The 71,857-nt window shown below is 45.7% G+C and overlaps 1 long non-coding RNA gene and 1 pseudogene across 3 annotated transcripts; one reads left to right on the forward strand and one right to left on the reverse strand.

Annotated features, from left to right (window-relative positions):
* Nucleotides 1–20,611: 20,611 nt before the first annotated feature.
* LOC115893847 lies at nt 20,612–59,303 on the reverse strand. Of its 3 annotated transcripts, XR_004053882.1 has the most exons (7): nt 59,185–59,303; nt 58,043–58,420; nt 50,806–50,847; nt 43,574–43,777; nt 33,011–33,180; nt 21,968–22,259; nt 20,612–21,277 (listed from the first exon to the last, which is right to left on the reverse strand). It is a non-coding gene; the product is annotated as an uncharacterized LOC115893847 (long non-coding RNA). The 3 variants fall into 3 exon arrangements; XR_004053871.1 differs by lacking the exons at nt 20,612–21,277; nt 21,968–22,259 and adding an exon at nt 32,338–32,851; XR_004053889.1 differs by lacking the exons at nt 20,612–21,277; nt 21,968–22,259; nt 43,574–43,777; ... (1 more) ...; nt 58,043–58,420; nt 59,185–59,303 and adding exons at nt 32,338–32,851; nt 40,394–41,928.
* Nucleotides 44,590–48,805, forward strand: LOC104680163 (annotated as a pseudogene).
* Nucleotides 59,304–71,857: the final 12,554 nt, after the last annotated feature.

Genomic DNA, 71,857 nt, shown 5'->3' on the forward strand with positions numbered 1-71,857 from the left:
CTTCCTTCCTTCCTTTTTCCTCCATCCCTCTCCTCTCCTCCTCCCTCCTTCCCTCCCTCCCTTCTGTCTTCCTTTCTTTCTCTCCGCTCCCTCTCCTCCTGTCCCTCCTTCCCCTCCTTCCGGCTTCTGTCCTTCCTTCCTTCCCCTCTTTTTCCTTCTTCCTTCTTTCCCTTCTTCCTTCCTTCCTTCCTTCCTTCCTTCCTTCCTTCCTTCCTTCCTTCCTTCCTTCCTTCCTTCCTTCCTTCCTTCCTTCTTTAGTCAATCAATGCAGTAGTACCCCATATGCACTAGAAATATGTTCCCAGACCCCCAGTGGATGCCTGGAACTGTGGAATGTATGGAACCCTGTATATACTTTGCATGAATTTCCTTTCCCTTCTTCACAATTTTATGGATAGAAAATCCATTTTTACCATAGATCTTAGCAACCTCAGCATAGGATTTTTTTTTCTTTCCACAAATTGAGAACTTTCACCATTTCGCTTAAAGGAAGCACATTATGGCTTCTCTTTGGCAATCTGAATCACCGGCATCACCACTCCTGCACTTTGGGGCCATTATTGAGTAAAGTAAGGGCTCCTTGAACACAAGTACTGTGATGCCATGACAGTTGACCTGATAACTGAGATGCTCCTAAATGACTAGTGGGTGAGTAGTGTATACAGTGTGGATACTCTGGACAAAGGGAGGATTCAGGTCCCAGGTGGGACAGGGTGGAGCAGCGTGAGATTTCATCACATTACTCAGAACGGCATGCAATTGAAAACTCATGAATTGTTTATTTCTGGAATTTTCCATTGAATATTTTCAGACTAGTTGACTGCAGGTAAGTGAAACAGAGGATGAGCAGGGGGACTTCTGTATACAGTTTTAGCAGCCACTCCTAAGGAAGTGGATGTGACACATAAGATGAAACTTCTTTGCATCCTTGACAGAGTCGTTCCTCAAGGAACATTGGGCAAGAATGAACAAATCATCAGGCCGGACATGGTGGCTCATGCCTGTAATCCCAGCACTTTGGGAGGCTGAGGTGGGTGGATCACTTGAGGTCAGGAGTTCGAGGCCAGCCTGGCCAACATGCGAAATCCTGTCTCTACTAAAAATACAAAATAATTAGCCTGGCATTGTGGCACATGCCTGTAATCCCAGGTACTCAGGAGGCTGAGGCAGGAGAATCACTCGAACCCAGGAGGTGGAGGTTGCAGTGAGCCGAGATTGTACCACTGTACTCCAGCCTGGACAACAGAGTGAGACTCCTTCTCAAAACAAACACCACAAATCATCCTCTCATAAGACATGGCACAGGTTGGGCGATGTGGCAAAAGCCCATCTCTACAAGCAAAAACAAAAATTAGCTGGGCATGGTGGCACATGCCTGTAGTCCCAGCTACTCCAGAGGCTGAAGTGGGAGGATCACTTGAGCCCGGGAGGATGAGGCTCCAGTGAGCCGAGATCCATTTCAGCCTGGGCAACAGTGCGAGACCCTGTCTCAAAAAATAAAAAAATAAAAAAAAAAAGGGCGGGTTGGGGGCAGATGTTATGGAACTCATCAGATCAGTAAAAAAATAAATCCGAGGAAAGTCTTGAACTTGCCTAAAGTTTCATAGCTAGGAAGGGCAGAATAAGGATCAGAATGTAGCTGAACAGACACTAGCATAACCCAGCCATTCTGAAACTTGGGTTGCAACAACGTTACATGGCACATATGGTAAAATGCAGATTCCCGCCCTTTCCCCAGAGAGTCAACTATGGTAGGTCTTGTGGGGGACTCAGGAGGCTGCATTTGCAACATGCATCCCTGGGGCTTCTGATGTGGGTGATCCACAGACCAGACTCTCATAATGATTAGTCTATGGGCCACCAATTTTGCCTTGTTTCCATAACTAACCAAAGGCTCCTTCTCACGGCTGCATCTAATTTACCCACTAATTTCTGTCCAGAGGTCCAGGGTCCCCACGTGTCCAGTGCCACCGGAAACTCTAAGTAGGGAGGTGAAATGCTGACCTAGCCCTGTGCGATTTAACTCGTGCTGCCTTCTCCAGCCTCATTGTGCATCGTGCTCCCCATTCTACTTGCTGCAACCTCCCTGGCTGTGTTTCAGTCTCTGGGATACAATGACCTCAATAAGCACCTGCTGTTCCCTGCATCTAAGACATCCTTTTTTCTGTCTCTTTACCCTCTGAGCTCCTACCCACTCTTCAGATCCTAGAGCTTGTCCCTTACTCGGGGAAGACTTCCCTTTTCTCCCTGGCAGGAGCTCCACTAGGCCATAGAATTAATTTTGTGCCGTTTAAGGAATGGCACCCCTTTCTTAAGACATTTTGGATGCCACATTCCAGAAAACTGTCATAATAAATATTCAAATTTATAATGTCTATGTTGTGACTGGCTCCCCTAGAGTTGTGCAGTGTACAGCCTGCCCAGCTGTATGGGAGAGTCCTGTCTTGGTCAATTTCCATTCATTGCATCTCTTTGCATTAAGAACAGCCCCCTTGGGGGCAACTACTCTCAGTTGTAACCTTAAATTGCAGTATTGATTATTGTCTCTTTACCCTCCCAGGGTGTAAATAGAGACTGTCTGGCTTTATCTATGTTTGGATCCCCAGGACCTAGAATAGTGCTTGGTTCATACAAGTCATTTAGTCAATGCTTCAAAAGCTTTTGCTCTACACTGTTCTCAAAGTCTCCCTCAAAGAACTCTTCCCCTCTGTGTCTTTCCTGACATCCCTGTGCCCCCTGGCACCCAGGATGTTCCAACTGTAACACATATCACAAAGTATGGCCATTGCCTGTTTTCTTTCCCCCGTTTTATTTTAACCCCACATCCCCTAACACACAAGTAAACTCTAAGCTCCTTCAGAGGAGGGGGCATGCCAATTTGTTCATCTTTTGTCTTCCTCTGACTAGCCTGGTACCTGGCAGTTGCTGAACTGGGTGCTGAATGCCTGGGAGGCAAGAATGCTGCCAGTCTACCCTGAGACTGAGAGGTGCGGAGGGTGATGGCTCTGTTCAGAGGCACCTCCTAGGGTGCTCCTAACTATAAGGACAGCTCCCGGCTCACCCCACAGAGCAGAGGCCCCTGTTGTGCCAGCGATTACTATAATACAAGCCACTTCTCATTCCACCCTCATTGCCTGATATGAGAATGAATTTAGGGCATTGTCTTTCAAAGGATGTCTTTATTCAGACCCTGCCAGTTTCCTATTCAGTTCCTGCCAATTTCCTACAATACATGGCACCTAACAAGCTTCAAGACCCAGAAGCCAGAGGCAAACAGGTGCCCCAGAATGGGTGGAACTTGCAATCCTGGGTAGCCCGGGAACCCACTTTCCCAGCCTTCACAGTCAGATCCCTGCAGAATAATAAGACCCACAAATCTTTTGTCTGGAAAATTATCTTCCTGTAACACTGGAAGCTGTTACCATGGAAATAAAATAGCCTATTAGCCCAAATCTACCAAAACACAGGAGAGGCCCGGCTGCATTTCCGAGGCCCTTCATTAATAAGGAGAAAAGCAGATTAACCTTTAAGAGAATTGACAAGAATGGCCATGACTTGCCGGATTATGATTTTCATGTTGAGTTTATCTGGGCTAATATCTCAGCTTGGAGCAGCCATGCTGAGTGGAAAAGAAAGAAAGACAAGACTCAGTTTGGAAATTCAAATGCCTGCCAGGTTTGTCTGGTCTTAGGTGCGTTTTTGTCTTTTGGTCTTGGCCATCCTGGACTCCTTCCCTCCTGTGGATTCCTGGGGATGCCTCCTAACTAGTCCAGTCCACCGAAGGGAGAGCAATTTTCCTGTCTCCGGTTGAGCAGCTGCTGGAGAGGCTGGGAACTGCAGAGGGCTCCTACAGCACAGCCAAGATGCCAAACAGAAGCCAGAGACAGATGGAGCTGAACTCAGCCTGTCCTGGTCTGCCTCCTCCTCCTGAAGGGTCCTCAGTGCCAAATCCCAGACATGCAGGCTGCTGGGAGAGGCAGCAAGGACCTGCCTCTTCCTGTGGCTGGGCACAGAGGTTGCTGGCCCTAAGCAGGGATGCTCCATGGTCTCAGCAGTGCCCAGCAGCCCCAGGTGCGCAGCAAGTCAGTACCAGGTGGCTAGCAGAGACCTGGTCCTGCAGAGTTCACTGCTCCCACACCTGGCCAGCAAGAGCTGTCAGCATCTTAACTACTGGCAGGTGGGATGTGCCAGTGTCTTGACAAGTATCAAGAGACACTCCATCCCGGGGAAACTGACAATGGCCATCCAAAGCTTGGGCTGTGCTTGACCACAGGGCACAGATTACTGGGATTTTTTTTCCTTCTGATACCTTCTTTTTTTGAAAAAAGGTGGGAGAGTAGCTCTGTGAGCATCAGTCATCATTATTAAAGGCTCTGCTGCCTCGGGGACAGTGTTATGTCCTCCTCAGGTGTCTTTCTTTGCCTCTGGTTACTGACACTGGGAAACTGAAGGTACCTGTTCATGTGAGCAGTGGCCTTGTGGTCTGAGACATGAGGTGAGGAAAAAAAAAAGGTCAGCTATTCATCCTCCCACTCATGTTTAACAGGGTTGTTGTAGGGAATGAGTGGGACTTTGTTTTCCTTGAATAAGCCCCAGTGGCCAGCCTGGGCTAACTGCCATCACGAATGAATCTTGGATCTCAGCAGCTTCATGCAAGAGCAGACTTACTTCTTGCTCCTTTCTCGGTCCAATCAGGGGGTGGGGCAGCTTTCAGAGGTCTAGATTCTCTCCATCTGTGGCTCACTGTTCCCAGGGCTTTGGAATGCCTTACTGGATCCTAGCATCTTGCTGAGAGTTGGGAGAGGAGAATGTGGACAACCTAGAGGGGAGGTTCCAGGGGTCAGGCCACCTGCTCTTCTCCCATTGGCTAGGCACATGTCTCTCTCCCAGGGATAGGGGGATGAAAAATGTGGTTGAGCCAAGGCAGAAGAGGAGACTTCAGCCAGAGTCTCTTAACACAAATGTCAGGTGCAAAGCTGAGAATAGCAGATGCCCACTACCCTGAAGTCACAGTAGAGATTCTGAGTATCAGAGTGAAGGTGGTCCTAGCTATTGTGCCACGCAGCATTGCCCAAGGTATGTGAGCAATTTAAATCCTTCAATGTGCTTCACAGAAATGAATTTCCTTGAGCAGATATGTTTGGAAAACAACAAAAAAGACATATTTCCTCCTGGGCATTCACATTGTGTGGTAGCATATGAAGGCTCTGACAAGTCCTGTGTTAAAGAAAATCTATCATTATTTAAAACATTTCCCACAAGTACTTGACCAGGAACGTGTCATCATTTTTTCTGCTTGCAAATCTAGTAACATTTCTTAGAATCAATGTTCTAAGGGACATAGTTTAAAAAACAGACCTAACACAATCCTACCTTTCAGAAAATACGTATATTTTTGGCACACAAGTGCACTGAGGTTCAGAATGAGGATTTGACTTACCCAAGATAAAACAGCTCGTCTCAGGAGGAAGCTGCAGGACTGCATTTGGTCCCAAGTAGATTGCTCCTTTCCCCAAACCTCTCAAATGAGGTCATGACCCCCAGGAACATGAAACTGGCCAGTATATAAGCTACAGATAAGGTGCAGCATGAATACAGCACATCTTCTGGGGGGGGGGGGTGCTATTTATTCATTCATTTGGCAAATAAATGAATAAACGGTGCCTCAGTTTTCTTACCTGTAAAATGGGGATCATGGAAAGATCACGCATTTAAAAGCACTTAGCCCAGAGCTGGCGACTGTGTCTACAAATAGACAAGCCTGGCCTCTCTCCTCATAGAAACTACAGACCATAAAGGAGACAGATAGTTAACTAAAATAATCATGAATTGTGCAAGCACTAAGCTGAAATTGCTCAAGAGACTGATAGTGACAAGTTGGTAGCGGCTGCTGTGGATGGCATGGTCCCAGGCAAGGGAAGGATGTGGTGTTTCTGCCAACACCTGAATAATATGGGGGACTTATTATAGCAAAGCAAAAGAAGAGCCCAGTATAGGCATCGTACATAATAGATGCTCAGTAACTATTAGTTAAGTGAATGAATGAATAAGTGAATTCATTCACTTATTCAGAATCTCTACTGTGACTTCAGGGTAGTGGGCATCTGCTAATCTCACCTTTGAGATTGGGTGGATTGGGGTATAATGTGATATTTTGAAGTTTTCAGATAAAACACCTTGAAGTAATATCATCTTTGTAACCTGAAAACACTGAAGGTGTATGTTTTCTCTTTCCACTGCTCTCTGCTGATAGGGTTAATTCAGTAGGAAAGTTCAAGATGTCTTAGAGTAGGTGATCTCAACCTTGGTGTGACTGGCATTTGGCTGCGCCGTATGTCTCAGGGATTGTAGGATGTGTAGCAGCATCCTGGCCATTAGGTGCCAGTAGCCTTCTCCTTGCCCCCTAGTTATGACAACTAAAAACATCATGGGTGGGGGACAAAATTACCTGTAGGTGAGAACCACTGTCCCAGTGTGATTGGACCTATTCATTTTAAACATGGGAAATGTGGACCATGAAATCATCAAACCTCCTCTCTTCCCTCCTCCTCATGTCTGTGGCCTCCCAGAATTTGTGGCCCAATACCACAGGAATGGCCCAAGTCCACATGTCGTCATTCAGCGCAGCAGCAGCTTTCCTAGCAGAGCCATATGTGTGCTTCTCTCTCCTCTTTTCCATGCCCCAGAAAAGTCCAAGTTAATTTCCAGTCATCCCATTACAACCTCTCCAGAAAGAAAGGAAATTTCCTGGTTTTGCATTCCAGCAGCATTGCAACCTGAGCTCTTTGTATTTTTTGACATCCTGTTTCTGATTTCCGTGCTGGGCTTAAAGTAGGGAATAAACACTTTTTTGAAAGCCCTGTGCATTCCAGAGAAAAATCAGTCAGCAGGCTCTGAAGAAGAGAGAGGATGCAGGCACATGCTGGTGGAACGTTCGGTGCTTGCCACTGGGTGTAGAAAGAGAAAGAGCCCCAGGGTGAGCTACATGCAGGGAGTTGGGGGAAGAGAATGTGGACAACCTAGAGGAGAGGGTCCAGGGGGCAGGCCACCTGCTCTCCTCCCACTGGCTAAGCACATGCAGAGACATGTGCCTAGCCAATGAAAAGAGAACATTATTATATATAATAATATATAATTATGTATAATAATATAATTTATATTATATAATATATATAATATACCTTATTTTATATTTAAATATAAATATATTTTAAATATATATATAAATATATATTTTAAAAATCTATATAAACACTTCCCTAGTCAAGTACAGGTGGATGAGAAATGTAGTCTAGCCAAGGTAGGAGAGAAGCCTTCAGCAAGTGTCTTTTAACACAAATGCCGGCTACAAAGGTGAGATTAGCAGATGCCCACTACCCTGAAGTCACAGTAGAGATTCTGAATATCAGAGGGAAGGTGGTCCTAGCTATTGTGCCATCCAGCATTACCCAAGAGAATGTGGACAACTAGAGAGGATGTGGTTGCCAAAGCAGGAGAGAATGTGTTCACAAGATATGGCTCTTCACTTGCTGGGGGTCTCTGGCAAGTCACTTAGACAGATACTCAGTTTCCTCATTTGTAAAAGGAGAAAGATGCTACTGTTACTTGTGGCTACTGTTTACGTACTGTCCTAAGCACTATGTTTTAATAATTCTTGCCCTATAGGGCTCAAAGAGTAATGGTGAGGTTATATTACGTAATGATGTAGATGTAAGGGCTTTGTAAACCATAAAGTGGTATAAAAATCCAAGGTCTATTTAGGATCATTACCAACCTCAGATAGTAATATCTACTACAACAACAACAACAAAACACACACACACACACACACGCACACACAACCACAAAACATACCCAGGAAGCAAATTAACAGAGTGGTTAAGAACCCAAGGTTCAGAGGCAACTAATCTGGAAGTCCAATTCCAGATGGGCTACACTGACTGTGTGACTTTGGGCCTATTATTAACCTTCCTGTGCTTCAGTTTTCTCACTGTGAAGTAGAGCAAAGTAGGATTTTAAAGAGAATTTAGGTCAGGCGTGGTGTCTTATGCCTGTAATTCCAGGGCATTGGGAGGCCAAGGTGGGAGGATCGCTTGAGGTCAGGAATTTGAAACCAGCCTGGGCACTTTAGTGAGACCATGTCTTTACAAAATAAAGATAATAATAAATATGTAATTAGCTGGGGGTGGTGGGACATGCGTATAGTCCTAACTACTCCAGAGCCTGAGGTGGGAGGATCTCTTGAGCCCAGGAGGTTGAGGCTACAGTGAGACATGATTGTGCCACTGCACTCCAGCCTGGGCAACAGAGAGAAACCATATCTCTTAAATGAATGAATGAATGAATGAATAAACAAGCAAATACATAGAATTTAATGTGATCATGCATTTAAAGCACTCAGCACAGGGTCTGCCATTTAGTGAGCCTCCACCGATATTTGTGCTTGAAGGTTTGGGTGCCAAGGACCTTCCCCAGCTGGATCTTTAACTAGAAAAGCAGAAAAAGAAGGTTGACAGTGAATTGAGTTGGAGAAATGGGGGTGCTGAACCTGTGGAATGAAGGGAAAAAAGCCCCTACTCATGGCGCTGATTCTGGCTCAGAAGGAAAGGAATAGTAAGACGGGGTCCTTGTGTCTGCTGTGCCAAGTGTGATCGAGTGGGAGAATCCTGCCAGCAACTCTTCTCAAAGCCCACGTCTGTCTCTGCTGCCAGGATGGGCTAATCGCCTGCCTTTCTCCATTTCTCCATGTGTGCCCGGTCTGGGAGAGGCTTAGCTTTGTTTTTGGAGTTCTTCTTGTGTTCTAGGTCAGTCTCCACTGCTGCACATACACACACACCAACAGTGACCCACGGAAGGCGGGACACCTCAACCCCAGCCAGCCCCTGCTTCCTGGAAGTGTTGACCACTCATGTCTCTGGAAGGTGCCCTCAACCTTATGATGACGCACGAGCAGAGATGTGTTAGTTGTAGCAAACACCTGGCCCTCTGAATCAGGGCCTCTCCCGGTTGGTGTTTTTGGGTGAGTCTTTCTGAATCTTCTTTTTCCAGCATTATTGACATAACCCTTTGCCAGGTTTCTGATCCTTTCTGGGTTTTTGTTATTGTTGTTGTTGTTGTTTTGGTTTTTTGGGGATGGAGTTTCGCTCTGTTGCCTAGGCTAGAGTGTAGTGGCACGATCTTGGCTCACTGCAACCTCTGCCTCCCGGGTTCGAGGGATTCTCCTGCCTCAGCCTCCTGAGTAGCTGGGACTACAGGCATGCGCCACCACACCCGGCTCATTTTTGTATCTTTATTAGAGATGGCCTTTCACCATGTTGGCCAGGCTGGTCTTGAACTCCTGACCTCGAGTTATCCACCCTCCTCGGATTCCCAAAGTGCTGGCTGGGATTATAGGTGGGAGTCACCTTGCACAGCCTGATCCTTGCTGTTAATCTAAATTTCCCTGGCAGGCAGCCCTCTCTGGCTTGGAACCCCTCTGCCTGCTCCTAGGTTGCAGTCTCCCCACAATCAGACCCTGAGGTGAAGATCTGAGTGCAAGTGGTTTATTTGGGAAGAAGGACAAATGAGGGAATGGGGACGTTGAGATGGGGAAGGGAAACAGGCCAGGAGGGGCATTGTCAGGCAAGTTCTTGTGGGTGGTTGAGCTCATTCTTTCTGGAGAGCTCTGGGACATAGTGTGGAAGGTGCCTTCAAATTATCCTACCTGAGGGCATGGACTGGGTGTTGGGCCACCCATCTGTATTGTTTGGGGGGCTCAGAGGCCAAGGAAAATGCCTAGAAGCAGAGAGACCCAGCAGTGTGCAGTAGCTGCTTTCGTGGATGGAGCTGAGAGCTGAGGGCTTATGGCAGGGCCCCAGTACTGCCTGCCCCACTTCCCAACAAAATTTCTCAAATCTCAGGGCCCTAGACATAAGCCCAGCCTCTGCTGTGTGGGGGAAGGGGGGGTGTCAGGGGACCGTGACTCCACCACAGCTTCCCGGGGGGGAACCAGGTTGCAACTGTTGAAATATTGATGGAACTCTAAAAAATATGTGGAATCCACTAAGGAAATTGCAAAACATCGGTTACAGTTCTGTTTATTTGGTGCCTCTCTAGCCATGGCAAATTTTTCATCAGGAGAGAAAATTAAAACTAAGTAAAACCATGAGCACTCTCTCTCAGGAGAGGCCCAGAACTCATTTCTCTGCCTGTTCCCAGCTAACCCCTCAATGCTAATACTGAAATCTAAAAAAAATTAAAAATGCTTGTTTTTTTCAGTCTCAAAGATCTTCCTCCCTCTCTTGTTACACTGGCAGACTGTGCTGGGAAAGGTGCTGGACATCGCTTCATCCTGTTCTCCCTGGATGATCTCTGCCAGCTGGTATGAACGGATGCCCTCTGACTGCCTGGGGTGTGTCTGGTTCTCTCCCACCTTGCTGCTTGCATTACCCTGACAGATGTACAAGTCCTAGGTGCCCTGGTTTCTTCATCTTTAAGGTCCTGGTAATAATAGAATCCACCTCTTAGGGTTATGATGAGGATTAAATAAGATGATGTAAGCCCACACTAAGCACGTGCATGCACAGAGTAAGTTCCCAATAAATATTAGCTCTTATTATTATTATTAATATCCGGAGCCCCATCTCAAAGGTGGAGGGGTGGGCTGTTAACCCCCAACTCCCTTTTTAAAAAAATAGTTTTAGTTCTGTGGGTCCACTAACATTTGTCATTGACTCTCCCAATAGGTCCATTAAACATTTATGCAGATAATACCCTGGTGGCCTGCCTGTGATCTCTAGACCTGCTGGACTTGCAGGAGAGGACCCTACAGAAGCCTGGCAACATTTTCCCAGGCATCAAGAGAAGGGAGGTAATTCTCAGTCAAGTGCAACTAACACTTCAGGGTCAGGTTTTATCCCCATGCTAATCCCAGCATTTGGGAGTCAGTGTTAAGAGGAGCATGGAGAAGGGAGAGATTAATTCCAACCAAGGGGGTCATTACTTAAACCACATCTGCATTCTTCTATTTCTCCCGGGATGTCACACTTTGCTGGGTATTGGCAAACAGATATATTTTTAAAATATACAGATCCATTTCTAGGTCATATAGGATGCTACGTGTAGGTGAACTGTGTGCTGAGAAGAGGGCTGGTAAAAGGTGAGGAAACCACTTAAATTCCTAAAGCATCTAATGCAAGGGGTTCAGGAAATACTAATGAAATTGAATTAATGAGAATATTAGACCATAAGGCTGTGCATATTGGATCAGGCCATTTGGCTGTGCATAATCATACTTTAGCAGCAGGTAACATCTCAAGTTCTCAGGAATTTTAAGCCCCAAACGGAGGTGGAAATGATCTCCTTTTAGGAGGCTACCATGAGTGAGAGGAGGATGCTTGACATCTCAAACCATAGGACTCACAAAAATTGGCATTCGGGAAATCACCAAATCTCTTCCTGCTCTCCCAGTGCCAGTCCACATCTGGCGTCCTGGATCGGGGACTTCAGGTCGCCCTGTCAATGGCAGCTATCTCCTGGGACTGGGAATTTAGCAGCCTCCTGTTCATTTGTAATTCTATTTGCTTTGGCCAAGACATCAGAACAGAGGCGTTAGATGTGGTCCCTGTTTAAATGTACCTCACATGGGAGACTGATTAGGAAAACGGAGCAATTCGTGGTTATGAATATTCAGGGTGGAGGAAAAAACGAACAGGGTTTGTGGGGCATGTAACTGAAGACAAATAAATACTCAACCAGAGTATCAGGAATGGAGCCCAGGGATCATGATTGCCTTAGCCATAAGCTATCTGGAAGATCGGGGTGGAGGGCTTGTCTGCCATGTAAAATGCTGTATTCCCAGCACCTAGCGCAATGCCATCACCCAGTGGGTGCTACGTAAAGATTCATCAAATAAACAAAATAATTGGCCCACAGGTTAGAAACCCCTGCCCTGCAGATGTGTTTATCATAAATGAGGTTTTTAAAAAAGTTTTTAAGGGCTGTGGTATGCAGAATTTCAAACACGGACCTCCCTCCACAAATTCCCATCCCCTGGCTATTTAGTGAGACATGAGTCTACACACTGCTGAAAAGGGACTTTGCCGATGGGATTAAAGTAGCAAGTCAATCAACCTTAAATTACAAACATTATTTGGGTGGGCCTGACCCAATCCGGTGAAACCTTTAAAAGCGGAGTTTTTCCTGTCTGGTAGCAGAAGGAAAGCCAGAGAGATTGAAAGCACAAGAAAGCTTGCATGTGCCTTTGCTGCCTTTGAAGACTGGATCATGTGGGAGGATCTTTTCTGGCCAGCAGTAGATAGAGCATGGTGGTTATGAACATGGAATTGGAGCCACACTGTCTAGATTCAAATCTCAGCTCTGTCATTATGCCAGCTGAAAGACCTCGGGCAAGTTATTTCATCTCCCTGTGCCTTGGCTTCCTCATCTGTGAAATGGGGAAAATTATAGTACCTCGTCACCAGGTGATGGTGAGAAGCAAGTAAGGTAAAACAAGTAAAGTGCTTAGAACAGTGTCTAGCACATAGTACATGCTTTCTAAAACCTGTTATTATTTTAAGACATCGATTTCTTAGAATGTCCCCCAAAACCTAGGATCTGGGAAGGCTGTGTCCATGAACCCACAGGGCAACAATCAGCTGAAGCTGCCTGTTTGACAACCATTCCCAGTTTCCTCATATTCACCCCTCCTGGCTCATTGCGTTTCCTGCCTAGCCCTTGTAGGCATTTGGGCTTGCAATCATTGATACTAGATTGTTGCCTAGGCAGGCAAGCCAAGACATCTTTCATTGGCTAAGTGGGTATAGTCTTCTCCTAAGCCCTCCTCTGTTTTTCTTTGGAAGGATTTAGAGGGCTGGCTAGAGTTTGGCTTGAAAGGAATTGAGCAAAGACACTTGTGGGTCTTTGAAGTGAAGATCCTGATGGACGAAGGAAAAGTGGCCCGGGAGGGCTCTTGAGTATCTAATCCATTTGGGGTTGTCATTGCCTCTTTGCTTTGTAAAATAAAGGATAACAAGAACCCTGTGAAAAATGCCATCATCCCTGTGGTGGCTCCAAAGCCCAAGCCCACTAGACATTCTGAATCGTGAATGCTGGCTGCTCAAGGGCCCTCTCGCCTCTCTCTTCTGTGGTCCTCAATCATCCCCTGGTTCTGGATCCTTGCCAAGAAGGAAGAGAAAAATGCCTCGCCAAGCCTGAAGCCATCTCCCTATCTCAGGTCCAATTAGCCCAGAGCACTGGGGATACTGTGTGTGTGAGCAGCCAGGGCAGAGAATGCCTTCCAGTCTGCAGGCAGGTGGACCAGGAGGAGGCCAGCATTTGTTTTCAGTCTAAAGGAGAGCCCAGGGTGGGGACCACAGGCAGCTCCCATCCTGCCTCTCAAGGGTAATCTGGGGGGATGAGAAAATGCTCCGTGGCTACAATATCTCAGTTTCCCTCCCTTCTTAGACTATGACCTCCCCAGGCTGTGAAGATGAACTGCTGAAAACAAACCAACCACCATCTGGTTTTGAGCCTCATTTGGAGCAAAAGCAGAGGAGTAGACCAGTTGGCTGCACATCTCCCCAACACCCTCCCACCCTTTTCCCTTTTTCTCTCGGACTTGTTCCTAGAACTCAAGCTTGTGTGTAGTACAAGAATGTTTTGATATATTCGATGATGTGCTTATTTTTCCTTGCTCTCCCCTTTTAGGACTATCTCTCTCTCTCTTCCACAAAGTCTTGCTATTCAAAGTGAGATTGTGAAGCCAGGCGTGGTGGCTCAAGCCTGTAATCCAAGCACTTTGGGAGGCTGTGGCGGAGGGATCACTTGAGTCTGGAGTTGAGGCCAGCCTGGCCAAAATGGTGAAACCCCATCTCTACTAAAAATACAAAAAATTAGCCGGGCATGGTGGCACACGTCTGTAATCCCAGCTACTTGGGAGGCTGAGGCAGGAGAATTCTTGAACCAGGGAAGTGGAGATTGCAGTGAGGTGAAATCATGTCACTGCACTCCAGCCTGGGTGGCAGAGTAAGACTCTGTCTCAAAACAAAAACAAAAACAAAAAAACCCCAAAGTGGGCATGAGAGCTTCCTGGACCGTCAGCATTGGCATCGCTTGGGAGTTTGTTAGAAATCTGGAATCTCAGACCTTGCTCCACACCTCTTGAGTCAGAAACTGCAGTTGAGTGTAGTCATGTGTTAAATAATGATGTTTTGGTCACAGGCAAGATATATGATGGTGAGCTCATTAGATCATAATGGGGCTGAAAATTTTCATCATCTAGTGATGCAAGCATCTTAACATTGTAGCATTACTCATATATTTTTGGTGATGCTGGTGTAAACAAACTGATACGGTTTGGCTATGTCCCCACCCAAATCTCATCTTGAATTCCCATGTGTTGTGGGAGGGACTCGGTGGGAGATAATTAAATTGTGGGGGCAGGTCTTCCCCATGCTGTTCTTGTGATAGTGAATAAGTCTTATGAGATCTGATGGTTTTGAAAAACAGGAGTCTCCCTGCATAGGCTCTCCTTTTACCTGCTGCCATCCATGTAAGGCATGACTTGCTGCCTTCCACCATGATTGTGAGGCCTCCCCAGACATGTGCAACTGTAAGTCCAGTAAACCTCTTTCTTTTGTAAATTGCCCAATCTTAGGTATATCTTTATCAGCAGCATGAAAATGGACTAATACACAAGCCTACACTGCCAATCATATAAAAGGATAGTGTATATGACTATGCTTGGTATAGAATACTTGATAACAGTTGACTATATTACTGATTCTTGAATTTACTATACTATACTTTTTTTTTTTTTTTTTTTTTTTAGAGACGGAGTCTCGCTCTGTCGCCCAGGCTGGAGTGCAGTGGCCGGATCTCAGCTCACTGCAAGCTCCGCCTCCCGGGTTTATGCCATTCTCCTGCCTCAGCCTCCCGAGTAGCTGGGACTACAGGCGCCCGCCACCTCGCCCGGCTAGTTTTTGTATTTTTTAGTAGAGACGGGGTTTCACCATGTTAGCCAGGATGGTCTCGATCTCCTGACCTCGTGATCCGCCCGTCTCGGCCTCCCAAAGTGCTGGGATTACAGGCTTGAGCCACCGCGCCCGGCCATATACTTTTTAAATCATTATTTAGATTATACTCCTTCTACTTATTAAAAAAAATTAACTGTAAAACAGCTTCAGGCAGACCCTTCAGGAGGTATTCCAGAAGTCATCATTGGAGATGACAGCTCCATGTGTATTATTGCCCCTGAAGACCTTCCAGTGGGACAAGGTGTGGAAATAGAAGACAGTGATATTGATGATCCTGACCCTATGTAGGCCTAGGCTAATGTGTGTTTGTGCCTTAGTTTTTTGTTGTTGTTGTTGTTGTTGTTGTTGTTGTTGTTGTTGTTTTGTGAGAAGGAGTCTCGCTCTGTTGCCAGGCTGTAGTGCAGTGGTGTGATCTCGGCTCACTGCAGCCTCCATCTCCTGGGTTCAGGCAATTCTTCTGTCTTAGCCTCCCTGGTAGCAGGACTACAGGTGCATGCCACCATGCCCAGCTAATTTTTGTATTTTTAGTAGAGATGGGGTTTCACTATGTTGGCCAGGATGATCTTGATCTCTTGACCTCATGATCTGCCTGCCTCAGCTTCCCAAAGTGCTGGGATTACAGGTGTGAGCCACTGCGCCTGGCCCCGTGTTTTTTTTTTTTTTGAGATGGAGTCTTGCTTTGTTGCCCAGGCTGGAGTGCAGTGCACAATCTCAGCTCACAGTAGCCCCTGCTTCCCAGGTTCAAGTGATTCTTGTGTCTCAGTCTCCCAAGTAGCTGGGTTTACAGGTGCACACTACCACACCGGGCTAATTTCTGTATTTTTAGTAGAGACAGGGTATCACCGTTTTGGCCAGGCTGGTCTTGAACTCCTAACCTCAGGTGATCCGCCTGCCTCAGCCTCCCAAAGTGCTGAGATTATAGGCGTGAGCCTCTGTGCCTTAGCTTTTAAAAAATCATTTAAAAAATTTTAACAAAATAGAAAAAAAAGCTTTATAGAATAAAAATATGTAAAGAAAGATTTTTTTAAAATTTTTTTATTTTTAGTAGACATAGGATTTCACCATGTTGGTCAGGCTGGTCTTGAATTCCTGACCTCAAATGATCTGCCTGCCTCTGCCTCCCAACGTGCTGGGATTATAGGTGTGAGCCACCATGCCTTGCCAAGAAAGAAAATATTTTTGTATAGCTGTACAATGCGTTTTTGTTGTAAGCTAAGTGTTATTACATAAGAGTCAAAGAGTTTATAAAATAGTAATAAAAAAAGATACAGTAAGCTAAAGGAAAGAAAAATATTCTTTTGTAGATTTAGTGTCGCCTAAGTGTCCAATGTGTATAAGGTCTACAGTAGTGTACAATAATGTCCTAGGTCACATTCACTCATTGACTCACTCAGAGCAACTTCTGGTCCTGCAAACTCCATTCATGGTAAGGGCCCTATACAGGTGTACCATTTTAAAATCTTTTAAATTGTGTTTTTACTGTTCCTTTTCTATGTTTAGATATGTTTAGATGCACAAATACTTACCATTGTGTTACCATATCCTGCAATATTCAGTACAGTCACATGCCATAGAGGTTTATAGCCCAGGAGCAACAGGCCATATCATACAGCCTAGGTATGCCATCTAGGTTTATGTAAGAGTCTGGACTCTGCTCTGTGATATTTGCACAACAACAAAATCACCTGATGACACATTTCTCAGAGCTCGATCCCTCACTGAGCCATGTTTAATTGTATTATCCCTAGGGGATTGATGTGAGCATTAAAATTTGAGAAGCAATCCCTAGACTGGGGCTTTTCCTCCCTAGCCCAGATAGACAGAGTCACCCACTGCTTTGGGGGAAAGACGAAAACAAAGCAGGAAGAGGGATGCAAATTCCTGACTACTGAGTTTTTAAAAATCCACTTGCTTAAATGTGAGGCAGAAATCATTGTGCATTTACCTGCAGAACACATTTTTTTCTCTGCTCTCATATAAATTAAGACTCCACCACTGAGGGAGAGAGGAAGAAGAGGGACCATGGAGACAGGAGCTAAGTGAGATCAAGAGGCTCCAGGTCTTGGGAGTGATGCCATCCATCCCAGTGCCAGGGAGCCACATGGCTGCCCAGTTGTCCTCCTCATGGCCATCTGCTAGGGAACACTCTTGGTCATGTTGCCAGCCAATCAGACAGAAGGACTGAGGCTCTTCTGCAGCCAGAGAATTTGCTTTAGCCACTGTCTGACTACACAGACCCATGTGGGCCACAGCCCCCCGGAATAGAGTATGGGGCCCTAGATACCTTCAGAGGTAACGTGACCAAGAGGAAAAGCTCCATTAGGAACAAGACCTCACCATGTCAAAGACATCCACCAACCCAGTCTACACTTTTGATTTGGTTTCCCCCTTGCATGTCCCATTATGTGAAGAGAAGACTCTGGAACTTCCAACTTCATCCTTCATGGGAAAAAATGGAAATAATGAAAGTGACTTACTAGCATAATGGCTTGTCAGAGCTGGGAATGACCTTAGAGTCATTCATACCATAAAAAAGGATCTCTCCCTTCCATCTGTCCATCCTTTCTTCTATCTCTTCCTTCCATCTTTCCATCCATCTATCCTTCCAGACTTCCATTAATTGGACAAGCATTCCTGTACTAGTCAGGAATCAGGCTAGGCACTGGGATCTATTGCTTGGCAAAAGCAGATACAGACCCTTCCCTGGAACCCCTGGCCCATTATTGTTTTGTCTCATTCAGCCACTCACCATCTACTGGAAGAAGGGAAACAGTGGATCTCTGAGCTCAGAAAAGTGTGACGGATTAGTTTTCCAAGAGATAAATTGGGAGAAGCATGCCTGCCTTTAAAAAGTCACTTGGCTAGCAATAGCTAACAGTTTTTAAGGTCTTGCTTTACGCTAAATGAAGAGAATGCGTTGAAGCATCACACTAAGCCCTATTACATAACATTTTAATCCTCACAACAACTTTTAAGAGTTGGTTGTATCATTAGTCCCATTTTACGGATGCATACACTGGGTCTTGGAAGGTTAAAAGACTTGCCCAACATGATTGAAACTAGTAAGCGGTAGAGCTGGGGTCTGAATCTGAGGCTCTACTTGGGATGGGAAACATGGTGTTGAAATACTGCAAGACAGCCACGTCCCTCCAGAGAGCCTGCTTCATAGACACACAAGCAGTGGAGTGGCACAGAACCTGGCTCAGAGGCCCACATTTGGGGTTTAATGCTCCAGGGTTGCCACCTTGAAACTCCTAATAATTATACCTTTGATTTTGGATTTTGTAAGCCGATTTTGATGGGACTGTGGAGCTGTCCTGCTGCTGCCTTTCCACCTGGTCATCTCCCCAGGATGAGTTCTCTGTCACTCGTTCCTGTGCCCCATAACATCCTGATACTGCTTGGCCTCACTCTCTTTCTGTCTCTTTCTCTGCCACTCCCCAGTGACTTCAGCCACCCCCACCACCAGGTGTCCCCAGGCATTGTCCAATGATTGATGCTGCCCTCCATCCCCAACAGAGGCCTAGGCACTGGCGTGGGAAGAGTGAACTTGGGTGCACGCACTTAGTGGCATCTAGGAGCAAGATATGGTTGCACCTCGGCATGCCTGGTGAACAGCTTGGCAGGAGCGAGCCTCTGCCCACCTGATCCATACCAGTGTGCCCAGCATGGAGGCTGCAATCCTTGAGCATTGCCTATCCACTGCGGGTTGGGGTAGCCAGCCAGTGGGCAGGGGAGATTGGCTCCTCTGCCCTTGGCTGGGGTGCAGGCATCAGTCTGGTGGCTGCTGGGAGGAGGAGCCTGGCAGGTGGGACTGAGGGCTGGCAAGTGCAGAGTCACAGGATTCCCAGTACCTGTGACAGTCACACTGTCTGTGTGAGTATTCTTTTGCCTGAGGAGATGGCACATTAAATAACAAATAAAAACTCAGAAGTGGGAGAGAGAAAAGGAACAAGAGACAGACAGACAGTAAAAGAGTAGAAGAGAAAGAGACAGACAGTAGAAGAGTAGAAGAATGGAGAAAGTTTTCTATTTCAGTTCCTTTGATGGCACCTTTATCCTGATTTATGAACAAGAGGTCCTGTGTTTTTATTTTGCACTGGACCTTACAAATGATGTCACTGGGCCCCAAAATGCACCGCAGACTGCTGTGCCAGCAGTGAGGGTCCTTCACCCACTAAACCTCCAAGATAACCTTTTCTCACTCCCCTCCCAAAAAGGACAGACTGTTCCTTTAAAAGGAGCCCACCCTACCCCTGCCCCTTCTAAATCTCAGTGCTCCAATTTGGAAACTTCTGTCAGGCTAGGTCTACGTGCATTCCATCTGTCTAGCTTCTTCAGGTTCATTCCCTTGTATGTTACTTTACTTAGCTTTTAATGCTTATATTTGTTGGGTGCTTGCCATGTTAAACCCTTTATACAGAATGTCTCATTTAATTCTCACAGCAGCCCTGTGACGTACATGCTACTATTATGTCCATGTTGCATACGAGAAAACTGAAGCTTGAGAGGCTAAAGGGTTAGCCCAGTGAAAGTGAGGACATTTTGGCAGTCTCTTTGCATGTCCTTCGTCTGTTCAGCCCAGCATGCCTTGCACTTGCTGTCTTTGCCGAAAGTTTCCATTTGATAAGGTAGCCTTTCTTCTCATTCCCTTCTAGGGCCAGACTAGCTTCATGGAACTTAAAATTCATGGATTTTTAGCGTCATTCTTAACACATTTCAGAGGTGCCTGGGATCTGCCCTGGACAAGCTTCCTGGAGTTAGAAGGACTGGCTGCTGGTCCTGGGAAACACTTTCTGGAAAGAGGAGATACTGGGAACACATGAGAAAAAAAAAAAATTGGGAATATATGGCTTGGGCGAGACATTTCAAATATCACCCCTCCATGCCGTCAACAGGCAATGACTTAGTTCCAGCTGTCTAGTTATTTACCAAAGGAAGTCTGCTGCAGGTAGGCACACTGGAGACTTTCTTCTGTGGGCCTTTCATTGCCAGGAGGCACCCAGAGAATATACAGGTTACAAGCCCCATCACCTCAAGCCAACTTGCAGAGGGAGAGCTGAATAGAGCTCTCTTTGGAGGCCAAGCCAGGATTACAGTAATTGCAGGCCGGCTGCTGGCTCTCTGGTGGCAGTGCCCGGTGGAGGCTGCCAGCTGGCCTTGCTAATTACCTGTCGCCCAGGATAGGGAGGAGAACACGAGAAAGGACTGACGAGGCCCAGACAGAAGGCACTGGAGCATGGCAGGCTGGCATCTCCAGGATCCAGGCCTCCCAGCCGGCCCCATGGCTATGGCTCTGCTGTTGCAGAGAATGACTTGGCATGTTTCTACCTTGTTCCTCCCAAACAGCTCCCTCGCGCAGGCCTGCCCGTCTCCCCTTCAGAGCAATAAATCTCTCTGGCCTAGAGTTTTCCCTGGGACACTACAGGAATTGCTGACAGTGGTGTTTTGGGCAGAAGCTCAGAGAAGGCGAGAGAAAGAAACCCTTTCTAGACTAGGGCTGTTCAATTTAACATAAGCCACAAATGTAAATTTAATTTTTTTTGTAGCTATATTAAAAAGAAAAGGTAAAAAGAAACAGGTGATGTTAATTTCAATAATACAGGTATCTTTTATTTAGCTCAATATATCTAAAATATTATTTCAACATGTAATAATGTTTTTAAAGTATTGAGATATTTTACATTATTTTCTTGGTACCAAGTATTGAAAATTCAGTGTGTATTTTACATGTTAGAGCACATGTCCATTAGGGCTAGCCCATAGCCACACAGGGCCAGTGACTACCATGTTGGCCAGCACAGCTTCAGATGCAATGGAAAATACAATTCAAAGCATACTTACTGGCTTTCTTTAGCCATATTTGGGTTTTGTCCCCAAACTTCCAGTCTTTCTTCTGAACTTGACGTTTGCTCTCCAAGCCTCAGATCCTTGCTCCTCCCTGCGTGGACCAAGGACAACAGCACTGACATTCACTTTGGAGCTTGGTCAAAATGCAGAATATCAAGTTCCCACCACGACCTACTGCATCAGAGTCTGCATTTCACTAAGATCTCCAGGTGACTTGAATAGTCAGTTTGAGAAGTCTTGCTCTAGACTTCTCCCTCTTCCCCTTGTTCCTCCTGATTGCATTTGAACTGGTGCACCTGGTAATGCACTTCAATCATGGGCTCCTTTTCGCCTGGATTCCTTTGTCCATCTTCCAAACCTTTGGCTTTTGCCAGATGTAGATGACACATGCATTATCTGCTTCTGTCTCTAGGCTGCAGAAAGGCAAAAGTGGAAACTATCAACCACAAGTGAAAATGACAACTTCTTCACCACTTATTTGATACTTGCTATGAGCCAGGCCCCATGCTCGGCACTTTGCATGCATAATCTCACAGAATTCTCAGTGGGTTTTAGAACCTGGTGCATTATTACATACATTTTAGAAACAAAGCCCAGAGACTAACATCCACACACAGCTAATTTCTGGTGGAGTGAGGATGAAACCGTGGATCTGCCTGGTTGGAAAGCCCACATACTTTGACTAGGTTCAAATTAAAGTTGTTTTAATGTGGGTGGTGGCAAACACGGGTGTATGAGTCTGTTCTCACGCTGCTGATAAAGATATACCCGACACTGGGTAATTTATAAAGAAAAAGAGGTTTCATGGACTCAAGTTCCACGTGTCTGGGGAGGAGGCCTCACAGTCATGGTGGAAGGCAAAACACACGTCTCACATGGCAGCAGGCAGGAGGGAGATGTGCAGGGAAACTCCCCTTTATAAAACCATCAGATCTTGTGAAACTTATTTACTATCACGAGAACAGCATGGGAAAGACCCACACCCCATGATTCAATTACCTCCCACCAGGTCCCTCCCACACCACGTAGGAATTGTGGGAGCTACAATTCAAAATGAGATTTGGGTGGGGACACCGCCAAGCCATATCAGTGGGGGTACTTACTCTTGTTCAGAAAGCCTCTCATTCTGATTTGTCCATTTTCCATGGTCTTCCTCACAATGGTAGCTACATACTTTGTTGTTTTTGAACATCCACCTCACCAACCTGACCTTCTGAAGATAACTTCTCCTTCTAAGGGAAACTTGAAACCATCTCACATGAATGTCCTCAGTTTCCCTCTTCTCAGTCTCAAAATCTCCATGTGTCTGCTTTGCCTTGATTTGGCTTTGTTTCATGGCTTCCCAGGCAACCTTCTGACTTTGGAATTGCAAGCTGGCTTCAACCAGGCATTTTCCTGTGGGGGAGGAGAAATGCTGCTAAGGCTATATTAGTATTTCTGAGCCTGCCTGGCAGCTGGTGTAAATTCACTTACTGTAAGTTCACAATTCGCATTCTGATTTATATCCCAGAACTTGGGGCATGGTTAATGTGATTCTTTAGTGTGGCTTTTTAAAACCATATCTCCATGCTGGGTCAGCTTAGAGAGTTGCATATCTCCCAGAGAGAATTTGGAGGCACATAGATAAAGACCCAGGTGAAGATCCTGCCACGGGGCTCCAGCTGAGCAGTGGGCTGAACAACTTTGCTGTCATTGCTCTTTCTCTCTGTATATGGCACAGGGGCTCTCTGATAGGGCTTCTAACACGTAGAGTCTTCTATTGTCATTGGCTGGATAAACTGGTATTGCCAGCTAGGTTTTAAAGTCTCTAAGGTATGGGCCACAGCCTTTGCTATATAGAAGGAATTGGACGAATGCTTCTGAATGAATACCTAGCTGTCTTAGTTTGGGTCCCCCCAGAAATGGTCTCTAAGACAAGGATTAGAGTGGAGACGGTTTGAGATTTGGGAAGGAAGGGGACATTAGGAGGCAGGTCAAGGTGAAGAGAAGGAGGGGACAAAAGTTAATAAAGGGTATGTTTTCAAGCTAGCTACTCCTGTGGGTGACTGGAGCTTAGTCCCACTGAAGAAACTGTAGGAGTCAGTGTAGAAATGTGCCTCTGAGCTATCCTGCTCCAAGGGTGAGGGGGCTAGGGTATTTATACACCAACTCCTATTAGTAATTGGTTGAGGGCTGCTCTCAGGGGCTTCTGTCAGGAAGAGAAAGCTCCCAGGCAAAGAAACAGAGGTGCCAGCAGTTGGAAGTATGCACAAAAGTGGTAAGAATGAGGGGTACAGGAGGGTCCTGACAATGTCTGCCATGGCAGACTAGATTAATAAACCTCTTGCCATAACCAAGTCAAGAGGGAATAAGCTAGCTCTTGCCCTTTGATACCTAGCTCTTGAATTCCTTTCAGTCATTTCTGGTGTTCATTTTTAACCAGGTATCACTCGTATTAAAATGTTGGAATGAGCTGAGTCACAGGCAGTTGGCCTAGATGGCAACTTGTTCCAGACCCTGACCTACAAATGCCTTTGGATAGATCCCTGGAAAGGCATGGCTCCAAATCTCTCTCTTTTGGTTTCTGTTGGCTGGCTGGTAGGCACAGCAGTTAAGTCAGGCTCTATGTGAATGTTGGGATCCTGTCCCTCTCCTGTCCCATGTGTTCCAACTTGACCAGTCAAGACTGGCTGGGCAGACACACAATCCAACTCAAAAATACCAGCATTAATCAGTTTCTTGGTGTCTCTGTTTTGGGGGCAGAAATGACTTTTGGGGAAAGGAATCTATCCTGGGGGAAGGAGTGTAGAAGAAATTTCTATTATCTGCCTACACCTATCTGTATACACTCTCTATCTATCTATCTATCTATCTATCTATCTATCTATCTATCTATCTATCTATCTTATCATGCTGCTGATAAAGACATACCCAAGGCTGAGAAATCTATAAAAGAAAGAGTTTTAATTGGAATTAAAGTTCCACATGGCTGCGGAAGCCTCATAATCATGACGGAAGGCAAGGAGGAGCAAGTCACATCTTACATGGATGGTGGCTGTTAAAAAATGAGAGAGCTTGTGCAGGGGAATGCTTTTTTTCAAAACCATCAGATCTTGTGAGACTTATTCACTATCAAAATAACAGCACATGAAAGACTTGCCTCCATGATTCAGTTCCCTCCAACCAGGTCCCTCCCACAACACGTGAGAATTCAAGATGAGATTTGGGTGGGGACACAGCCAAACCATCTATCTATATCTATTATCTATCTATCTATCTATCTATCTATCTATCTATCTATCTATCTATTATCTATCTATCTATCTATCTGTCTATCTATTTATCTATCTATCTATCTATCTAATTTTAGAAGGGACATTGCAGAGCAAGGATGGGAGAAATATGTGTCTTGTCAGTGGTTGAGAAATCCCACAGGATGGGAGGATTTGACAGTTTCAAAGGTTGACACCTCATTTTGCCAAAATCAGTCTAGATGGGTCTGAATTTGGGTCAGTTTTCTTTCTAGAATGTTGATATTAATATCACCCTGTGAATACATTCCATACACTCCAAGGCCTTTTAATCTTTTTAGTATTCTATGCATTCAAAGGAAGAGAGAGAGAGAAAAGAGGGAAAGAAAAGGTAAGAGAAAGGGTAAAATTGAAGTTCTGATGAAAATGCAAACATGGCACATCCCTTTAAAAGAGAATGAGGCAGCAGGTTCATTGGTTTTCCACAGTGCCACAGAGCTCCAGGCCTTTGTTCATTCATAACTCTTCAGAAACAAGATTCTTTTATTGGAGTGAACTGTTCCTCACTGGATGGATCTCAAATTCCAAGCCAAGTGAATGTGACTATAGGGGAAAGAGTGTTCACTGCAGAAGAATGAAGAGCCCAGTGCAAACCAAGGAGGCTCAGGACATCATTGATTCAATATTTTTTCAACTGTACTGACTTAACTAGGCAGAAGAGGCCTCTTCCCTTATCATTCTGAATCAAGGGCTTGAAGTCAGTTCATTAATTCACTTTTTCACTCCTTCATTTATTCATTCATTCAGTATTTATTGAGCATCTACTCTATTATGGATTTAGTGATGAATAACAAAGCCAGGTTGCCTGCCTTCGTAGAGTTTATATTCTAGTGGTAGTGGGAAATAGGAAATAAGGAAGTTAAATAAGTGCAGTAATTTCAGATTGTGGCAGGTGCTATGAAGGGAATAAAACAATGGTGCAGTAGATGTTAATCAGTCAGGGTGGTATGTTATATAAAGTGGTGTTCTCATGATCTATTACTATGTAACAGATCACTTCAAAACTTAATAGTCAAAACAAACATCGCTGCTCCATGGAGTGTCAGCTAGGGAGGCTCAGCTAGGGCTGGCTCATTCACGTGGCTAGCAAGTTGGTCCTGGTTGTGAACTGAGAACTCAACCTGAACTGCCTGACACCCATGGGTTTTAGTACTTTCCATGTGGTTGCTTGAGCTTCTTTACAGCGTGATTGTTGGGTTCTAAGAGTTAGTATTCCAAGAGACAAAGTGGAAGCTGCAAAGCTTGATATAATCTAGACTTGAAAATCTCCATACTTTACTTTTGCTGCATGTGACTGTTTGAACGAGTCACTGAGGCCAGCCTAGATTAATGGAGAGGGGAACAGACTCCACAGGTGGTCTGGAGGATCTCTCTGAGGTGATGATTTTGAAACTATTAATATATCTTGAAGAATGACTTAAGTACCAACTAGGTAAAAAGCACTAGGTAGGGCTTCTAGGCAGAAAGAAAAGCAAATGCCAAGACCAAGAGGAAGAAAAGAAGATGGCATGACTGCAGGATGGTTTGTTGAAAGGCCACTATGACTGCAGCACTGTGAGCTGGAGAAGCTTAGTGGTAGATTGAGTTGAAAAGATAAGCAGTGGCCGGGTGATGTAGCCCACATTAAGGAGTGCAGATTTTATTCTAAATGTGGTGAGAAGCCCTTCAAGGATTTTTAAACAGGAGTGACAGGATCTAATTTACTTTTGAGAATTTACATTGACAGCTATATTAACTTGCTAGGGCTTCCATAAAAAATACTACAAACTGGGTGGCTTAAACAACAGAAGTTTATTTTCTCATAGTCTGGAAGTTGGAAGTTCAAGATCAAGGTGTCGGCAAATATGATTTATTGGGGCCGCTCTCCTTGGCTTGCAGATGGCCATCTTCTCACTGTGCCCTCACATGATCTTTTCTCTGTGTGCATGCATCCCTGGATGTCTTTCTGTGTGTCAAAATCCCTCTGATCAATATGCTGGCTGCTATTTGAGAGGGCCATCCTCTGGCCAGCCTGGCTCTGGAATATTTCTGCACAATCTATCACAGAATGCAATGGTGCATAAAGTGGTCCATCTGTCCAAAGGGGTGTATTAGTCAGTTTTCACGTTGTTCATAAAGGCATACCTGAGACTGGGCAATTTACAAAAGAAAGAGGTTTAATTGGACTCACAGTTCCACGTGGCTGGGGAGGCCTCACAATCATGGCAGAAAGCAAGGAAGAGCAAGTCACATCTTACGTGGATGATGGCAAGTAAAGAGAGCTTGTGGAGGGAAACTTCCCTTTTTAAAAACCACCAGGTCTCATGAGGCTTATTCACTATCACAAGAACAGCACAGGAAAGACTTGCCCCCATGATTCAATTATCTCCCACTGGGCACCTCCCATAACACGTCGGAATTCGAGATGAGATTTGGGTGGGGACACAGCCAAACCATATCAAAGGGCTAAGGAAAAAAACATATCTTATTTTAACCTCCACTTTATACTTTCCCTATCCTCATGCAATGGACTAACTTAGAGGTGGAGAAGGGAAGATTTGCCAATTACTACCAAGGGAGTTAAAAACTTGAAAGCAGCAAAAGAGGGGTATTTTTGATGTTCAGGCTTTCTTAAGCAAGGCCACATTGTGCTCAGAATAAATTACACAAGACAGAAGGAGAGAAAAGTTATAGGCTAAATACTATTTAACTAGTGGGGGTGAGGTTAGGAAGACAGAGTTGGAAGAACAACGTCATCAGGATCTTAGGGAGTGAAGTTTCTCTGGCACACAAGGCAGAACTTTGGTGGTATAAAATATGTCCGAAAGTGTTTGGCAGTCCTCCTAATTTCCACCCCCGACTTGAGTGTGGGACTGGACTTAGTGATTTACTTCTAACCAATAGATATAATGGGACTGATCATGTATGACTTCCAAGACTAGATCATAAGACACATTTAAGCTTTCTTCTTTCTTACATCACTAATTCTGGGAAAAGCCAGGTGCCATGTGACGAGGATACACCAAACAGTATATGGAGAGGCCACATGGTGAGAAATTGAGGCCTTCCACCAACAGCCATGTGCTTCTCCTGCCCCGGTCAAACCTTCAGTTGACCATAGACCCAGCTGGCATCTTGACTGCAACTACATGAGAGACCCTAAGCCAGAGCCCAGCTATGTCTCAAATTCCTAATCCACAGAAATTGTGGAGATAGTAAATATTTTTTTGTGTTAAGCCACTAAATTGTAGAGGTAATTTTTTGTGCTACAATAGATAATTATTTGATTATTAGTGGGGGTGGGGAGATAGAACAGGAAGACTCCATCATGAAGATTTTAGGAAGCAAAATTGCTCTAGCACGTGACATATAACAGGGATCAACATTTCTTGATCCCTGTTACCAAATTGAAACACAATGATGGGGATACTCTACAGTATTAGCTACAGAAGTCTCATGGAACCAGAATTTCTGGGTCAAAAGATAACTCAGAGGGTTGAAAAATCTTCATTTTTTCCCCCTAATGCACAGGGAAACCTAGGTTGAGAAAAAATAAGTGATTTTCCTGAAGTTCTTTTATCCAGTTTAACCAGTTAAACTCCTGGTTTAAGTTGGAGGCAACAGGCAAATTCTGCAAAGTTATTGATATCAGGAATTTCCAGCTGGCCTAGGTAATAATGTTTTCTGCACATCACCAATTTGAGGGCTCTCAAACATATTTACAATACCCAGGAGACAAAGCTGTCTGTGGAATTACAATTCAATATCAATATGTAAAACGGATTTGTTGTTTGTTTAAGGAAAATTGTGACAATCTTTCCTTAAGCAAGTTGTAAGTCTCCAAGACATAGCAAGTGTTGACTCATATTCAGCGGCTTCATGTAAACAATTTGCTTGCCATCTGACAACTCTAGACTTCAATAGGCTCTGGCATGCAAAGACTGGTTAAGGAAAACCTCTAGACTGGAGATGTCCCGTGGAGATTCCCCAGCTATTAAGCTTATTCTTCAGCTATTGAGAAGATGGCTTTTCTGAAACAGTAATTTTTTTGCCATTACTTTTAATGGCAAAAACTACAATTACTTTTACACCAACCTAATAATAAGGGTTGGTCTGACTTTATGGAGTCCTGGATCATTTCCATTTGGTGATGTTCAGACTTTCTTAAGTTCCATGCCTTAAGCACTTTTTTTGAGCAAGCAAATAGACACCTTTATACCAATTTGATACCCAGAAATACTCAAGTAGAAGCTTCTTCAAAGATCTGCTCTGCTTTCTCTATCCATCACCGTCTTTTTATAAGTAGTAACCTGGAGATCTATAAACTTGACTTTTGTACATCACTGTGCACAACCCAGCTTCTGTCCTCCTCTCCCACTCAATCAGGTACCACTGTACCCCTCGATCACTCCACTGCAGACACACTGACCTCCCTTTTGTTCCTAAAATAAGACAGGTTCCTTCCCATCTGAGAGCCTTTCCATCTGTTTTTCTTTCCATCTGGAATATTCTCACCTCATGGCTCGTAGAATGGCAGTTTAATGCTCAGTGTTTCAATGTTCACGTCTCAATTCAAATGCCCCCACCTCTTAGAGAAGCCTTTCCTGTGTGGGCACCTCTCCCCTTCCCATCTGTGACAGTCAGTTGTATGTGTCAGCATGGCTAGACTATAGCCCCCAGTTATTCAATGGAGCACTAGTCTAGGTGTTGCTGGAAAGGTATTTTGTGGGTATGATTAAAGTCCATCATCTTTCAGTAAGGAAAATTATTCTCCATAGTCTGGGTGGACCTGACCCAATCAGCTGAAAGGTCTTAAAAATAGAATTGAGGTTTCTCTGAGGAAGAAGAAATTCTGTCTTTCAACAGCAGATTCAGCTGTGCTCAAGATTTCCAGCCCATCCTTCCTGATGACCAGTTCTACAGATTTTAGACTGGCCTAGCCAGCCCCTATACCTGCTCGAGACAATTCTTCGCAATCAATCTCTTAATATATTCCACTGGTTCTTTTTCTGTGGTACAGCCCTGTGTTACTCCATTTATTTTCTTAGTGCTTGGGTTGCCTGAGTTAGCTAGTAAAAATACAATATTGCAGCTAGCATGCAATACTTGGGATGTACACATACTAAAAAAATTTGATGTTTATTTGAAATTCAGATTTAACTGGACATCCTGTATTTCAGGGGTTCCCAACTCCCCATAAGGAACTGGGTCACACAGCAGGAGGTGAACAGCAGGTGAGCGAGCAAAGCTCCATCTGTGTTTGCAGCCACTGCCCATTGCTCGCATTATCACCTGAGCTCTGCCTCCTGTCAGATCAGCAGCAGCATTAGATTCTCATAGGAGTGCAAACCCTATTGAGAACTGCGTATGTGAGGGATCTAAGTTGCAAGCTCCTTATGAGAATCTAATGCCTGATGATCTGTCACTATCTCCCATCACCTCAGATGGGACTGTCTAGTTGCAGGAAAACAAGCTTAGGGCTCCCACTGTTTCACATTATGGTGAGTTGTAGAATGTACAATGTAATAATAATAGAAATAAAGTGCACAATAACTGTAATGCACTTGAGTGATCCCAAAACCATCCCCCCAGGGCCCCCGCCCTTGGTCTGTGGAAAAATTGTCTTCCACAAAACTGCTCCCTGGTGCCAAAAAGTTTGGGGACTGCTGCTGTATTTGATCTGATGACCCTACTTAGTATTTATCACAATTTTAACTTATTGTTATTATTATTATTATCATTATTGAGACAGAGTCTCACTCTGCCACCCAGGGTGGAGTGCAGTGGCATGATCTCAGCTCACTGCAACCTCTGCCTCCTGGGTTCAAGCAATTCTCACGCCTCAGCCTACCAAGTAGCTGAGATTACAGGCGTGTGACACCACACCTGGCTCATTTTTTGTATTTTTGGTAGAGGAAGGGGTTTCACCATGTTGGCCAGGCTGGTCTTGAACTCCTGGCCTTAAGTGATCCACCCGTCTCAGCCTCCCAAAGTGCTGGGATTACAGGCGTGAGCCACCATGCCCCAACTGAACTTACCTTACTTCTTGATATGCTTACTTATATATTGTCCATCTCCCCATCTAGTCTGGAGGTTCCATGAGGATGGGGACCTTATATGTCAATTTTATGGCTATCTCCCATTTCCTGAAACAGTGTCTGGAAATGAATAGGTCTTTAGTAGATATTTATTAAGTGAATTAATAAATGAATATATTATGTCACCTGTATGGTTATGCTTTCTGTTTTGAGAGGCCCAAATCACCCTCCACATGTAGAAACTGGGTTTCTGTTTTTCAACAGTTGAATCAGTGCTTCAAACGATAGCATCCAAGTGTGTGGTCTATTGGCTAAGGGTTCCCTTTCTCACACTGCTGTTGTTGTCTGCCCAGGAAAGTGTTGGTTTGTGTGATTATTTGACTATTTTAGGAGGTCATTTCTCTTATTATTTTGTAAAAATGAACAGAAAATGGAAAAACAAAAGTACTGATAGTGGTGATAAGATTCTTGTCTCATAAACTTAGTATAATCACACCACAAAATAAATCACAAGACAAGCCAAATGCAGCAAATCTTCAGCCCTGATCAGAAGCACATAGAACTCAGGCTGCCTGGCTGTAGAATCATGCAAGCAGAAAAAGGAGCAATAATAAGAACCTGCATGAAGTCCAGAATGGAATTAGGAATTTTTTTCTTTTAGCATCTGGAGGCAGAAATCACTTTTAACAAGTGAATCTATTGTTTGATTTGGGGCATTGGCTTTTTGTTCTGCCTGTAATTTAAGCCTCAGCTCGTGTCACCTCTTCCCTAAAGACTTTCCAGTTCCTTGTCCCTCAGTCCCACCCCTGAGAACCATTTCTTTGTTCTCTTCCCCGTGCTCCCAGGAGTGTGTGGCTTGAAACCATTTTAAGTATGTGTTTTCACTCTCCTTTTAATTTTACTCACCTACTATAGTTGTCTCCTCCTTTAAATAGCAAATTCCTTGAAAATAGGAAATGCTTTACACCCCCTTCCTGCAAATACCCCAAACTCCATTACAGGGAGCTCAGTGCTAGCGTGGAAGTTAATGTGGACTTGATGTTAAAAGCCTGGGTTTGGAACCCAGCTCTGCCATTTGAAAACTGTGTGTCCTTTGATATATAATTACATTCCTCTCCAAGACTCAGTTTCCTCATCTGTCAAATGGGAACACAACTATCTACTGAGAGGTTTACATGGGTTACTATTGGGGAACAATCGTTGGAACTTTAAAATGCCAGCACCATGGAAGGTCTTAATGATGTCAGTCTAAGCAGAAACAATAATCAAAAATGTTGGTTGAATGAATGTCTTTGTTAGCTCGAAATCTCAAGAGTTGAAAAAGAATATCAAGATATCTCTATATAAGAATACAGAATTTTTACATAGGCAGGAATGTCTCTGGATTCTGATGGAATAGGCCCCTCCCCTCTACTTTCACCCTTCTACCAAGTGGGATCGAATATATCTGCTCCTGAACAAATTCTGTCCTGACCTGGCCCAGTGCCTTAAGCCTTCACCATTACTCCTGTAGGATGACACGTTCTGTTCATTGCCTCTGGGCTGAAATCAGTGGGCCTCTAAACAGGCTTAGTAGGTCAAGTTGGGGTGAAGAAAAAGCCATGCATTTGGGGCCTGCCGGCAAAGCCTTCTACAGCCCTGCTACCTACCACCTACTTGATCCCCCACCCCAACATTCTATAATTCAACCTTTCTTAGCTTCAGTTTTCTCATCTAGGAGTCATGCATGATAAGCACACACTCCCTCATAAGATTACTAAGGCACAGTTTCTCAACCTCAGCACTATCAACATTCTGGTTAGATAATTCTGTGTGTGTGTGTGTGTGTGTGTGTGTGTGTGTGTGTGTGTGTGTGTGTGTAGGGGGAGTACCCTGTGCATTGCAAGATGTTTATCAGCATCTCTATTCTCCAGCTACTAGATGCCAGTAGCACCTTCTACCAGTTGTGACAATCAAAAACATCTCCAAATATTCCCTGGGAAACAAAATTGCCCATAGTCAGGAAACACCGCAGTAAGGATTAAACTCAGTAATTCCTGTGTGAGCCTTTGTAAATCTGAGAGCCCAATACAAGTGTTAGTTTTAATTATTTTGCTCTGATTTCAGAGAAAATTAAATTTCCCTCTTCTTTGAGTCCTTAGCTCTTAAAAAATAATAACAGATAGCAATAATTGAATACTTGTGATGTGGTAGGCTCTGGTATTGTCTTATTTTGCACATAAGAAAACTAAGCCTCTGAGGGGCATGCCCAAGAATACAGGAGTAAGTAGTCAAGGCAAAATTTGAACCACAATGTATGTCCAATGAGTCTAAACCCATGCTCTCAACTTGCATTTGTTATTTATTGCTGTATAACAAATTATCACAACTTAGCAGCTTAAAAGAGCATACATTTGTTTTCTCACTGTATCTGTAAGTAAAGAACCTGGGCACAACTTAGGAGGTCCTTTGAGTAACTACAATGAAGGTTTTAGCCAGGACTGAGGTCTCATTTGAATGCTCGGCTGGGGAAAGAGCTACTTTCCAGTTCACATGGCTGTTGGCAGAATCCAGTTGTTTTTAGGTTGTCAGACAGAGCCTCAGGTCCCTACTTGCTGTCAGTTGGAGGTCACTCTCAGTTCCTTGCCAGATGAGCCTCACTGTAGAATAGCTCACAACATGGCAATTTGCTTCATTATGTCTAGCAAAGGAGAGAGACTGTTAGCAATATGGACATTGCCATTTTATGTAACATAATCATGCAAGTGATATGTTATCACCTTTGCTATATTCTATTGGTTAAAAGCAAGTTGCTTGGCCAACCCACTGTCACACAGTGGGATCACAGGGGCATACATACCAGGAGATGAGGATGTTTGAGGCCATCTAAGAGTCAGTCAACCACTCCATGCTGTCCTGCCTCCTCCTTAGCCCACTTATTACAAATGTATAAGCCTGTTTCAGCTACTAGCCCAAGTGCTGTTTTTAGGGTTTTGTTTTTGCTTTGCAGATTGTCTCCATCTTCTCAGGCTGCAATAACAGAATACCATAGACTGAATAGCTTAAACAACAGACAATTCTTTCTCACATTTCTGGAGGCTGGGAGATTCAAGATCTGGTGCCTACTGATTCATTTTTCTGATGAGGGCTTTTTGGCTTGCATATAGACACCTTCTTGCTGTGTCTTCAGACAGCACAGAGAGAGAGAGAGAGAGACAGAGAGAGAGAGATCTCACCCTTCCTCCTCTTATAAAGCCACAAATCCTGTGATGAGGGTTCCACGCTCATGACCTCATCTAAATCTAATTATCTCCCAAAGGTCCCATCCCCAAATACCAGAGAGAGAGATGTTGATTCTTCTAGAATAGGAGATACATACACACACACACACACACACACACACACACACACACACACACATCAGAGTCTTGCTCTGTCACCCAGGTTGGAGTGCAGTGGCATGATCACTGCTCACTGCAACCTCAACCTCCCTGGCTCAAGAAATCCTTCCGACTTCAGCCTCCTGAGTAGCTGGGACTACAAATATGTGCCACCATGCCTGGCTAATTTTTATATTTTTTATAGAGATGTGGTTTTGCCATGTTTCCCAGGCTGGTCTCGAACTTTTGAGCTCAAGTGATCTACTTACCTTAGCCTCTCAAAGTGCTAGGATTACAGATGTGAGCCACCCCTCCCAGCCTGGAATAAGGATCTTTTTTATATACCTGTCTTGGAACCTAAGCCAAGGCTTGGTACTTGGTAGGTATCAGAAACTGTAGGCTGAGTGAATGAAAAACACAGGCATAGGAACAGAGGAAAAAGTTCCAAGAGATTGGGACCCAGGACTGATAAACATTAATGGGGGTTGGGGAGTCACTCTGAAATAAGGAAAATGGAAGTCTGCCTGAGTAGAGCAATATGACAGAAACATGGGCTTTGACATTCAGTAAAGTAGACTGTTGAATCAATCTCTGCAAGCATCATTTTCTCTCTTGCAAGTGGTAATATTGTTGATACCTACCTCAAAGTGGTGTTGTGAGGACTGGAGAAGGTAATGGATGAAAGCCCCTAACATAGTTTATGTTTAGATCAGTGGTTGGCAAAATCTGTATTAGTCTCCTTTGCTGCTATAACAAATGGCCACAAACACAGTGGGCTTAAAACAATGTAAATTTATTATCCTATAGCTCTGGAATCAAAATACTGGGCTAAAATCAAGGTGTCAGCCTATCTTCCTTTTGGAGGCTCTAGGGGAAAATCTGCTTCCTTGCTTTGTCAAGCTTCTAGAGACTGCCCGCATTCCTTGACTGTGGCCCCTTCTTCCAGCTTCAAAGCCAGAAGTGTGGCATCTTCTCTTTTCTCTGACCTTAGCTTCCATCCTTACATTTTTCTCTTATTCTGATGCTTCTGCTTATCTCTCAAAAGTACTCTTCTGATTACATTGGGCCCACCAGGATAAGCTCCCCATCTCAAGATCCTCAACCTAATCACATCTGCAGAATTCCTTTTACAGTGGAAAGTAATATAGCCACATGTTCTAGGGATTAGGATGTGGACATCTTTGGAGGGCCATTATTATTATTATTATTATTATTATTATTATTATTATTATTTTAATTTAAAAAGAAACAGTGTCTCATTATGTTGCCCTGGCTGGTTTGAACTCCTGGGTTCAAGTGATCCTTTTTCCTCAGGCTACCAAAGTGTTGGGATTACAGGTGTGAACCACTGTGCCGGCCTGGAGGCTATGGTTCAACCTGCAACAATCTGCTGTCTGTTCCCAAAGTTTTATGTCTATCTCAACTGCATTGACCCCATTCTTCAAAACTCTCAACCCATTACAGCAATCAACCTGAATCCAAAATCTCATCCAAGTCTTATCAGGTCAAAAGTTTCATTTCTCATCACATAAATCATCTAATTTAGGCATGGGTGAAGCTCTGGGTATAGTCCAGTGTGTGGCACAATTTCTCTCTATCTGTGGACCTATGAAGCTAGCAAACAAATTATCGGCTCCCAAAATACAAAATGAAACACACTCCACCAGGTTAACAGTTATAGAGATTCCCATTCAAAATGAGGGAAGAATGAAAGAAACAAGGAGTCTCTGGTCCCAAACATTGTCTAAATCCAACCAGAAAAACTCCATCGGTTTTCAAGGCATGACTCTCGGCTCTGCCTTCTGAGCCTATAAGGTCTGCTCTCACAGCTATCTTTCCTTTTTCATGAGGGGTAATACTTGTTTGCAGCTGTAGTTTCATCTGCCTGTTTCCTGTCTGTAGAATTTTGGGGATCTGACAGCCTTCTTTCATTCTCTTCTCTCTGTCCCTTTCAGGTCAAGCTGGCAGTGTTTTGGGGGACATGCCAATCTTAAAAGCCTTGTGAGTTTCCTGTGTATGTCACATGGACTTACTCCATTTGAACATCAGGCCAAATCAAGCCTATTGCCTCTTTTTGTAAATGAAGTTTTATTGCAACACAGACACACCTACCTGTTCATTTACGTATTGTTGATGGCTATTTACATAATATAACAGAGTGAAGGGTTGCAACAGAGACGGTGTGGCTCACAAGCTGAGACTCTTTACTATCTAGCTCTTTGCAGAAAATGTTTGCTGATGACTGGCCCAGAGCCAGAACTCAAATAAGTGGTAGTTTTTAAACAAATAACAGACTTGGGTGGGTTGCAAAAGTGGGGCCACTTGGAGGTAGTGAATATTTCAGACATTGTGTGGTAGGTGTGAGGAGAAAAGTGAGAAGAGGTAAGAGACAAAGGAAGAGGAAGTGAGAAGCTATGGACTTCAGAAGTAACCTTGATCTTCTTGGAAAGTTGCCTTGGAAGCCTGGGGCCAGGGTCATTAAGCAGCAAGATTACCATGAAGGAAAAGAGTGAACCAAAAGAAAGTAAGGGGAGAAGTACAAACTGGGCTCAATTGTGACAGAAAAGAAAAATCACACCTAGAGTGTGAGGGATGCAGTACACTGAGTCCCTTAGTACAAAAGAACCACATTGCCTCCTCATCATCCTCCCTCTGAAAAGAAGCCTGCTGTGCACACCTATGGGACAGCATTTGCTTAATTCTATGTGCCAGCGGCAGCTTCCCAATAAGCCTTCTCTCCTTCACTTTTGCTCCGTGGAAATGAGAACATACCGAGAGTGACGTTTGTGTGTGGGTTTTGGCACTTTCACAAAAAGCTTGATTAGCCTTATTTAGAATATGATTACTCTTTCAATCCCTGTGCATAAATGGATTTCAGGTGACCATGCCTGTCACAGGCCCTTGCTCGCCTGGTTACTGACTTGAGGTGTTCTTTGTTTTAAACAAAGCAGGACAAATAAAGAGCAAACACCCACTCGGGGCCCTAGACGTTCATAGAAACTGATTTCCCTTAAAAATCAGCTCACTTTGGGAGTTGTAAATAGGAAGAAATGAACCATTTAAGAGAGAGTCTTTGAGACTACTGCCTATTGGAATGGAACCAGTTTGGGGTTTGGGGTGGAGGTGGCATGTCAAATTTGCGGTTACTTCCTAAACACACACAAACTGTTTCAATATCAGATTTGAATATGCTACAACTGCCCCCCCAACCCCTTGCCCAGCAGTCTTTCCCCCCATAAACAGCTAAGCCAAGAACCCCAGGACAATTTGCTCTCTGTATTGATAGACTATCTGGGGTTTCTAAAGCAGGCGATGTATTCTATTTCAGGAAATCAGACCAAATAAAAATCATTCCAATTAAAAAGCACCACTGGGCAAGTAGAACAGCAAGCGCCCACCTCACACAAAACAGACCAACCGCAAAGTGCAGCCTTTCATAGATGTTGTTGATGGCAGAGTCACTGCCTTAGAGCCTCGAGTTTATTCAATGGGATAAAAGTTGCCTGGTAAATTGAGCTGAGAGGATTTTTTTCCCAGAAGGCCATCACAAGGCATTTTGATGTACTTATCATTTACAAGAGCCCAGAGGACTAGAGGAATGTGAAAGTGATTTTGATTTCAAATACTATAGAACCCAGTTATTATACAGCTTATTAATACTGAGCTTCAAATAACCATCAGATATATTCTGAGACACACACATACACATACACACATACACATACACACACACACACACACCCCCTCTGTACAGGCTTGTAATATGAGGCCTGTGATGGTGGTGTCTCATCTTATTTAGGGAGTTGGGTTCTAAATTTCTACACAGATGAAAATTGTGTATGGTTAAAGTTGCATTTGGAAAATCCCTTCAAATGCCCACTAGCACAGTGAGATGCTTGCACTGTGGGAGGTAGGAAGTAAATCTGACTGCTTCAGTTCTCACGTGCCTCTTGCAGGTGAGGATAGGCAGAACCAACACCCTGTCAGCCCTCTTTCTCACTCTCTTGCTGAGGGCATGGAGATGAATTCACTTTAGTCAACTGTATAGGTTATATAACTTCACTTTGAACAGGTCACCCCCAGGAGGGTTAGTCCCCTCTACAAATACAAAAGCCACTTGTGTCCTTTTTCTAGGAAAACTTCCTCACTACCTGGTAAGGAAGACCCTCAATTGTCTCATCCACTAAAAACACTCCCAGTGTCTTCCATCCCTTTTCCTTCCTCTTTCTCTCCTAAAAAGACTGACCTGGGCTTTTGAAAATTGGTTAAGCCTTCTCTCCCTCTCTCTTTTCTCTCTTTCTCATTAGCATTTCCAAGTGTAATATTCAAAGCTTCCAATGGGGACAATGCCCTGAAATTTCAGACAGCTCCAAAGGACTCCTTCCCACGCTGATGTAGGCACTTAAGTGTTGAATTAGCAATTTCCCAGCACAACCTGAATTCTAGAAGTTAGATGTCACAAGTGGATTGATGAACTTTATTATTCAGACTTTTTAGTTAAAAGTGCCAGAAACCAACTCAAAGCTTAAGTAAAATGGGGAAGTTTTTTTTGACTCATGCGAGTGAAAATTTGCATGTGGTATTGGCCTTGGGATGCTAGTGAATCGAACGACAAGGATCTATTTTCCCTCCCCCTCCCTTCCTCTTTTCCACTGTCCCTTCCTCCCTCCCCATCTCTTTTTCCTTCCTTTCCCCCTTTCTCCCTCCTCTGCGCAGTCTTAGCTTCTCTTTTCTCTGTAGGTTGGGGCTGATTCCCTCTTACAAGAGGACTCCATTCATTTTAGGGTTGGGTGAACTGCATGCTTCACTCACATCATCACATCTTAGGGTCATCTGAGGAAACAGTGATTTCTCTCTTCTGGCACCCACAGATGTGTCAATAAAAAGAGTCAAATTCTGTAAAATATTTGAAGAGATTTATTCTAGCCAAACATGAGTGACCAATGGCCTGTGACACAACTCTCAGGAGATCCTGAGAACATGTGCCCAAGATGGTTGAGCTACAACTTGGTTTTCTACATTTTATGGAGATGTAAGACATCAGTGAATACATGTAAGATGTATATTGGTTCGGTCTGGAATGGCAGGACAACTGGAAGCAGGAGGCTCACAGGTCATAGGCAGATTCAGAGATTTTCTGATTGGCAATTGGTTGAAAGAGTTATTATCTAAAGACTTGGACTCAATAGGAAGGAATGTCTGGGTTGTGATAAGGCACTGTAGAGACCAAGGTTTTATTGTGTAGATGAAGCCTCCAGGTAGCAGGCTGCAGAGAGAATAGATTGTTAATGTTTCTTATCAGACTTAAAACATCTGTTCTATCAGTCTTAAGGTTGAGTTGATGTTAATGCTGGTCAGGTGAGCCTGAATTCCAAAAGGGAAGGAGAGTAGGGTGAAGCAGGTCTGACTCCCTCTTCCCATCATGGCCTGAAACTAGTTTTTCTGGTTAACTTTGGCATTGGCCAAGAGATGGGGTCCATCAAGATGGTTGGGAGGCTTAGAATTTTATTTTTGGTTTACAGATGAATCCCAGACAAGGATTCTGATAGGCTGGTCTGGTCACAAGCTTCCTCAGCCCAGTCACAGGAGCTGAAGGGAGAAGACACTAGGGTTGGCCAGACCTCAATCTCATGCCCACCCTTGTGGCTTATGGGAAGACTGAGGAGTTTAGCAGCCTGACAGACACCATATGCTGTGTGGTGTCTGCAGTATGCAGTGTGCCAGGCGTGGTGGCTCACGCCTGTAATCCCAACACTTTGGGAGGCCAAGGTGGGCAGATCTCCTGGAGTCAGGAGTTTGAGGGCCAACAAGGCAAGACCCTGTCTCTACTAAAAATACAAAAGTTAGCTGGGTGTGGTGATGTGTGCCTATAATCCCAGCTACTCAGGAGGCTGAGGCAGGAAAATCACTTGAACCCCGGAGGTGGGGGTTGCAGTGAGCTGAGATCACAGTACTGCACTCCAGCCTGGGCAATGGTGTGAAACTCTGTCTAAAAAGCAGAAGAGGAAGAAGAAGAAGAAGAAGAAGAAGAAGAAGAAGAAGAAGAAGAAGAAGAAGAAGAAGAAGAAGAAGAAGAAGAAGAAGAAGAGGAGGAGGAGGAGGAGGAGGAGGAGGAGGAGGAGGAGGAGGAGGAGGAGGAGGAGGAGGAGGAGGAGGAGGAGGAGGAGGAGGAAGAGGAAGAAGAAAGAAGAAGGAGGGGGAGGAGGAGGAGAAGGCGGCAGTGACAAGCATTTTCCCGAAGAAAGATGAAGGGAGAGTGCAGGTACAAATATAAAGACATGAGCGCTGAGTGGAAGAAACCACAAATATTCATCTCAGGTTCCTAAGAAAAATCAGAAAAAAAAAACAGACCATCTCACTCCTACCATCATACATTCAACCAAACATCCCAATGGGCCTGCAGATAGAGCTGACCTTACCAGCACTGTGTATGATATTACCTTGCAGCTAGTATCAGTCTTAGCAACTGGCCCCAAATAGTCATCTCTGAGCAGTGATCCACAACTTGGAGAAGGCATGAAAACTATGTTTCTCTGATTTCAAAATCTGCTCACTTTGTAAGTCAGGATTTTGCAAGTTTTCTAATTATAGTGGTTTACCCTTAAAGTAAAACAAAACCTAAAAACCAATGCCATAATTTCGTGCCATGCTTGAAGCAATTACTTTTGGCAGCTCCAGGCACCACCTCCGTTCTCCGTCATCCATCACGGTGTGGATTGAATGTCTGCAGAGCAAGCATTCTGCTGCCATTCCAGACCAAAAGTCATGCTAATCTCTCTGTCTGTTTTTTCCCTATCTTTCTTCCTCCCTCTTTTAAAGTCTTGTCCCTAGACAAGCAGCATCAGCATCTCCTGGGAACTTACCTGAAATGCAAATTCTTGAACCCCATCCCAGACCTGCTGAATGTGAAAGAGAAAGTAGAGGCAGCAGCAACCTATATTTTCGCAAGCGCTCCAAGTGATCCTGACACACCCTCACGTTTGCTGAAACCCATCTTATGTAATACCCTATTGTCACACTGACCTCAGAGCTATGCACACATATGCTTCCTCTTTTTGTCTCCGGCTCAGAAACTCCCCATGGTCCAGAAAATAAATTGCATACTCAGTTTAGCCATTCAAAGACCTTGGCAATCTCATTTTCCTAACTTATTGTTTATTAATGTATTCATTGTTATGAATCTTATTTATTTATTGAGCATTTAGAATGAGCCAAGCAGTAAGCAAGGTCCTTAATATACCTTGTGTATTAGTCAGCTCAGGTTGCCAAAACAAAATACCATAGTCTGGGTGGTTTAAACAACAGGCATTTATTTTCTCACAGTTCTGGAGGCTGGAAGTTCAATATCAAGGTGCTGGTTGATTCCAGTTCTGGTGAAGGCCCTTTTCCTAGCTTGTAGACTGCTGCCTTCTTGTGGTGTCCTTGTATGGTAAAGAGAGAGAACTCTCTCTCTCTTTCTCTCTCTGTTTTTCCATCTTCTTATAAAGTCACCAATCCTATCATGGGGGCTCCTCTCCCATGACCTCATCTAGCCTTAATTACCTCCTGAGAGTCTTATCTCCAAATTCGTCACACTGGGGGTTAGTGTGTCAATATACTAATTTGGGGGGTATGCAGTTCAGATCATAGTACGTTGATTTATGTAAACCTTCCAACAAGCTGTGAGATAAGAATCACTGAGCCCATTGGCCGTTGAGGAAACTGAGGCTTAGAGAAGCTCGGGAAGCTCCCTAAGACCAAAGTTAGTAGGGGGTGGTGCCAGAGTCCAATCCTGTGGAGGCATTCTTCCTCCCACACAGCATTGGTCCCACGGCCTGTTCTCTCCATTATTCATGGCTGCCCAGGTGTCCAGACATGCCCCTACCTTCCCTCCTGGACACTTGGCTCAAACCACCCCCAAACCTGGATCTCCTCTCTGGGCTCCTTTGTCTAAATGTATTGAGTCCTGGAAAACAAATCCATCTTTACCAGCTTCCCTGATAAGAATCATTTTCTTTTTCTTTCCTTTCTTTCCTTCTTTTCTCCTTTTTGCAGCAAGTTTTTCATTCCTTTTTTTTCTAACATTATTCTCAGGGCTCCTCTGCCACTCCAAATTATCTTTGCTCACCCCAAGCAGTGCACACCTCTCTAAGTTCCTTGCTAACTTCACTTCCAATAGCTCAAGGGAGATCCCTATGGAGCATTATTGATTACAGTGATTATTAGTGTTCTAAATATTTTGGAAATGTCCACCACATTCTAGCTACTACAGGTTTCTGCAGACACCCAAAGTCTTATTTGGAAAGAGCTGATGACCCAGAGTCAGCAGATTGAAACTCAAAGCAAAAGGTTTATTTGGCCAACAGTTTTCAAATCCTTTCTGTCTCTTTCTCTCCCTTTTTTTTTTTCTTTTTTCTTTTCATTTGTTTGTTTTAGGGATAGCAGAATCAAATGAAGCAATGATAGAAAAAGGTAAGTTGGAAGGAATAATGAGTGGTGTCCTCACTCCCAGTGGTCAGTTCTAATGTCAGTGTGACAACAGAGTAGTATATAAAGCAGAGGTTGGCGAACTATAGCAATGCACAACAATGACCTGGAATGCTTGTGAAAACACGACTGCTGCTGCACCCATTCCTCCTTTCAGATTAATGAGAACTGGATGGGGCCTAAGAATATGCATTTCTAATAAGTTTCCAGGTGATGTCAATACTGCTGGTCCAGGGACCACACTTTGAGAACCACTGACCTAAAAGGCTTCCTTACCCTTGTTAGAGATTTAGAAATAGACAAGCATATATATATCACTAAGATGCTTTGGCTATGGTATGAGTAAACCCACCTGAATGTAGTTTAGGCAGTAAGGTATCAAAGCAAGTCTGAAGGCAGTATCCATGGGTAGCTCAGCCAATGACTGACTTTAATAAGGATTAGCCTCTCTCTGTCTTTCTGTCCTGCCATCCTCATCATGTTGGCTTTGTTCTTGGGCTTGCCTCTTCACTATTCCAGAAAGGCTGAAGGCTGCCACTGTTCCAGGTATCACATGTGAACCCAGAAACATCAGTCTGAAGAAGAGATGGGGTTTTCTTCCTTGTGGTTGGTTTTTTTTTTTTTTTTTTTTTTTTTGAGACAGAGTCTTGTTATGTAACCCAGGCTGGAGTGCAATGACACAATATTGACTCACTGCAACCTCCACCTCCCAGGTTCAAGCAATTCTCCTGCCTCAGCCTTCCAAGTAGCTGGGATTACAGGCATGTGCCACCATGCCCAGCTAATTTTTGTATTTTTAGTAGAGATGGGGTTTCACCACGTTGGCCAGGTTGGTCTCGAACCCCTGACCTCAAGTGTTCCACCTGCCTTGGACTCCCAGAGTGCTGGAAATACAGGCATGAGCCACTGTGCCTGGCCCATGTGTCTTTTTATTCAGGAGGAACGACTCTCCCAGAGGCGCCCAGAGGATATCCCATTAAATCCCACTGGCTATAATAGTCATGTCCCCACAGTTGCTGGCAAGGGTAATGGAATTACCATGATCTGGTGAGTCCAAACAATATTCCCTTCCTGGGGCCAGGGAGGTGCCTCTGACTGCCTCCCTGGCCCACCAGCGGATTGTGGGGAGGAGAGAGAACAGGCCGTGCAGGCCTACAGAGCATTGAAGCAGCGGTGGCGGCTCCATGGGGAGTGACCTCACCTCACTTCCCGGAAGAAGCCAGAGCCACAGCTGTGATGGAGAGACCCGGGGCCTGGCCATGCTCCTGGGAAACTGGCACCAGGAGCTGCCACACCTGGGTGGGGGAGAGGCAGGCAGATTCTTTTCCCTGGCCATGCCAGCAGCATGGGGTGAGGCCTCCAGGTACTCGTTCACACACTGGGCATCAGTGGGTCCACATGTTGCAAGGGGTGAGTGCCCGATGGACTAGGGCCAAGGCCTAGTTGATGGTTGGCCTGTGGGGCCCAGGGTCACTCACAGTTGTGTCTCTTTGTTCTGAACGTTCATTCTGAGTCGCAGCCCAGGTACACCTTAGGAAGGGCTGGATCCCATTACCCTGTCCCTGAACACCACTTACTGAGACAGCTGATGAGGCTGGCTCGGTGTGTGATGGAGGTCCCCTGGGAGTTAGCAGAGCTAAGTGCATAGCACACATCAGGCAAAGCAGGCCAGGGATGGTCAACTCTTGAAGTTAGGCAGCTAAAAGAAGGTTGGAAAGGTCCTTGGGTAAGGCAGTTGACTGTGTCAGCCACAATCACCTATTCCTTCTCTGCAGATGCCACTAGGAGAGAAAATAGACACAAGGAGGTGAGGGGAAGAAAGTATGGGTCAGGGCTTCCTGGGACATTGCATTGAAGGATGTCTGCGTTGGACATCTGCACTTTTCCTACCCAGTGTCCATCCCCTCCTATCTCCTAACAGTACCCAATTTTCCTCTGGGGAACCACTCCACCCCGATTTGGGTGGCCTTGGTGGGTCAAGCAAAGTGCACTGACTTCACCTGGCCTTACCCATCACCCAAGCCTGGCCAATCTGAGTTTCTTTCCTGGGGATTTCAACCTTAAGCAAAGCAACACAAGAGCAGAAAACATTTGGAGTGGGCCGGTGTCCTCCCCTCTCTGGAAACAGGAAATAAGCATCCCCCACTTACAATCCTCCTCCTCTTCCTCTCCTCTTTTAGCTAGCATGTGCAGGTGCTCTGTGGGAAACTTTACATGCATGGTCTCAACAAATCCTAGCAACAGTCTTATGGGTGACTACCGTTACCTCCATTTTACAGATGAAAAACTGAAGCTTTAAGAACTTTAAGGATCACAGAGCTAGTAACTGGTAGATCTTAGATTTGAATTTATACCTATCAGATTGCGAAGCCCTGTTTTTCTTGTTCTCCTAGAATATCAGGAGAAAATGAGCCCTCCCCAGGCAGCACTGTGAAATGGTTGAAGGTCTTTTATCTTCTCTGTCCATATACGTGGGAGCCTTAGCGCCTACACTGCTGTCTAATCTAGGCTTGTTAGGGCTGGGCAGTGTTTCACAATCCTCCCAGATAGCTGGCAGTAAGATGTAAATAACACTCATAGGGGCCCTCACAGACAGCTGCTTGGAGACAGTCTGTGTGTAATATGGATAGAAAAAGCACTGCTGATAGTATCTGAACCTCTGGATCTGGCAATACCTGAAGTCCAGACTCGTGAACTTCATTTTTGCTTAAGTCAGTTTGAATTGGGTTTTATTGCTTACAACTGAAAAAGTTTTAGCCAGTGTTTCTTAACCATTTTAAAAACTGGAGGAAAGCAGAAGTGGCTTCACTAGAGAAGCTTTCAGCATGGAGACGGCGCAAGCTGGAGGTGGAGCAGCAGTGCCCAGGGCACCAGTGGGTCCTGGGAGTCCCCGGCGGGTGCAGCGGCGGCACCAAGGGCAGCTGCTGGGAAAGCAGCACCCAGTCCCGTGGACCGGGCTTTGCAGCAAAGAGAAGAAAGTGAATTGCACGCCCAAGAACCAGGACGAAGAGGAGATCCCTTTCTGGCTCCGGGAGATTATGGGGAGCTGCCAGAAGATGAAAAACACAATCAGTAACAAGAAGAGGAAGAAAGCAGCCCAGGTGGCCTTCAGAAAGACATTGGAGAAGGAAGCAAAGGGAGTGGAGCCCGACATCGCCATCCCCAAGTTCAAGCAGAGGAAAGGGGAGTCTGACTAGGCCTATATCCAGCACATGCAGCAAGAGGTCCAGCACATGCTATTCCTCAGCAAGAACCAGGCCACCCGGCAGCCACTCCTCTCCAGGCAGCTCCCAAGGAGAAGTCTGAGCTGAAAAAAGCAAAAAAAGCATTCCAGAAGCGACGACTAGATAAAGTCCAGCAGAAAAAGGAGGAAAAGATGGCAGACAGGCTGGAGCAGGAGTTGCTCAGAGACACGATGAAGTTTGGTGAGGTTGTCCCGCAGCCTCCAGAGCTGACTACCAGGCCTGGGAGGAGCATAAGCAAGGACCAGCCTGGCAGGAGATCGCAGATGCTGAGGATGCTTCTGAGCCCTGGTGGTGTGTCCCAGCCTCTGACTGCCTCCCTGGCCTACCAGCAGATTGTGGGGAGGAGAGATAGGAGGCCGTGCAGGCCTACAGAGCATTGAAGCAGCGGCTGCTGCACGGGGAGTAACCCCACCTCACTTCCCGGAAGAAGCCAGAGCCACAGCTGTGATGGAGAGACCCGGGGCCTGGCCATGCTCCTGGGAAACTGGCACCAGGAGCTGCCACACCTGGGTGGGGGAGAGGCAGGCAGATCCTTTTCTCTGGCCATGCCAGCAGCGTGGGCTGAGGCCTCCAGGTACTCTTTCACACATTGGGCATCAGCGGGTCCACATGTTGCAAGGGGTGAGTGCCCGATGGACTAGGGCCAAGGCCTGGTTGATGGTTGGCCTGTGGGGCCCAGGGTCACTCACAGTTGCGTCTTTGTTCTGAACATCCATTCTGAGTCGCAGCCCAGGTACACCTTAGGAAGGGCTAGATCCCATTACCCTGTCCCTGAACACCACCTACCGAGACCGCTAATGAGGCTGGCTTGGTGTGTGATGGAGGCCCCCTGGGAGTCAGCAGAGTCAAGTGCACAGCGCACATCAGGCAGAGCAGGCCAGGGGCAGGGAAGATGCACCCAGGGTAGGGCCAGTGGACACATCTGGACCATCTGTGAAGGCTCTGCAAGGGACCGTGACTACAGGCCAGTTGTGAGTGGTCCCCTGCAGAGGCTGCCCACTCAAGGTTTGGTTGGGGTGGAACATGATGACAGCACTTACACCAAGAAGGTTAGAACGGGGGCCAGGCATGGTGGCTCACGCCTGTAATCCCAGCACTTTGGGAGGCAGAGGCGAGTGGATCACCTGAAGTCAGGAGTTCAAGACCAGCCTGGCCAATATGATGAAACCCTGTCTCTATTTAAAATGCAAGAAAGAAAGAGAGAGAGTGAGAGAGAGGGGAGAGAAGGAAAGAGAAGGGAAGGGAAGGGAGGGGAAGGGAAGGGAAGGGAGGGGAAGGGAAGGGAAGGGAAGGGAAGGGAAGGGAAGGGAAGGGAAGGGAAGGGAAGGGAAGGGAGGAAAAACAGTGTTGTCACCTACATGACAGGGCTCTGAAAGAGCTGGGCAGGCCCAAAGTGGCTTGAGAAAGTAAAGGAAGTATCCAGATTTGGGCTCAGGGTCACAGAGCGGGGCCTAGGGGGAGTTCCTGCTGAGGGCAGGGTCTTTCCAGGCTCCAGTCTCCACCCCGAGCCAAAGGAGGGAGAGCCCAGGCTATCAGCATCTCCAGATGAGGGCAGAAGGGAGAGGCTTAAACCCAAGTCACAGATCTAACAGTGGAGTCCGACTGCCCAGCACCATTTGGAAAGTGAGGAGCGCCTCTGCCCAGCCACCATGCAACCCTCCAGGTGTGAAGTGGCAGCCTTGTGTGTGACCTTTCTGCCCTCCCCAAGTTTGCATTTTCGACATTAAAGTTTACTTTCAAATTAAAAAAAAAAGATCACCCCCAGGATTTTTTTTTTTTTTTTTTTGAGACAGAGTCTTGCTCTGTCACCCAGGCTGCAGTGCAGTGGCGCGCTCTAGGCTCACTGCAAGCTCCGCCTCCCGTGTTCACACCATTCTCCTGCCTCAGCCTCCTGAGTAGCTGAGACTACAGGCACCCGCGACCACACCCGCCTTATTTTTTGTATTTTTAGTAGAGATGGGGCTTCACTGTGTTAGCCAGGATGGTCTCGATCTCCTGACCTCGTGATCCGCCTGCCTCAGCCTCCCAAAGTGCTGGGATTACAGGCATGAGCCACTGTGCCCAGCCACCCCCAAGATTTTTTAGACAATTTTTTTCCTTATTGTCTGTTCCCTTCATCATGAAACTTTAGTACCACAGATATACTCTGTATCTGTTTATGTACAGTATGTATATCTTTGCTTATACATAAAAAGTAATTTTTTTTCATTCCTTCCAAGAATGAATTTTTTTGCCTGGTTGGGATGGTATTATCCCTGCTGAGATTGCATGGCCTTGACTAATGAGGATGGACCTCAGTGATCCTCACCTCCTGGTATTCATGCCTTCCCACATTTAATCAGGGCTAGCCTGTGTAGATGGTATACCATGGTGGAAGTGATGATTTGTGACTTTCAAAGCTAAGTCATGAAGGCTTTGTAGCTTCTGTCTTGCTCTCTGCTTGGGTGGTTCAGCCTGGGGGAAGCCAACCAGCATGCCATCATGACACTTAAGCAGCCTCTGCAGGGAAACTGAGGCCTCCTGCCAATAGCCAACACTAAGCTGCCAGTTGCGTGAGTGGGCCACCTTGGAAGTGGATCTTCCAGCCTCAGTCAAGCCTTTAGATGACTGCAACCTCATGAGAAGTCCAGAGTCTGGACCTCCTAGCCAAGCTGCTGCACAGGAACTGTGAAATGTAATAAATGACTCTTGTTTTAAGCCACTAAGCTTTGCCATGACTCGTTATACAACATTAAGTAACTATTAGGTTGGTGTAAGCTCTCTTCTCCATCACATATATGGAATGGCTGGGCACTGCAACTTATGCCTGTAATCCCAGCACTTTGGGAAGCCAGGGAAGGAGGATTGCTTGAGTCCAGGAGTTTCAGACCAGCCTGAGCAACATAGTGGGACCCTGTCTCTACCAAAAAAAAAAAAAAAAAAAAAAAAAAAAAAAAAAAAAAAAAAAAAAGAAGAAGAAAAGAAAAGAAAAAGAAAAGAGAAGAGAAGAGAAAAGAAAAGAGTACATATGGAACATACAAGTGGGGACTGGGTAGTGTATAGGTATGGAATAACAACAAAAGGTTTAGGAAATCTGAGAGATTCTATCAACATAGTACAAGGCATGTTACAATAACCATTAAATAGCTTGTTTAAAAAAAAAAAAAGCTAGTGAGAGAAATATTCCACCCCCACGTGAATTCAACAAGCCTTTGCCATTATTTACTCTGTGGAAGGTACTGTGTGAGATACTTAATATATTAGTGTCCTAGGGATGCTGTGACAAAGGACCACAAACTGGGTGACTTAGAACAACAGACATTTATTCTCTTGCAGTTCCTTCCTGGAGGCTGGAAGTCTGGAATCAGAGTGTCAGCTGGGCCATGCTCTTTCTGAAGACTCTAGGGGAGATCGGCTCCATGCCTTTTTCTGAGCTTCTGGTTTTGCCAGAAGTCCTGGAGTTCCTCGGCTCATGAGAGCATCATCACTACAATCTCTGCCTCTGTGTTCTCCCTGTGTGTCTTCACATCATCTTCCTTCTGTGCCCGTCTGTTTCTGTCTCTCTTCTTCTCTTGGATTAGAGCTCACCCTAATGACCTCATTTTAACTTGGTTACATCTGCAATGACCCTATTTCCAAATAAAGTCATACTCACAGGTACTGAGGGTTAGGACTTCAATACCCTTTGGTGGGTACACATTTGAACTCTTAACTAGAGATAGCTTGAGAGAATCGGATTCATTCTTGACCTTTTAGAATACAAACCATGCTGACTAGAGACCCATGCATAACTAGCAATAACCCACGTTGCAAGGGCAAGCACAATTTGGGAATGCCTCGTGGGCAGAAGCGCAGTGTCACTGGCCTTCAAAGGATATGTAGAATGTTGACAGTTGGAAGCAGGGCAGATGACATTCCAAATAGAAGCAGAATGAGCAAAGGCAAGAAGGCCAGAAGACAGAGGAACTCTGAAGGGCCGAGGAGCTGCTCTGCAGCTGAGCAGGAGTGAAGATTTGACAGCGAGGTTGTCGCCAGGTGCAGGAAGTATTGATTGCTAGTCTAAGGAAGTTGCACTAGATTCTTGGAACAGACGCTATCAGTATCTGAGGTCAGGTGAAGGTGGGGAGTATGAGTCTGGGTGAGGCAGCTCCCATTGCTCAAGGGCAAGCCTCAGGAGAAGGTTGCAGGTGTGAGCCTCTACCTGCAGCAATGCAGGCAGTGGCTTGGAAACAGGGGTAGAAAAAAGACCCCATGGGATTTGGGTGGGGCACACCAGCCTCAGCTACACTAGGGAAAATCCAGGTGCCTAGGTCTTAGAGCAGGTGGAATGAAGGACATGGAGATTTGGAGCCAGGTCTGGGCTGAAGTTGTGGGTCAGGGATTCATCCCAATACAGAAGATGGTAACAGCTGGTAGTGGAGGAGATCACTGAGACAAAGCATGAGGAGTTCAAAGACAAGGGCAGAATGAAGATGGGGGTTGGAAGAAACTGAATTAAGGAGATCGGTGTGCCTGAACTCATTTAATTAGGCATCCGTAGTCACTAGATAATCACCACCAAGGGTGAAAGCTAGTGCCTTGGGGAGTTTCAATAAAACTTGTCCCCAAATCTTCAACATGCTTTAGGGGCAGGAAAAAAATATCACACTGCTCCCACATGGCTGAGGTTTATTTTAATAGGGGGCATTTGAGAGATACAAAGTCCTTACTCGAAAAAGTGATCAGGGTTAGTTGAGAGCTTGGGCTCTGGGGTTGGATGCTTAGATTTGGATTCCAACTTTACCAATTATTTAAATGGGAGACTCTCACCAAGTTACATACTGATTTGCCCCTCAATTTCTTCCTCTGTAAAAGATGAAGAATAACAGTTCCTATCTAAAAGAGTTGATAAGAAGATGCATGGGATGCTACATGTAAAGTGCATAGGACAATACTGTGCTTTTAATAAATGCTGTATAAGTAATTGTCACATTTAGTCACGTACTATGGCCAATGGGGGTGGTATTTGTGGTTGGGCTGGAACTTAGGGGGTCTCTCAAGTCACCTCCACAGTGCTAAAGGGTAGGAGCTCTGGAGCCAAACTGTCTGACTGCCAGTCTTGGCAATGCCACCTGCTAACTCTGAGACCCCGTGCCCTGGTTTTCTCTTCTGTAAAATGGGGATATAAATGGCACCTACTAATCTTGTGGGGTTGTTATGCACATTAAAAGAACCCATGCATGTAATATGCTCAGAATAGTGCCTGACATGTAGTGAGTGCTCAAGAAGTGCTTATCATAATGATTACTACCCCTTCTGTTCCTTCTTCTAAGCTCCGACACAACAAGGCCAACCTCACAATGCACACAGCTCCATCCAATAAGCTAGGATTCCCAAATGGAATGGTCACCAAAGATGTTACACCAGACACTTTGGACATTAAGTGGACAAGAAAATAATATATATTATTTGTGGCATGGCTCTAGCTCACATCTCTGTGTGCGGGAGCCCGCATTTATCAGATGGTCTCTTGAGAAACTCCTTACTCTGCAAGGCTCTCAGTTGGGAGTGAAGCCCTGATTTTACCATATTTTAGAGTAACTCACATAAACTCTGGGGTCCATGTCATTCAGTCTTTGAGCAATAGCCTGTTGGAAGAAGCATAGAGACAAAGCCTTAAGTCATCTCTGAAGGAGGTTGAAGAGGCTCCCATCCACCCGACAGGCCTTCTTTCTATGGCTGGCAACGGCCCTAGAACCCCTGACCCCTTGCTCTTTTTCAGTTCTTCATTCTCAACTTTCTACTCCAGCTTTTGCAGACATTCAGGCTTCAGGGTCTCTGTCTTTGAAACCCTATTCTTCCTTCCCCCTTCGCAGACCTGCCTCTCTTCTTCATCCCCCTTCCCAGACCTCCTGAGGCCACAGTACGAAGTGTTGGAATGGGTTGGCTGAACCGACCCTCATTAGAGGGCCATGAGGATGAGGAACTGAAAGGTGAAGACAAAATTCCCCTTGGACGTAGGGATACATTGGGGGCGAGGGAGGTGGGAGGCCCTTTCATGCTCTTAGCTCAAACCATGCTCTCTGCCTCTCATGGGCACCAGCTACACCAGTCTCCTTATGTGGCCCATGTAGGCCACGTGCTCTTCCAACTCACTGCCTTTGCTTATACAGCTCCCTCTGCCGGAAATGTTCTTCTCCCCCTCTTGTTACATCTCATTCTTCAAGTTTCAGCCTAAACATGCCCTTTTCAGAGAAGCCTTTGCAAATCAACTTCTCCAAGTTGCCCCATCCCTCTCCCTGTTTTTCTCTCTACATTCTCTTAGTTTGTCTTCCCTTTGTAGCACTTACTGTAATTTGTGGTTCTTTCATTTGTTTACATTTTTTTTTCTATCAGCCTCTTTAGAATCCAAGCTCCAAATTCCATGAAAACAGAGACATTACAGAAGCATCCCCAGGGCTGGGCACTTAGTAGGGTTCTCAGTAAATAGTTACGAATAAACAAATAACGGAATGATTGTTTTACATCTTCAATTCACAAGCAGTTGTGTGACTTTGGAAAACTCACTTAACCACTCTGGGCTTTATTCACGTCTAAAGGGATGGCGAAATTTACTCTGACTTCCTCTAGAGGCAGTCATAAGGACCAGCCCCATAAGGCAACCACAAAACACCTCAAAATGCAAAAAGCTTTACTATGTAGAAGTAGTAGTGAGCCCTAAAAGCTGAAAGTTTGAAAAGATGTAAACAGCACTGAATGGTGCCTGTTGCTGTGTAGTAGGGTACATTTTGTTGGTGCATTCTCTTGTTTTGAGTTTTCACTCTTTTCACCCTGCCCTGACCCTCAGTATATCGGAAGGAGCACACCCAAGGGGTAGCGTGCAAGTAGGCAAATGATCTGCCGCTAACTGCTGCCGCTAACTCACCTACTGTCAGTTGCCAAAGTGCCTGTCTACATGGACAGCAGCTTTCCAAGAAAAGTATACATCACTCTCTAATGCTGGTCTGGTTTGTTATTATCATATCGTTCAGCTCTAGCCCCATGATACATCGCAACTAAACGGTCTACAAGGGGTAACCCTCGCCTGGCCTTCCTAGAAAATGGGCAAAGTTTTGCAGAAGGGTGGAACTCTCTGCCACCACCTCCACCCTAAAGCAGAAGAAAAACAACCTAGGCCTCCAGCCTCGTCACACGACAGCTTGGCTATTATTTAGCTGACTAAATGCCCCCTTTTCATATCTGCACCTGGAGTCACAAATCAATCACATCTGCTTGCCAAGCACTCTCCTGCCTTGTGATTAGCAGGCAGTGCTGAGACTGACAGGGAGGTGTGAGGGCCTGGGCTAACCCTCTTGCATTCTGTTCTAGCACCTGAAATTGATCTTGCTTCTTGCATTTCTCCTCTCCTTTCTTCTCTACTCATCTGTTTACCACCCCACAAACTGCGCTTATTTAGGGCTTGGGAAGTCATGGCCATGTCCCTGATTTATTTCAAATAAGCAGAAAATCAATAATCTAGATACATCCCCTGTGTGCCTGGTTGAATGCATCTTAATTTTGTCCCATCCAGGGAGGGTAGCACTGTCTGTCTGTATGCCTACAGCATCCACAGGAAGAAAAACTGGTGGATTACCACCACTCCAGAATGTTCTGGAGCAGTACTGTCCCATAAACTTTCGGCAATGATCAGACTATTCTCTATCTGTACTGTCCCAATATGGTAGCCACCAGCCAGTGACATGTGGCAATTAAGCAGTTGAAATGTATGTAGCTAGTGCAACTGAGGAGCTGAATTTTTAATTTAATTTAAATCTAAATAACCTCCTGTGGTTAGTGGCTATGGTATTGAACTATGCAGTTCTGGAGCAGGACTTTTCAAACCTGTGTGGATAGGAATCTCTGTATCAGAATTTTTTTTTTTTTTTTTTTTTTTTTTTTTTTTTTTTTTTTGAGATAGAGTTTCACCCTTGTTGCCCAGGCTGGAGTGCAATGGCACGATCTTGGCTCACTGCAACCTCTGCCTCCTGGGTTCAAGTGATTCTCCTGCCTTCACCTCCCAAGTAGCTGGGATTACAGGCATGCGCCACCACGCCCAGGTGATTTTCTATTTTTAGTAGAGATGAGGTTTCTCCATGTTGGTCAGACTGGTCTCGAGCTCCCAACCTCAGGTGATCTGGCCACCTTGGAATCCACAGAAGTTTGAAAAGCCCTGCTCCAGAACTGCACGGTCCAATACCATAGCCACTAACCACATGAGGTTATATAAATAGGAATGAGATCATGTCCTTTGCAGGGACATGGATGAAGCTGGAAACCATTATCCTCAGCAAACTAACACAGGAAGAGAAAACCAAACACCGCATATTCTCACTCATAAGTGGGAGCTGAACACTGAGAACACATGGACACAGAGAGGGCAACAGCACACACCAGGGCCTGTTGAGAGGTGGAGGGTGAAGGGAGGGAACTTAGAGAGCAGGTCAACAGGTGCAGCAAACTACCATGGCACACATATACCTATATAACAAAATATGCAGATACATATTCTGCACATGTATCCCCCTTTTTAAGAAGAAATAAAATAAAAAACAAAACAAACAAAAAAACCAGTAAAATGCAGATTCTGAAACAGTAGGTCTGAGAAAGGGCCTGAGACTTCTCAAGGATGTTGATGCTACTGATCCCTGCTCCAGCCTTTGAGTAGCTGGGGACTGAACTGTTGGTTCTCAAACTTGATTGCACTTTGGGCTTCCCTGGGGAGCTTTAAAAAATACTGATGCCTAGGTCCTGCCCGAGTGACTCTGATGTAACTGGTGAGGGTGCAGCCTGGGCATCTGGATTTGTTAAAAGTCCAAGGGGAATCTAGTCAGCAGCCTTGGCCACTCACACTGCGTTGCAAATGACCTAGTTAATGCTTTTTAAAATAATCTGTCATTGCAGAGAACAGAGCACTAGCTTTACACTAATCTCAGAAGAGATCTTATTGGTTCATGGCCAAATCTTCAGGGACTTTAGACTGCTTTTGCCCATCCTGACTAGAATGGAAGCAAGCTTTTTAAGGTCTATCCAATCAGAGCATGTGCAGGTCTGGAGATGGGGTGGGGTGGGGTGGGGTGGGGAGTTGGGAGTTGGAAGGCCGGTAAGAATCATCCCAGGAGATATCCAGCCTATATCTGCCAGCTCTACCCTAGCCCCAACCTGGGATTCTATGTCACTACAAAGCCCTACCTGAGCCAACCCCTCCTAGTCCTCCTACCGGAGACTGAAAGCCATATGGATTTCAGACCTTAGGCTTCTGGATCAAAGTTCCTGCATTTGAACTTTAATTCTGCTGCTCATTAGGTTTGTAACTTGTACAAGTTATCTACACTATCTGGGCCTTGATTTTCTCATCTGTAAAATGGGAATACGTATAGTACCTTTCTCCCAGACTTGTGTGAAAGTTGGCCTAGTTCCCAGCACTGTGTGACAGTACTAAGTGTCAGCTTTGTTATTAATCCCTCACCACATATCTTTCCCATCCTCTGTGCTCCAATCCTACTGAACTCCTTCTAGTTTCTCTCTCTCTCTTTTTTTTTTCTTTTTTTTTTTTGAGATGGAGTCTCACTCTGTCGCCCAGGCTGGAGTGCAGTGGTGCGATCTTGGCTCACTGCAAGCTCCGCCTCTCGGGTTCCGCCATCCTCCTGCCTCAGCCTCCCGAGCAGCTGGAACTACAGGTGCCCGCCAACACGCCTGGCTAATTTTTTTTTGTATTTTTAGTAGAGATGGGGTTTCACCGTATTAGCCAGGATAATCTCGATCTCCTGACCTCGTGATCCACCCGCCTCAGCCTCCCAAAGTGTTGGGATTACAGGCATGAGCCACTGCACCTGGCCTCCTTCTAGTTTCTTAAGCCCACCATGCTCCTGCTCACCCAGCACCCCGGCATATGCTAGTGTTTCCTGCATGGATTTATTTTCCTCTCCTTTAGGCTTACTTAATGCCTCCCAACTTTCCTCAGATCAGCCCAACTATCAGTTCCCTTGGAAACTCTCTTGTCTCTAATCCTTCTCAGCCCATGCTCATTAGCACTTAGTGTGGTCCATGTTTATTCATTCAATATACATTGTTTGAGCGCCTACTATATCCCATGCATTGCTTTCTGCTCTGGGAATTTTGTTCTCTGCAGAGAACAATCAAATATTTTATGAAAAGAAAAATGTGTATTCTTATGAAGCTTACATTCTGGGATAGATGGTCTATAAACAGAGAAGTACGCTAGAGAGAAAAAAAGAGCAGGAATGTTGACAGAGTGAGTGGCCAAGAAGGCCATGAGTGAAGAGGGATGATTGTGAAAAGGCCTAGAGGAAGCTGGGCAGACACCTTGCAGGGACAAGCATTCCAGGCAGAGGGAACAGCAAGTGCAAAGGCAAAATTGCAACATCACATTTTGTGTAATCATTGGATTAATCTCTGATGCATCAACACAGATCACAAACTCTATGGCAGAGTGCAGGAATCCTACTTTCTTGTTCTTAGCACCCAGCTCCTTGGCATGTAGTTAGGCACTAAATATGTGTGGAATGAATCCACTCACTGGGCATTCTGGAATTTCTAGAGAATGTGTGTTGGGGATAGGGGCAGGGGGTAGTTTGTATTCACCCAAGAATCTTTCATCAGTTTCAATACCTGTCACCTGTTGAAAATAACTGTGTCAGGAGAAAAATCTCTTGAAATGGAATACTACTCTTTTCTTTTTCACATTTCCTTTAAATGATCTTCCTTCTACCCAGCCAGAGGGATCCATCACACTGGAGAGGATTAGGATTGTGTGGCAGGAATGCAGAGAGGAAGAAAGAGCTGATGTTCAGATTTCAACTCCTGAAATAGGCACTTGAAGCCCATTTCCGAGAACTCAATAGGCATGAAAGGCAGTGCTTCTGATATACGAAACTGGTGGTTGTGAAAGGAAAACATTTAATAGCTTTATAGAATTGGGTTTCTTTCTTTCTCCAAATCAAATGGTAAGGCTGTGAAAGAGGAGAACACACATTTATCTACAAGAAATAGATTCAAAAGCAAGTAGATGCGGTAGGGAACCCAGACCAGCAGGGAGGGAGAAGGGTTGAAGGGGCTGGAGGGGTTGGAGAAGGGAGAACTGCAGGGCCCTAGAAGGTCACTCTGAAGGATGGCTTTAAGCAGTGAGCAGTGGCCTAGACCATTTTATCAGTCAGCATCCCCACCAACTGCTCAACCAAAGAGACGTCAGTGGGGGGTCTATTGACAAAGGTGTGGGCAGGAGAAAGGAACCAGCAAGGGAGGTTGAGGCACTCAGACACCAGTAACCATGGGAAGCCCTTATGTTCCTCAGCCTGAAGGGACAAGGGGAGCGGGGCCATGATTCTGATCCCAGGAAGAGCTGGCAGCGCTACTGCCTGAGCCCTGGTGCTGAGGCAGGGAGGGAATGGGGAAGGATTAACTCCAGCTACCTCTTCTCCCACCCTCAGAACTCCCGAGGGCTCCTCCCCAAGGCCAAGGCACCTACTGTATGGCAGGTCCTTTGGGATGCCCCACACCATGCCCCCTGGGTCTGCTTCTCATAAAGCTCAGACTCTCGAGACAGCATCCCACCTCCAGTGCACCCACTTTCTGCTCAGGATCGTCCTTGAAGACAGGGAGTCCTCTCAGCCAGTGCACATGTGAGATCCAGAAATGCAGGGCAGTGAAAGCCCTCACAGGCATCTCTGGTTCTTTGGGGCCTGGGAGCTGATGGACAGATACTGCCCAGTGAATGTCTCCAGGCATCTTGTACTCATCCCAGAGATCCTAGCAGAATCTTTGTCTCAGACAACATACCCTTAAATTGACTGTCCCTGCTTTCCTGTCCTCTTTCCCTGCTCCCTCATTCCGAGTCCTGAGACCAGCTCCGCCACAGGTTGGGTTCTCTGCAAGAACACTCTGAGATGGAAGATGGGGTGCAAGGTTTTTTATCAGGGAATCAATACCCGTGAAAGGAATGGGGAGGAAGTAGATTTGGGCAGAGGGGGAAGCTGAGATGTGATGCAGGGGTGCAGGATCAGCCAAGCCTTGGGCAGCCCTGCAGGTTGCTGGGAGCATGTCTTGAGTCTCCCATGGGCTGAATGGCCAGGCTTCTGTGCCCCCACGCAGATGAGGATGTGAACAGCCCAGGAGGGCGTGTCCGTGGCTGTCTCTGTAGTTTAGGCAAATCTTGAAGGAGGGGCAATCAGTTGCAACAGCGGGGCAATCAGTCCCTCCTGGAAGGGGGTCGTGCATGGGGAGCTCCACATTTACCATAAGCTCCTCAAGAAACAGGCTACCCTCACAGCCTTATCTGGGGCTCTGCTTTTAGGAGAAACCAAATAAAGACACTGGGTGAGGTATTGCCAGGGTCAGCATCCCAGGGCACAGGGAGGATAGAGAACGGCAGAGAACAGAGGTGGGGGTTGAAGGCAGCACATCCATTCAACAAGCACAGCTGATATCCAGTGCTGGAGGCCCAGAGGTGCCCAGTGTGTGCAAGGCTGCCCTCTTGCCTCCTCTCTGAGTGGACACCCTCCCCCTCTTCCAGCACTCAGAGGACCCTGCCCAGGAAAGCCTTCCTGCTTTTACTAGGGAAGAACAGAACCTACTTGATCTCCCTGACAAGTGCCACCTGAGTTAAAGGGGAGTAAAATCTACCCTCATTTAGGGACCATCTCATTTATATCTTTTACAACATTAAACAGAAGAAAGCATCACTTAGCGGGTGCCCACCCTGATATTCAGCATCACCTTTTGCATTTGCGATGATTACCTCCTTTAACACAGGTGGAAAATGTGACTCAGAGAGGTTAAGTAACTTACCCAAAGTCACACAGCCAAAACCCAACAGAGCCAGGATTTAGAGACATTCTGATTGACTTCACATTCCATGTAGATGGCACTATGAGCCACTGTCTCAGGAAGTTTACTGCACACAGATTCTCCCATCCTACTCCCCAAGGCAGAGCAGAAGGCTGGGTTCTGGGCTTTTCTGACTTGGGATGCGGTAATTAGACCTCCAGCCCAAACCAGTTTCCAGCGGCTTCTCTCGCGTTCCCAGCCTGTCTTCAATCACGCCGCAGCAGCCTCTGCCTTGTTCATCACCGGCTTTTCCTTCTCGTGCCTCCTCTAATTTTGCTCCATATCCCTTATGATGAGCCATTGCATAGAGGGTGATTTACAGCCTCCACTCTCATCTGCCTAGGGTTTAAAAAAAAAAAAAAATAGAAGAATTAAATTGGATCAAGCGCTCCAAGAACCTGTCTCTGACTTCAGCCTCTCTCGTTTACCCAGTGATGCATCACGCTGTGTTCTAATGGCTTCCTAATGGGCGACTTAATCTGTCATTAAACCCATTCACTAAGCGCCCCTTGCCAGACTCCTTGGCCATTGGTCTGCTTGCTGAGCCATGGCGTCTGTGGGGTGGCCCTGTCCTCAGATTAGCGGGGGTTCTAAGAGGAAGCGCATCATTTCGTCTGGGGTCCCGGGCTCAAATGCCGACGGGGCCAGAGAGGTAAGAAAAGTGAGCAGGGCTGGTGGCTGGGACTCTGCGACCGTCTAAAGGGCAGCCCCTGCTCGGCCCCCCTCATCGCTGACCTATGGGGATCTGGGCCCAGATCTTCCCATTTCTTGACACAAGTCGGAGATGTACAAGTGTATGTATACTCTTCCCCTTTTAAAAATGTCAGCATCTATTTAAAAACATTTTTTTAAACACTGGGCAGGCCAAATAAAACATGGCAGCCGGCAGCTTTGGCCCTTGTCAGAGCGACCCCGAGATACCCCCGTGTGCTGCTCCCGGCCCCGGAGATTTCCTACAGCTCTGCTCAGCACGGATAAGAGAATAATAAATCGGTCACTTCGCTATCCAATTGGCGGCCGTTGCTCCCCGCTGGAGGAAGAAAACAAACAGGAAGACCCTGCCCTGTTTTGTTTAGGGTCAAACTCGCCTCTGTACCACCTACTGGAGGGACTCTGGAGTTTGAGTTCTGGGGACAAGCGCGTGCCTCTGCTTCCGAATGAGCTCCTTTGACGTGTGGGTCCTGGGCACCAAACCACAGCCACCACAAGCCGCGGATGCTTCCCCAGCGGCCCCGGGAAGGAAAGCTCTGGGCAGGGGCAAAGCTGAGTTTTGCAACCAGTGAGCGGGAGCCCGGGGGCGTGGCCAGGCTGAGGGGGTGCGTTGTCCTGGTAACCTGTAACTTCCAGAACCATCCATCCTTTGGGGACTTCCTGTATGGGGCTGAAGGGCTTTCTTTCAGTCTCTCCTCAAGCTCTGTCAACATCACAGCAACATATTCCCTTAAAATCCTGAAAAGGTGCCGCACTTGAGAGGCAGTGTAGAGTGTGAACCCTGGAGCCAGACCGCGTGGGATTAGGTGACAGGCACTTAGCTTCTGCGGGAGCTGGAGCAAGACGTTTAACCCCTCCAGCCTCAGTGTTATCTGTCAAGTGGAGATCATAGTTGTGGTGACCTTGAAGGTGAAGATTAAATCAGTTAACATACGTAGCACATCTCCTGTAGTTCCTAGGGCAGGGTAAGTACTACGTAAGTGTCAGGAATGGTAATAATAATTTGGGGGAGAATCCGCTGTCCCCTTAGCTCTGAGAGATACAGGCTCATCAATCTATGGGATCTCACATTAAGATATAGTTGAGCTGTCTCTGGGATGCCAAACTCCTAGAATTTATCACTTTCTCCCTCTCCATGTATTGTATCCTCTCCCCTCCATCTCCTCTGCTGCAGTTCTACCCCTTTCCAAACCCAACTCTGCCAATACTCCTTCATACCATACACAATTTTCTTCACCTTCCTCTGAACTCACTTTATGCTCTATTGACACACACACAAGAACACTTATCACAATTTGCCTTAGACGGTAGCTATGTGTGGATACGTCTTATCTCCCTGGAGACTGTGACCTCATCTTATTTTTTATATTCACTGTCGCACTGTGTCTTTGACATAATAGGTGTTAAGTCAATATTTGCCAAAGATACGTTAAGTGAATAAATGAGTTAGATTCCCTGAAACAACCAGGGAGATTCACCCGGAGAAAGTCTGAAGTTTGGGAGCTTAGAACTCTCAGAATGGACTTGAACTTGGCCAAGGAAATCTCAGGGGCTATCAATAATAAACAATAATTATAATAAATGATAAAAACACTAGCATTTATTGTGTGTCTGCTGAATGCCAGATGCTGCTCTAAACTATTGACACGGACTATTTTCTGGAATCTTCACACCTGTCTGATGAGGTTTGTTCTACTTTTGTCATCTCACCATCCCAGCCGAGGATGCTGCGGTTCAGGGGAGTGGAGTAATGTTCCTAAGACACAGCTGGCCAGGGGCAGAGTACGGATTTGAACCAGGTAATTTGGTTCCCATGGAAGCAAATATTTGAGCACATACAGTTAATTAGGGAAGTGGCCCCAGGGAGCACTGGTAGGGGGATGGGAAAGTGAAACGGAGGGAAGGAAGTAGAGTTAGAGTGTGTTCACAAGCAGGTCATCTCTGTGTGCAATGAAGCTCATTCCCACTGGGGACCACGGGAGACTTTGTAGAATAGAACGTGCCTCAGAGCCATCCTCCCAGAGGCTAGGAAGCATGGGCATTTACCCAATTCCCTTCATCTTTGGTTGGGGCTGCTCTTGGGGACAACCCTGGGCACTTCCAGCCTGGCCAGTGCATGGACTAAGCATGCTCCTGTGGCCAGAGACAGCCCCAGACAGAGTGGCAGGTTTCTGCGGTAAGAAGGTGGTGGTGTGTACAGCAATGGTGAATGCCAAAGGCAGGAGACAGGGGGCCAACACCATCTTCTATACCAGGGGGCTGGTTCCAGAGGCATTCCTCTTTCCACTGGCCCACAGTCCAGCTTTGCTCACCAAAAGGTTCCTTCCTTCCCTTTTTCCCTTCCTCCCTTCCTCCCTTCCTCCCGCCCTCCCTCTCTCCCTCTCTCTCTTTCTCTCTTTCTCTCTTTATCTCTTTCTTTCCTTCCTTCTTTCACAGATTTCACTCTGGCACCCAGGCTGGAGGCAGTAGCCTCCCAGGTTCAAGCAATTCTTGTGCCTCAGCCTCCCCAGTAGCTGGGATTGCAGGTGCCCCGTCACCATGCCCAGCTAATTTGTGTATTTTTAGTAGAGACGAGGTTTTGCCATGTTGTCCAGGCTGGTCTCAACCTCCTGAGCTCAGGCAATCCACCCATCTCGGCCTCACAAAGTGCTAGGATTACAGGCATGAGCCACCGTGCCCAGCCCAGAAAGCCCGCACTTTCTGATGTTCTTGTCTGGGCAGCGGATGCCTTCTCTAGGGCATTTTAGCCTATTTTTAGTCTCATTATTGTTTCCATCGCCTTGGCATCCTACTTTGTACTTCTTAACACACACAAGTATATCACAAACATAAACCTCTAGGGGGCAAGACCTCCCTTCTGGAGGAAGTAAGCAAAGCCTGGAAGGTTGAAGCACCTTGATGAGAAACACCTGGATGGCTCATGGCAGCACAGTCGCCAGGCCTTAGCATCCAGAGAATCAGACATGAGTTTTGTTTTATTTTTATGTATTTGTTTATTTGGGGGGTAAAAATATTGTCCTGTTGACCAGCCTGATGAATATTAGAAATGAGATCTTATTGGCGAAATTTTAAAAATTCCCAAGACGCATGGATGGGCTTAAAACTTTTGGAGCTGTGCCACATAGACATGCAGGCAGGTAGGCCACTTCCCTAATACTGTTCTTTTTTTTTAGATGGAGTCTTGTTCTGTCACCTAGGCTAGAGTGCAGTGGCACAATCTCTGCTCACTGAACCTCTGCCTCCCGGGTTCAAGCAATTCTCATGCCTCTGCTTTCCGAGTAGCTGGGACTACAGATGCGCCACCATGCCCAGCTAATTTTTGTATTTTTAGTAGAGACGGGGGTTTCACCATGTTGGCCAGGCTAGTCTTGAACTCCTGACCTCAGGTGATCTGCCCACCTCAGCCTCCCAAAGTGCTAGGATTAAAGGCATGAGCCACCATGCCCAGCCCCTAATACTGTTCTGGCACATGGGTCATGGAAGAATAGAGAATAGCCCACCAGGAAACCCCGTGCCCACTCCTGACTTTGCAGACAGCCCTCCTGCAGGTAGTGTAGGCCAGAAGTGAAGAACTTGGAGAACAAACAGACCTGGGTCCAAATCCTGGTTGGATCTGCTATGAAGACCTTGGGTGAGTTATGAAATCACTCTGAAGTTTGGGCTTCTCACTAATGAAATGGGTGTAAATAACACTATCTATCTGATAGGGTTGTTGTGGGCATTAAATAAAGTACATGCACATAACACCAGGTACTGTGCCCAGATGCAAACTGACCAGAGACAGTTTGGTAGAGGACAACCCCAGGTTCTTTTGCGGTACATGCAGAGCAGCCAGTGAAGAGGTTTGAGGTGCTAAGGGTTTGCCACTCTCTACATGGCTTTGTTTCTGAGCTTTAAAGAAAGGGACTCTCTACCACACGCAGGAGAGCTTATCAATTATTACTGTTTTAGCAAGCAGGCACAAAAACAGTTCATATGGCCTATTTTGCTGCAGCCAGCACCTAGCATGAAAAGATTCATTCATGAGAGCATTAAATGATTTTTGTCTAGTGATTTTCTTAGGGTAAAGTCTACAGACTTCTCTGAATTCTTCTATCGTGTTCGTGAAAACATGTGGCATGTCTCTCCAGGATTTAAGCCAATCCATATATTGTGAATGCCTTAATTTCACCAAGGAGAGCCCATTTCTAATACGCATTGAGCTGGTCAACAGGCCAATACTTACACAGAGACATGCACACTGTCATTTCTGACATTCTGGGTGCTGGCTAACAAAGCTTTCATTGTTACTCAAGATGTGGGAAACAAGGGCTTACAGAAGTTAGCTCTAGAATAAGCTTTCCGGCCTTTCATTCTTTTTCTTGAGATGGAGTCTCACTCTGTCGCCCAGGCTGGGGTGCAGTGGCGCAACCTCAGCTCACTGCAACCTCTGCCTCCCGGGTTCAAGTGATTCTCCTGCCTTAGCCTCTCGTGTAGCTGGGACTAAAGGCAGGCACCACCAACCCCAGCTATTGTTTTTTTTTTTTTTTTTTTTTTGTATATTTGTAGAGATGGGGTTTTACCATGTTAGGCAGGCTGGTCTTGAACTCCTGACCTCAAGTGATCTGCCTGCCTCAGCCTCCCAAAGTAGTGGGATTACAGGCATTAGTGTGGCTCAGCTGAACCATTCATTCTTGATTGGGCTACTCATTATTACCGGGTTATAGATTAAGCAAAATCATAATATCACACTACCTATGCTGAAGGACTTTAAAGGAAAGCAGAAACATCCTAAGCCCAGAAGACAATTAGCATTCGGTAAGTGATAGCTCTTACTGTTAGGACAGGGCCATCCCACATCACCACCTCTACTCAACCCTGACTCTCCAAACGATCTACTTTTATGACGTACGGGCTAAATTGGTGAAAAAGCAAGCAACTGTACAATCTTCACTCAACTAACACTTGCCGAGGCTGAGATAAAGGAGGTTTGTATTTCCTATGCAGCATGATTAGGAAGAAGGAGGAATGGCGGGTGGAGGCTGTGATGAGCTACCGAAATCATCCTTCAGGAGAGAGGCATTTAGGCCCCCAGCTGCTGGGAGAGCTGCCTGCTGACAGCCCTCAGTTGTCAGCACCCAAAGGGATTGCCTTGGTGGAAGAGAGCTGCCTCCTTGCCACTGTCACGCCCCCTTCCATGGCGGGCTGCATCTAATGACTGATTGACAAGAGGGTGTGGAGTCCCGAGCCTCTCAGCCTCAACTTGGATGACTCAGAAAGATATTCCCAGCAAAGAATTCCCTGTCGAGTGGGCTGAGACCTTCCTCATGACTACATTGTAGCTCAGTTTCTCCCTTTGCCCAATTTGACTTCCTTCCCTTCCCTTCTCCAGATGTTGATCCCATGAGAACTCCCTCGTAAACCTCCTGCTCGCTAATCTCCATCTTAGAGTGTGCTTTCTGGAGAATGTACCCTGCGAAAGGAATGGAAGGGAAAAGTTGAGCTTGTAGGGGAGGAACATGCTTTTCTCCACCCTCATCGGATCCCTGGCTTCATCTGAAAATTAAATCGACAAGGGTTAACACAAGAGCATGTAATTTATTTCATACAAGTTTTATGTGACACAGCAGCCTTTATAGGAAAATGAAGACCCCCAAAAAACAGTGAAACAGTTACCAGGTTTGGGGAAGAGTGAAAAATGGAAAACCATGATAGGACAAAAGGATGTGGGCTATGAACAGTGAGCGGGGGACACTTAGCAAGGCCTGCTCATGTGGATTCCTCTCAGGGTCCCTCTTCTTCAGAGAGAAGGATGCTCCTTGCTCCCGGTACAGGGAGGGGACCTCTCACACGAGGGGCTTATGACCTGCTTCAGGGAAGGTCAGAGAGTCCTTCCTGCACCTGTGGTTTCTCAAATTCCTTTAGCTTTAAATATTCAATATGCCAAGGGGCCATATGTTGGAGTAGTGTGTTCTGAAGCTCCTGAAGCTGCAGCACAAGGTATGTTATTCAGAATTCAGTTCTGGGGCTCATGGAGGGCCTGGGATTGTGATTGTCTTAATAGCAGTGTGAGGACCACCTTTGAAGCCAGGTCCCCAAGGGTCAGCACACAGAGGATTTTATGTTTCCAAACTTCTTCCAGTTAATAGTTAGCAGATGCCAGATTCAAACCTCAAGGCAACTTGCCCCTGGAACCTCTCCCTTCTCAGTCTTCTTTCAAATATCTTCCAGTAAACCAAGTGCTCAGGAAGGAGGCTTTCAATGGAAATGGATTCTGCCATGCTCAGAGTACAGCAGAGTCTTGGAGAGCCTTACCACCGGTTCAGACCTGATACTGTCAGATGAGGACACCAAGGCCTGGAATGGAGTATGGACAAATCCAAGGTCTAAATGACTTTGTGGTGGAGCTGGGACACAGCCCCAGACCTCCCAGCTCTGTCTTGAATTTTCTAATTTATTCAGCTCCATCTCATGGAAGGGTTTGGGCGAGGATACTCAAAATCCCACCAGCCTGGGCAAAGGCCTCTTCAACAGTAATAACAGCTTTTAGTGAGCATTTACTCTGTGGCAGGAGTCAGATTACACTCTTTGGCTTGTTTAAACTATAATCTCACTGAATTTTTACAATTATCCCATAAAAATAGATATTATACCCATTTTATAGAAGACGAATCAGACTCAGAGACGTAACATAATTTGCTCAGGGATACCCAGCAAACTGGTGGCCAGATTGAACACACGGTCAATTTCACTTTATCTTATTTTTTGAGACAGGGTCTCCCTCTGTTGCCCAGGCTGGAGTGCAGTGGCACAATTATAGCTCAGTGCAGCCTCAACCTCCAGGTCCAAGCAGTCCTCCCACTTCAGTCTCCCAAGTAGCTGGGACTACAGGAGCACACCATGCTTAGCTAATTATTTTTTTAATTTTTATTTTATAGAGACAGGGTCTCACTCTGTTGTCCAGGCTGTTCTTAACTTCTGGGATCAAGTGATCCTCCTGCCTTGGACTCCCAAAGTGCTGGGATTACAGGCATGAGCCACCACACCCGCCCAGCCTGACTTCACTTATAGTTCCCCCCTTCTCCAGTGTAATTTACAGTCCTTAGTCTTTTTTTTTCCAGCCCACTAAAGACTTTAGTTTCCTTGCTGGTCTTTCACCCCTCTGCTCCCTATCACAATTACAAAAGAGGGGCAAATGATGTGTCTTACAAACCAGTGTTTAGGACTTGCGGTTGCCCTTGAGATCAACATGTCCTGGATTCAAATCTTGACTCCGCTGCTTGCTAGCTCTGTCCCCTGTATGAACCTCCGATTCTTCATTGGCACAATAAGCAGAAAACCTGTGATTCTAAACCCTTCTATCCTGCTGGAGAAAAGGCTAGGCTCCCGGTTAGAGACCTTTCAGGCAATTCTGTTCCAATAAGTCCTCACCCATGGAGTTAGGAGTAAGGATGTTCTCAGGGTTGATAATGACTGCAGCAGGGGGAAGGGTGAAGACGCAGGCAGGAAGGAAGGTGATATTTGAAATATTCAACCAACTAATCATCATTGGCCTTGGTTCAGTTTTCCCATCTGTACAATGCAAATGAAGCTAACAGACCTGCCTCCTGAGGGTGTGATGAGACTTGAGTGAGATAATGCCTGGGAAGTGCCAAGGCCAGTGCCTGGTACATCACACATGATCAATGAATGGTTCTATTATTATCATCATCCCAGAGCTAGTGCCTTACAAGTCCTGAGAGTCACCCTCGGACCATGCCAAGAAGCAGAAACGTGAGCTATAAGCCAGCAGGAGAATCTAAACTCTAGGTTCTCAGATTTTAGCATGCATCAGAGTCACTCGGATGCAGTCGCTTTCATGGGTGCATGTTCAGTGCCGTCACACAGGGCTGCATGCTCAGAGGGCTCTCTGCTTGGCTCAGTGTCATGTAGTCACTGTCTTGAAAGTCTGAATTTCTGAACAAGGGATTGATTGTGTGTTTTCATTTTGCAGTAGCCCCTGAAAATGATGTAACCGGTGTTGTCTGGAGAACTTATTACAGCATAGATAACTGACCCACCTCCAGATTTCTGATGTGGTAGTTCTGGAGGGTGGGCCCCTCAGATGTGCATTTCTGACAAGTTCCCAGGTTGTGCTGGCACTGCTGGTCCATAGGCCACATTTTGAGACCAATGGATTGAGACTGTTGTTGTGAACACTGCTTATACATTAGAATTACCTGGAGAACCTAAAAAAAAAAAAGGCAAAATGCCTGGGATCTACCCTCACCCAATCAAATGGAATTGCTATGAGTGCATTCTTGGCTTCAGTTGGTTTAAAAGCTCACCAGGTGGTTCTAATGCACAGCAGGAACTGTGAACCACAGGCTGCGAGCAGAGAATCCTTGAACTTCCCTCAGGAAAAGAGTCCCCTGTGGGCATTACTTACCCACACAAACACCCTATCCTGTCCTAGAACCAGTGCTTTGGGGAATCTCCAGAGGCAGGACAAGGAGGCTGTATGTTCAACAAGCACCTCAGATGATCCTTATCCTGCCACCAATTAGGAAAAACTGGTGCCTCCCACCATCTGGCCTACCACAAGTCCTAAATGCTCATTTATAAGACACATCATTTTTCCCCGTTTTGTAGTTTTGAGAGGGAGAAGAGGGGCAAAAGACCAGCAAGGAAACTAAGGTCCCCAGTGGGACAGAAAAAGAGACTAAAGGACTGTAAATTACACCGGGGAAGAGGGAAAACTGTAAAGTGAAGTCAGGCTGGGTGTGGGTGGCTCACACCTGTAATCCCAGCACTTTCGGAGGCCAAGGCAGGAGGATCGCTTGAGCCCAGGAGTTCGACAGAGAACAGAGCTAGCAACTGGTGCCTGTACTTCTCAATCTTCCATGCACACAGGAAACGCCTGGGATCTTGTTAGGCAGCAGATTCTGGTTCAGGAGGCCCGGGGTGGGGTCTAAGAATTTAGATTTCTCACTAGCTCCCAGAAATGCTGATGCCACTGGTGCGGGGACCACAGTTTGAGAAACAAGAAGGTGATAGGGTGACTAAACATTTGGCGAAGCAATCGCTGTGAGAAAAGAAGCTGGTAAAAAAAAGGCCATGTGCCCCAGCTTCTGTTTGTGTGTGAAGTGTTCATTTCACCTTGAGGAAGCCGGATGTTAGGGCTCATTCTCAAAGTGGAGTCTGAGAAGTTCCAGTTATGCTACGGATAAAGACCTCGGCACGCGGCCGACATTCATCCCCCAGAAGAGTTCTTTTTTTAAATTTTTTTTTCTAATTTTAAACTCTATTTATTTATATTCTGAGACTGGGTTATGAGATTAGCTAATTTTTTTATTTTTGGTAGACACAGGGTTTTCACCATGTTGCCAGGGCTGCTCTTGAATACCTGGGCTCAAGTGATCCACTCGCCTCGAGTGGCTTCCCAAAGAGCTGGGATTACAGGCGTGAGGCACTGCATCCAGCCCTAGAGGAGTTCTTTTGCTCAGCCCATCAGAACATGGACCAGAGCTGTGGTTTCAGTTCCTGGTCCTGACACTGGCTGATGGCGAAACTCCGGACAAGGCCACTCCTCCTCTCTGAGCCTCCATCTGTGTACTGGTGAGATTGGCAGGATGTCTACTGGTCTACTTCATAGCTGCTTCTGGACGTCTCACTGTGAAGGTCCTTTGGATAACAAGACTCCACACCAATATTGTTCTTATTATTTCTGCATATTGGCAGGTTTCTTCTTCCCCTCTTCCCAGTTTTCCTTTATCTTCCAGGTGGCATGCATCATGTCCCTGGAATGCTTACCCTCAGTCAATCCACACACCCCTATGAGCACTCCAAAACTTTTATTTTTATTTTTATTTTTTGAGATGGATTCTGGCTCTGTCACCCAGGCTGGAGTACAGTGGCATGATCTCGGCTCATTGCAACCTCTGCCTCCTGGGTTCAAGCTATTCTCATGTCTCAGCCTCCCAAGTAGCTGGGATTACAGGTGTGTGCCACCACGCCTGGCTAATTTTTGTATTTTTATAGAGATGGGATTTTGCCATGTTGGTCAAGTTGGTCTCAAACTCCTGGTCTCCAGTGATCCACTTGCCTCAGTCTCCCAAAATGTAGATTACAGGCCTGAGCCACTGGGCCTGGTCTCCACTCCAGAAACTTTTATAAGGTGGGTGAATGAAAAGTGTAAACAGGGAAGAGGTGGCAAGGATGGATGGCAAGTGAGGGGTGTGGAGACGGGTTCCTTACGAGAACTCTCCAGACTGTGGAAACCAAGACAGTCCCCGCGTTGAGTAGGTGGAGGGCAGAGCACCCAGGTGAAGGGATGGGCACATGAACAGGTGAACTCTATTTAGGGGACAGCAGGGACCCAGGTTGGTAGAACGGGACATGCAAATGGATAATTCTGGGGTCTTTTAGAACTGCAAGCCTCCTAAAACAACCTATTCGTGCAGGAAAACTGAGGCTCTGAGTGAGGACATGTATCAGTAAAACATCTTCAGTTACAGGTCATAGAAACAATAGTCCCAAGGAAGCATGAAGCCCCGCCTAAGCTGCAGGTAGTTTTTGCAACTGAAATGACAAGCACCTCACCCACCTGTAGGCAGAGCAGTCACCAGAAAACCTCCTTTGCCAGAGCACTGTCATAAATTAATCTTTAATTTCCACCGCTGGGTCTGTGGCACAGCTAATCACGACCACTAATTGCCATGACAAGCTTCTCCCTTTTCTTTTTATGTTTCCATATTAGCCTGTTTAGTATGCTTTGTGTCTGTTTATTTTATAGACAGAAATACTTTTAATAGCCTAGTAAATTGAAAATGGACTTTACTACCATCTGACTTTACCAGAGTTTTACAACCACCCAATTAATGGTATCAGTAATCTTCTTTCATAATTAGACGGTTAGTAGCTTTGTCAGACACTGCTGTTAACTACATTCGTGCTCAGCATCCACCTAATCGTATTTTTGGGGGACTCCAAATGGGAAACTTGCCAGCTTGGGGGCTGCCAGGATAGAGTGCCACGATTAGTTGGCTGTAAATACCGCCTGCAAATATATGGTTTATTATGGTGATAACGGGCATTTGTAGCTTACATAAATCTAAGCATTCCTGCTGACAGAGGAGAAATGGCTTTCCTTGGTTGCTAGGAAATAGAGTTAGTTCCTGGGTCTCGCATGCTTCATTGGCTTCTCCCGGCAGCTGATGGATTCTCTACATGAGGGGAGAACAGCCCTTAGCCACCCAGAGCGAAGGTAGAAAGTATCAAATCCACTTCCCCCCATGCACACACCAAGTGAGTCTACTCTGTGCGAGGTGATGCCAGTGTGCTAGATCTGTAGGATAGAGGCAGACGGAGGATGAAGTTAGCTCTCTGCAGCATTGATGGTCTGAAGGCTGATTTTTAATGTCTGAAAACAATCGCAATCTCTCATATGCCCAAGAATTTCTGCCAACTGTCATACTTTGAAAGGAGACAGATTGTTTAAGTGCATGAGAAATTGGCAACTGGTAACATATAACCCAAGTGGTCCTATTTCCATATATTTACAGTAATTACATCCCCCAAATATATTTCAGTATTTAACAAAAATTTAAGTTCCTTTAAAAAATAAATGTTCCTTGTTAGAAATAGTTTAACAACCCAAATATTTTCCATAATTAAAATGCAAAGAAGACTGTATTTTCATAATGCAGACACATTTGAGTGAAACTTCAGTAATTATCCAATTAGATTTCTGACACTCTCCTGAGTGTCCAGAGAGTGGATCCCAAACACTGACTAATGCTGCCATTCTATTTTTAAAACCTGTATATCTGCCAGCTTTCTAAAACTTCTGAATTCTGACAACACTTGAAATTTGATTGAGTAGTAGGTTCTTGAGACATCAAGAGGCGCTCAGCAGAGGTTTAAAAAAAGGGTCTTGTGGAAACAGGCAAAAACATATAGACCTATTTGGGCTGAAGGTGAGCAATGGTTTAGCTGACTTTAATCAGGAAGTCAGTATTCCAGAAGGAAAATGAGACCGGAGTTCAGATACTGCTGCTGCTCATCACTAGCTGTGTAACCCTAGGCAACTTGTTTAACCTCTCTGGGCCTGTTTCCTTCCTTGTAAAATGGGGATACTCTTTCTTCATAGAATTGCAGTAAGGATTGACGGGAATGACAGAATGTTAAACACTTGGCAAACAGGGTTCGCTGTAGATCTGCAATAAATATTAGCTTCACTTCTTCCTTCTTTTCTCAATCCTTAAAACCCCCTACCCAGACTCCTTTTCTTTTTGTTCAGTTCAGCAAATGCCAAGTTCTACAGGAGACCCCCATCAAATAAGGTCCTATTTCAAGAGGCTTTCAGTCTCCTGGACTTTTAACTCCCTGCCCATCCCACAACCCTGCCCAAATATCATAGCTGGAGGAGGTAAGGTCTTTTCTAAAAGCTGTTTAAGGAGTCTGTGAAACTTCTGTTACGTGGACCTTCCTAAAATTTCCTCTGAAAGGCCTCCATACAATACCACTAGAGTAAACATAAAAGCAGAAATCAATTCCGTGGCTGAGGAGACTTGAAGTGATTTGAATTGTGAGCAGTTGGCTGGTATTTATCCAGTCCTAGCAAAGTGAGAATTATCTTGCTGGACACAACCTTTTCCATCACCAAAGGACTGATCTTTAATATTTAAGAAAAAAGTTACTCTCTGGTCTTTATGGCAGTGTGGATGATAGAGGCAACAAAACATCCTGCTATTTGTAAGACAGTAAGGAAGGTCAGGAAGGCACAAGGTCGGTTGGAGGTAGTCTGGAGAGGTGGGCTCTGTGAGTCACTGTGAGGGGGTTACACTTTATCCTAAGGTCAATGGACAGCATTAAAGGGTAGGAAGCCACAAGGTCAGAGATGTGACACAGTGACAGAGTGGGATGCAAGGACTAAGTTGGGTAGAGTTCAAAACTAAGCCTATGGACAGGGAGATAATCCACCAGGGTCATCTTTTATAAGGTGCCTGCTGCGTGGGGTCGGGGTAACAGCTGATAGCAACACAAGACCAGATAGCTTAGGACTGGGAGTAAATTGCCTGTAAAACTCTGAGGGGTAGGCCACTC

The sequence above is a fragment of the Rhinopithecus roxellana genome, chromosome 1 (genome assembly GCF_007565055.1).
Source record: "Rhinopithecus roxellana isolate Shanxi Qingling chromosome 1, ASM756505v1, whole genome shotgun sequence".
NCBI lineage: Eukaryota > Metazoa > Chordata > Mammalia > Primates > Cercopithecidae > Rhinopithecus > Rhinopithecus roxellana.